This window comes from Urocitellus parryii, chromosome 9 (assembly GCF_045843805.1).
Source record: "Urocitellus parryii isolate mUroPar1 chromosome 9, mUroPar1.hap1, whole genome shotgun sequence".
Classification (NCBI taxonomy): Eukaryota; Metazoa; Chordata; class Mammalia; order Rodentia; family Sciuridae; genus Urocitellus; species Urocitellus parryii.
Genome location: NC_135539.1, coordinates 43,278,433 through 43,350,521, shown reverse-complemented (window position 1 = coordinate 43,350,521; position 72,089 = coordinate 43,278,433). Strand labels below are relative to the sequence as shown.

Below are 72,089 nucleotides of genomic sequence, written 5' to 3'. Positions count from 1 at the left end.
TGATAAATGTTGATGAATTAGTTTTAGATATACCTCGGTGTATTTCAAGGTAAATTAAAATAAGTACTAAGTAGCTACAAGTTTTGTATGGTGACAACCAAGAGCAGTGACAGGTTATTCTGCTGGTGCATCCTGAGAAAGTTTTGGCCAGGAAATGGCCTTTGGGATTTTTGTCACTGGTAATGGAGCATATGGAACATGCAGATGGGCTTTTATTTATGGGTGGCATTGAGTAATTATTTGGACCAAACCATGTTTTTTTGTGGGCCAGCCTCTCTCAGGTAGAGCTCTTTCCATTAAAAGTGATAGAATATAGATTTTAACCAACTTAAACAGTAAAGGGAAAGATTTTCTAAATGTGCAACGTGGAAACACAGGTTTCAGTAGCAGGCCCCGCTTGATTTAGGCTTTTGGATGCCACCAGGACACACTTTGCAGTTCTGGTTATTCTCAATACAGATTTCATTCTCATTCCAGTAGCCAGTACCCCTCTGGGGGGACAAGGTGTGGGCACTTCCAAAACTGCCTATTTCCAGTTCAAATATAGTGAAATGAAAGTCCAGCATGTCTCCATCTTTGCCTCCCCCACAGCAGTCCTGACATCCGATATAATCACCTGGCCTTAGTTCCATGACTCTGCCTAGAAGATTCCTATGGGTGGGGAGGTGCTGCTAGGGGCTTCACCCCAAAATGAGGCACCAGAAACTCCTGAACTGATAGTGGGAAGAGGTGGCACCTGGGTGAAAAGAGGAGCTGCCAGCAGAGACAGCCATCAGAGGATACTCCCAATTCTTATTATTTACTATGAGACACCAGCCACACTCTGGGGCCACAGCTGCACAGCTTCCAACCCTAACTCATCAGGTGCATGATGTTGTGCAAAGTGCATCATCTCTCTGTGCAACAGTTTCCTCATCAGCAGAAAAAAAAATAGTACATTCACATCATAGTGTTATAGAAAGACCTAATGAATTTTTACAAATCTTTTAGAATATTGTGCTGAAATTGCCTGGCATTGTTAATGGAGCTTTCATTATGAAATGACTTCTTTTCCCTGTGATTTTATGTTTATTCAGTTATTCTGGATATTTCCAGCCCCCACTTGGAAATAATAGCGGTGGGAAATCATCCATCTCTCAAGTATGTATCAGTATGATTAAAACCCATGTCATGCTAGGGCTGGGACTGTAGCCTTTGTTGCTCCCTGCCATAAACATCATCATGCATGGTGAGGTCCTTGTAATATTCAGCTCAAGGTATGCCATGGAAAACCTAGCCACTCTGCATTTGGTGGCATTATTTAAAACCAGGAGGAAACCTTAGCACTCGGGCCATTTGCAGAGAGACTTTGCAAACTAATTTAAAAGGTTGGAACATTCTGTCAAATACAGTCTGAACCAGTACCCATTCCCATGAGGAAACTGCCCAAGTTGGCTGGCCAGAGTGTTGATATGACCTTCTTTTTTTTGGCCCCTTCTTAGGGTGTGAATGAGCATGGAGAGGGAGTGACGAGGGGGAGACAGAGGGAGGGAGGAGGAGGAAGAGGATGGGAGAGAAAGAGAGATTCAAAGAGAGATTGAAGAGAGAGAGAGAGAGAGAGAGAGAGAGAGAGAGAGAGAGAGAGATATTGAGATTTATAAAGCCTTAGGTAATAAAAATTGAAAAAATGTGATGTCAGTAGTTAAAAATAACTTGGAATATTGTTTCCCCATTATTTCTGCAATAACCAATTTGAGGGCTTTATATTGTTGTTGTTGTTGGTGGTGGTGATGGTGATGGTATGTGTCTTATTTCACCAACATCCCCTACTTGTAAAACAATTGGCTTGTGAGTCATGTTCTTCTATTACTTGTTCTAAAACCAGCCCAATCTCCTAAATATTGGAGTCTGCTGGAGCAGAGGTTCTCTAAGTGTGGTCCCAGTGCCAGCAGATTCAGACTCATAGAATGACTATGAATGCCCATTCACAGGACTTATCTGGAGTGGCAGTGGTCATCTGCCTGGCCTTTTCCATCATTAGCCTAGAAGGTAAGAGACATTCTGATTGACACTTTAAGAGTTTCTGGCATTTACCAGAATGGGAGGGGGCCTCCCAGGGAGGTGCTTGGAATCCTGTGATCGGAACAGTTCAGGTACAACCTGGTAGATTCTCGGGAACAGATTTCTTAAAAGTATCACCTGATGGCTGTATCCACACCACTCTATTTTATTTATTTATTAATTCTTTTTGGCAAAAATTTATATCAGAACACAGTTACCACTATGAATTTGTGGCAAGGTACTAGATCTGAACTCTAAATAGGTCATATTATCCATAGTATTTGTACCTGGTAATTTATATAACATCACCATTCAATATTTTTTTTGCTATTATGGAAATGTTATTTACCTTTCCTGTCTAATCTGTAGCTTCAAGCAAATGATATTTTGGCATACAGTTCCTACGACAAAATAACTGAGTTTGTTCCTTTGATGGATTACATGGCCATGGCCACAACGTTAAGTAGCATTATTCTAGAACACAAATTCATAAAATGGAAGCATTTCCTCTAAAAACTGGAAAAAGACAGAAATGCCCTCCCTTACCACTTCTATTTAATATAGTTCTTGAAATAGTAGCCTGAGCAATTAAACAGATGAAAGAAACTAAAGGAGTATCTATAGGTAAAGAAGAACTCATTAGCACTATTTGCTGACAATATAATTATATACCTAGAAGACCCACCACATTTCATCAGAAAACTTCTAGAACTAGTAAATCAATTCAGAAAAGTAACAGGCTACAAAATCAACACTCATAAATCAAAGGCATTTCTTTATATTAGTAACAAATCCACTGAAAGGAAAATGAGAAAAATTATCCCATTTAGAATAAAATACTTGGGAATCACATTAACAAAAGAGGTGATAGACCTCTACAATAAAAACTAAAGAATCTTAAAAAAAAACAATCAAAGAAAACATGGTAAGATGAAAAGATTTACTTTTTTTTGTATAGACAGAATTAATGTTATAAAATGCCCATACCACCAAAAGCATTATACAGATTTAATGCAATTTCAATCAAAATTCCAATGACGTTCCTCATAGAAATAGAAAAAGCAGTCGTAAAATTTATCTGGCAAAACAAGAGACACAGGATAGCTAAAGCAATCTTGAGCAAGAAGAGTGAAGCACACATCATGATACCAGACCTTAAACTATGCTACAGATCAATAATAACAAAAACAGTAAGTTGTTGGCACTGACATAGGCTTGTATAACAATGCTAGAGAACAGATAATACAGAGACTAACTCCCATAATTACAGTTATCTTATATTTGACATAGGCATCTATAATATACATTGGAGAAAAGATAGCCTCTTCAACAAGTGATGCTGGAAAAATTGGAAATTTATATGCAATAAAATGAAATCAAACCCCTATGTCTCATCATGCACAAAACTCAACTCAAATTGAATTGAGGACCTAAAAATTATACCAGAGATACTATTTCTCTTAGAAGAAAAAGTAGGCCTGAATCTCCATCATATCTATTTATTCCACCACTTTTTAAATAAGAATCCATAGCAAAATAATTAATATTAAGCATCAATTTATAGGATGAATACAAACTAAAACTGTTCTTAGCAAAAGAAATAATCAGTGAAGTGAATAGAGAGATTAGTAATTGGAAACACAACTTTACCACATGCAAATCAGATATAGAACTAATCTCTGGAATATATAAAGAACTCAAAAATCTTAAAACAAACAAATAACCAAGAAAAGAAATAACCCAATCAAAAAAATGACCAAGAAATTGAACAGATACTTCTCAGAAGATGAGAAGATGATATGCAATCTATAAACTCATGAAAAATTGTTCAACATTCCTAGCGTTTAGAGAAATGCTAATTAAAAGTATTCTGTGAATTCATCTTACTCCATTAATTTAAGAATGTAAACTACAAAAATTTTTGGTGAGCATGTGGGTAAAATGTACATACTCGTACAATGCTGGTGGGACTTCAAATTGGTGCAGCTACTCTGGAAAGTAGTATGGAGATTCTTTGGGAAACTTTGAATGAAACCACCATTTGACCCAGCTATCTCAATCCTTGTTCTGTACCTAAAGGACTTAATAACAGAATATTACATGGACACAGCCACATCAATGTTTACAGCAGCACAATTCACAATAGCTAAACTGTAGAGCCAACTTAGATTTCCTTCATTAGAGAAATGGATAAAGAAAATGTAGTATATATACACAATGGAATATTATTTAGCATTAGAAGAGAATAAAATTATGACAATTTCTGGTAAATTGATAGAGCTGAAGAATATAATGCTAAGTGAAATTTTCCAATCCACAAGAAACAAATGAGAAATTATTTTTCTGATTTAAGGATACTAATTCATAACATGATGTAGGAGGGGGCAGGATGAGAGGATTAATTAAACTCCAGATAAGGCAAAGGAGAAAAGGGAATGGAGGGGAAGGGAGGGGGCATATGAGTAAAAAAGGCAGTGGAATGTGATGGTTTTCATTACCCTAAGTACATGTATGAAGCCATAAAGGATAAGACTTTACTTTGTGTACAACCGGAGATATTAAAAAAAAAAATGTGCTCTATATGTGTAACATGGATTTTAAGGCATTCTGTTGTTATATATATATATAACAAATTAAATTTAAAAAAAGAAATACATACATACAAAAAAAATCAGTGATTTTTAGGTCATTAAGTGGTTTCCTAATTTAAGCAATCTCCAACATATTTTTCATAGATAAAGATTTTCTTATAAATTTAATAATTCATTTTAAAATAAATTAAAACATCACATTCAAAGGTAATAGTATTTGACAGAAGTAGACATTGGTGGTTGAGTTTTTTTTTTTTTTTTGCATTGATAGAATGACTTACTTTGAACATGCAAGTGTTGTTTAGTGAAAGCACTGAGCCTTTACAGGTACTGTCTTTCTGCTAAAATGTTACTGATAGTGAATGCAGGATGAGTAGACACTACTGTGTGGGAGAGTTTGCAGTGAACTGCTCTAGACAGATAGCACCCTTTCTATCCCAGGGCACTGTGTAATTCAAGAATGATGGGAGATTATAAAAAGGGAGGTGTGTGTAGGAAAAGAATGTGCACTGATATTCATAGTTCAACCGAGAGAATGTATAGTATAGGTTTGCAGATGGAGTCAAGAGAAGGCAATTTAGGAAAAGTACAGCTAAAGAGGTTGACAATTTTAGGTGACTTGGCTCCTATACAGAAAACCCTCCCATACATATAGGAACATAGGTCAATCCCTTCTGCCTAGGCTCTCTATATAAAGGTCTTATGTTTCCTGCTCTGAGAACTCTCACAAGTATATTTGCCTTGTGCTGTATATAATCTTTAGTTTCCCGTTTCCGCAAACTAACAAAACACGTATTTTCAGAGGGATACTGTGACAGTCTCTCAGGACCCACACATGCTGATTTCAATAAGCTGAAATCTACAACCAACCCTATCCACTATCTTATTTGCTATGCAGTCAACCTGAACCCAACCACCTGTAATTATCCCCTTCATTTTCTGCATCTTCTAAATTTTAGCAAAGTAGGTTATCAACTAAAATTTACCATGGCACCCAAGTATTTGATGGTTCTACCTACAGCACATCCCTGAAAACATGGAGTATGGAGACTCTTAACATTCTTTCCCCTGTCAGCTCTAAAGAGCATTATATTAGCTCTATACCCCCATCACATCCAAATAAAACCAAGGCCTACACAAATGATAGTTCCACAAACTTAACTCATGAAGGACACTAAATAGACTTTCTGTCAAAAATAATAAGAAAATGAATAAATAAATAAATAAATAAATAAGAGAAACCAGTATAATATGCTTCCACTTTATTGCTCACTACAATTACTGTCACAAGAAAACAGGTTTTTAAGTAGTGGTGAAGATGGTGTTCATAGTTCTGCATAGAGCTAAAATCCCTAGCTGAGATGCCCAGTGTGGCCATTGCTTTCTCATAAACACAAGGTTTAGAGTGTCCAATGTATTTAAACAGTGTTTTTCTCTTTTCTATTCAGTTCAATCTAGTGTGGCATGCTGGCAATGTGAGGAAATTAAAGGGTAGATCTTACATTTGTAATGTAATAGTTGTTCACTAATTGAAAGATTAATTAATTAATGGAAATGTTCTAATGTCTTCATTGAGGTTTACTGAAAATTATATGCACACTTTTGTTCTATGTAGAGGTATGTTTTGATATAAATATACCCCATGGGTCCATTTCTACATGCTCAGGAAACCAAGCTTCTTAGGATGTTATGTTAAGGGGAAAAAGTGTGAGGGTATGGGTGTAGTCTCTCTTAGCCCTTTTGGAGAAGAAGTCTAATTAATAGACAGGAGGTAGTTTAGGGAAGAATGCATAAAATCAAACACCTGTATGTATTTAGTAAATTAACGAAAGTAAAAATAGTAAAAGTTAGGAGGTTGAAAGTGAGACAGAGGAAGAAAAAATTAAAAGAATAGAAAAAAGGGAAAGAGAAAATAAGAAAAATCAGGGGTTTATGAAATTACCCTATATCATATTATTATGGTGATTAAGTTTTTAAAGTCCTATCTCAGGCAAAGTTCTTGGTTTCACGTATGTTTTTTGTTGTGAGGACCAGAGTGGAAAGGATAGAGGAGAATGGATGATAAGAGAAAAAAATATCTCCTAAAATTTTGTTTACTTTTCTTCCAGTAGGTGCTGTTGTCTATTCCAAGTTCGAGTCTCTGCCCTTTGGGTGGTGATGGTAAGGAGTGTGAGAGGGCTTGAGCTTCTGCCTGGAGCCTCCTTGCTCTTAGTCTCTGTGAGTTGGAAACCAGGTGCCTGTAAAGTTGCAGTTCTGCCTTGATAGCCTTGACCCCCAAAAGATTGTGAGAAAGGTTTTGAGTTATCACATCTGTGGGTGGGGAAGTTGGGAACCAGGTATGAGGTCAGCAGCAGAACTGCACTGGTAACCATGCACACCAAGATTCTGGCATGGGGAGTTTTGTGAGGTTGGGGGTGCTGGAATGACCTTGTGCTATGGAAAGAACTCAATCTGGTGACCTGCTTGGGAGTGGAGAATAATCTGGCAATCTAGAGTTGTGTAGTGTTGCTGATTCTATACTTCTGATCTACCACTTGTGGTTTGCTTGTCTGTTCAGATTTCGGGCTTTGCAGCTGGTGTCTGGAGTCTTACCAGCAAGCAAAGCCTCTGTGTTCTGTGTCGTGCTCACCACTCTGGTGGAATCTGCAAAAGCTTCACTATATGGTATCCTATCGCATGCTCTGAGATGTAGTTTTTCCATCATGGCAGGACCTGGTGGAGAGGCATTTTGACTGTTTTCTCAAGTTCATGCACAGAGCCCCCAGATGTGATATCTCCTCTACTCTGCCATCTTGGTTCTCTCCCTACAAATCTCATCTGTTTTTCTATTTCTAAGAGGAATGCCATAGGGATTTTGAGTGTAACTGCATCAAATCAGTTTAGTGCTTTTGATAGTATGGCCAATTTGATAAACTTAATTCTGCCTAACCAAGAGAAGGGAGATCTTTCTACCTTTTAAGGTCTTTGTTCATTACTATCACTAGGGTTTTGTAGTTTTCATTGTACAGATCTTTCACCTCTTTTTTTTAAGTTTATTTCCAAGTGTCATATTGATTCAAGTAAAAGAGAAGGTCTATCAAATTAGTCAGAAAGAGGAAAAGATTCAGGTAAAAGAGAAGGTCTTTCGAGCTAGTCAGACAGAGGAAGGAAGTTTAGAGCAGAAAAAGCCATCAGGGGAAAAGTTACAACAGGAGACTGCTACTAACACCTTTCTATCACCAGAGGGCATAAGTGTCCAACCAACAACGCCACCTCCATATTTTGGGAGGCCCCCAAACCCTGCAGTTGATAGTTGGGATCCTGTGACAGGATCTCAAATATTAACATGCCCTGTATTTGAGCAGGCAGGAGGGCAGCGAATTCACCATGCTTTAAATTTCAAAACAGTGAAGCAGCTAAAAGAGGCTGTAACAACCTATGGTCCTCAAGCACCCTTCACTGTAAGCTTGGTCGAATCCATTAACAACTTGAACATGACGCCAGCAGATTGGACTAATATGTGTAAAGCTGTGCTAAATGGAGGTCAATACCTGTTATGGAAGGTTGCCAATGAGGAATTTTGCAAGGAGATGGCTAGGTGAAATGCAGAAGCTGGTTATCCTCAGAGAAATCTAGATATGTTGTTAGGAAAGGAACCTTATAAGGATCAGCAGCAACAAATTGCATATGATCCTGGTGTATACGCACAAATTCCTTCAGATGCAGTTAAGGCATGGAAGACTTTACAAGGACATGGAAGTTTAAAAGGTCAATTATCTAAGGTAATACAAGGAGCTAATGAACCTTATGCTGAATTTGTAGATAGGCTTATTCAAACAGCTACCAGAGTTTTGGGGAATACAGAACAAGCAATGCCATTACTAAAACAACTGGCTTATGAGCAAGCGAATCGTTGGTGCAGAGAAACCATTAGACCATGGAAGCATGAAGATTTAAACACATATATTAAATTATGTAGAGACATTAATGAACAAGATTAAGTCATGGCGGCTGCAGTAAAACAGGCTTTAGAACAAGGGCAAGAACATGCTACAATTGTGAACAAACAGGACATTTTAAAAGGAATTGCCCCATAGGAGGAGGGTTTAACAAAACTAGGTATCAAAGGAGTAGAATACCTGGAATTTGCCCATGATGCCATAGAGGGAGACATTGGGCTAATTAATGCTGTTCTCAAACCACCATAGAGGGTACTCCATTATCATAAAATGAACAAGGACCAGATGTTTATCCATGATATCATAGAGAAAGGCATCGGGCTCCATTGCCAAAAAATGGACAGGGGGGTCCAATGCTCGGGGGCCCGAAACCACAAATATACGGAGCACTGGAGGAACCTAGCAACCCCATCAGGGTAGTTCCCAGGACACATTGTCCATTATCTCCCTCAGCAGACAAACCAGAGGGAGTGCAGGGTTGGACATCTGCGCCTCTGCCAGAGCAGTACTAACTCCAGAGATGGAAGTTCAAATCATTCCCACAGGGGTAAAAGGACCTCTTCCCAAAGGAACAGTAGGCTTATTATTGGGACGCAGCTCTTCTACTCTAAAAGGACTTATGATAATTCCTGGGATAATTGATCCCGATTATGAAGGTGAAATAAAAATTATAGCCAGTTCTCCAAAGGGTATATCAGTAGTTTCACCAGGAGATAGAATAGCACAGTTACTAATAATACCCAGCCTACATGATAAATTTTCCAGTCGTACTGTAGAAAGAGGTTCCAAGGGGTTAGGCTCCACAGATGTAGATTGGGCTATGCTTTCTTTAAATTTAGATTCTCACCCCATGCTAAAACTAAATATTCAAGGACATGAATTTAATGGGCTACTGGATACAGGTGCAGACATTAACATCATCTCTCGTCAAGAATGGCCAAAACAGAGCAATTAGACAGACGAAAGAAATTAAAGGCATAAAAATAGAAAAAGAAGAACTTAAATTATCACTATTTGCAGATGACATGATTCTATACCTAGAAGACACAAAAGGTCTACAAAGAAACTATTAGAGCTAATAAATGAATTCAGCAAAGTGGCAGGATATAAAATCAACATGCATAAATCAAAGGCATTCCTGTATATCAGTGACAAATCCTCTGAAATAGAAATGAGGACAACCACTCCATTCACAATATCCTCAACAAAAATAAAATACTTGGGAATCAACCTAACAAAAGTGGTGAAAGACTTATACAATGAAAACTAAAGAACCCTAAAGAGAGAAGTAGAAGAAGATCTTAGAAGAGGGAAAAATATACCCTGTTCATGGATAGGCAGAACTAACATCATCAAAATGGCGATATTACCAAAACTCCTCTATAGGTTTAATGCAATGCCAATCAAAATCCCAACCACATTTCTTGTAGAAATAGATAAAGCAATCATGAAATTCATATGGAAAAATAAAAGACCCAGAATAGCAAAAGCAATTCTAAGCAGGAAGCGTGAATCAGGCGGTATAGCGATACCAGATTTCAAACTATACTACAGAGCAATAGTAACAAAGACAGCATGGTACTGGTACCAAAACAGGCGGGTGGACCAATGGTACAGAATAGAGGACACAGAGACTAATCCACAAAGCTACAACTATCTTATATTTGATAAAGGAGCTAAAAGCATGCAATGGAGGAAGGATAGCATCTTCAACAAATGGTGCTGGGAAAACTGGAAATCCATTTGCAAAAAAATGAATCTGAATCCCCTCCTCTCGCCATGCACAAAAGTTAACTCAAAGTGGATCAAGGAGCTAGATATCAAATCAGAGACTCTGCATCTGATAGAAGAAACAGTTGGCTCCGATCTACATATTGTGGGGTCGGGCTCCAAATTCCTTAATAGGACACCCATAGCACAAGAGTTAATAACAAGAATCAACAAATGGGACTTTCTTAAACTGAAAAGTTTTTTCTCAGCAAGAGAAACAATAAGAGAGGTAAATAGGAAGCCTACATCATGGGAACAAATTTTTACTCCTCACACTTCAGATAGAGCCCTAATATCCAGAGTATACAAAGAACTCAAAAAGCTATACACCAAAAAAACAAATAACCCAATCAACAAATGGGACAAGGACATGAGCAAACACTTCACAGAGGAGGACATACAATCAATCAACAAATACATGAAAAAATGCTCACCATCTCTAGCAGTCAGGGAAATGCAAATCAAAACCACCCTAAGATACCATCTCACTCCAGTAAGATTGGCAGCCATTATGAAGTCAAACAACAACAAGTGCTGGCGAGGATGTGGGGAAAAGGGTACTCTTGTACATTGCTGGTGGGACTGCAAACTAGTGCGGCCAATTTGGAAAGCAGTATGGAGATTCCTGGGAAAGCTGGGAATGGAACCACCATTTGACCCAGCTATTGCCCTTCTCGGACTATTCCCTGAAGACCTTAAAAGAGCTTACTACAGGGATACTGCCACATCGATGTTCATAGCGGCACAATTCATGATTACTAGACTGTGGAACCAACCCAGATGCCCTTCAATAGATGAATGGATAAAAAAAAATGTGGCATTTATACACAATGGAATATTACACAGCACTAAAAAATGACAAAATCATGGATTTTGCAGGGAAATGGATGGCACTAGAGCAGATTATGCTTAGTGAAGCCAGCCAATCCCTAAAAAACAAATACCAAATGTCTTCTTTGATATAATGAGAGCAACTAAGAATAGAGCAGGGAGGAAGAGCAGGAAGAAAAGATCAACATTAAACAGATACACTAGGTGGGAGGGAAAGGGAGAGAAAAGGGAAATTGCATGGTACAAAACCACACATAAGAGGTTGCGGGGGAACGGGTAAATAAACAAGGAGAGAAATGAAATACAGTAGATGGGGTAGAGAGAGAAGATGGGAGGGGAGGGGAGGGGGGATAGTAGAGGATAGGAAAGGTAGCAGAATACAACAGTTACTAATAGGGCATTATGTAAAAATGTGGATGTGTAACCAATGTGATTCTGCAATCTGTATTTGGGGTAAAAATGGGAGTTCATAACCAACTTGAATCTAGTGTATGAAACATGATATGTCAAGAGCTTTGTAATGTTTTGAACAACCAATAAAAAAAAGAAAGAAAAAGAAAAAAATTCTAACTACTGAATTTCTTCAATTTAAAAATCTTTAATTTAGAAGTTACACAATTCTAAATGTCACAGTTAGTGAACAGCGAGTTGCTTAAATACTATAGTAAATTGCATTCTACATAACAATTGAATGTTCATATATTTTGTCTAATCATTTAGCATTCATGGAATAAAAAACAATTATCTGGCCCATAAAATTAAAAACATAATTGTTACTAATTATATGATCATGTAGGCTAAAGAATTCTTTTAACATATATATTCAATATATTTTGAAATATGTATTTGCCATAATTTTGAAAAGCTACTTACAAAGCTACATTTTAAAAATGAAGACTCATCTTTTTAAATTTATTACATGTGGAGCTATTTTTTCCAAGATAGAAAAAAGACCATAAAACAACAAACAAAAGTGTCTTATTACAGAATCCTAACATTAATATTGACAACTATTATGCTTGCATTTATAAACCTGCACTTAAATCTTTGGAAGAACCAAAGTGCCTTCCTGCTTGTTCTAAAATGAAGCCAAGCTGATCCCCCATTGGGTTATCTGTTCCTCTCCTTGGAGTTTTTTTTCTCCAGATAGCCACAGTTTGCTCTTTCAATTCCTTCAAGTCTAATATCAGTTATCACCTTCTCAATAAGTCTTACCCTAACCATCCTATTTATAATCTCAACCTGCTCTTTTCCTCTACCCTGTCCTGCCTCTCATCTCCTGGTCATCCTTATGCTGCTTTATTTTGACAGCACTTGTAATCTCTTAATCCACAACATAACTTCCTCTTATTATGCTTTATTTACTATTTTTTTTCACTACTGGAATGTAGGCACCATGAATGGTGGAACTTTTGTCCAGTTTGTTCACTAAGATATCAAAGACTTTAAAACTATGCCTAACACAAAATACATGTTCCAAGAAAATGTTGGATAGTGAATAGATCAATAGAAAAAAGTAAATATGGAAATTTCAAATAGTTCCAACAATAAATTATATAAAATATTTAAGAAAGAAATAATATAATCTTTTTTCCTACATTTTAAAACTTTGCTTCCAGCCTTAATTTTCACAACATAGTTACAACACATTTATAGACATTCCAACACATATATACAGCCTTCCTTAAAAATGTTACCTCCTAGACAGCTGTCAATCAAATTAAATGTCATGGGTTAATGAGCTTTTATTTTGATGGAAATATATTTTCCCCAAACCATCATTATTCAGACTTTAGTTCTTAAATGCAAAGAAAAGTAAATGCAATACTGTATTTTTAAAGAGAACATAATGTTTCCAAATGAGTGATATCCAATACTATTATTTAAAATCTGATTAAAAGACATCCAAACATCTAAACATATTTCTAAAACTATATCAAGGAAATATCAGGACAAAAAGCATTTAGTAAATACCTAGATTTTTGAGTCAAAAGAGTAATTTTATATTTTACTTTTTAAATTGATAATAATGGACACAGCAATTTATTAAATCTCACATTTATATAGTACCATTGTGTAACTGTCCGCTACCTGCAGGCCATTTTTTCTCCCAACAGGCCAAATTTGAAAATGACCCACTATCTGTGGCAGCTCAAAGTTCAGGCCACTTTTGGTATGCTGCTTTATTAAATGACATTTTACTTTGACTATTATTAATGCAAAAGCATCTATATTTTGGCACACTGATTTGAAGAAAATAAATTCTCACCTACTTAAGGAAAATGTCTTTAAAAAAGTATAAATAATAAGGAAACATATTCCATTAACCCCCAAAATACACAGAAACAATATCACCTATCTGGAATTGTGTAGGCAACATTTATAACTTTTTATAACGTTTATAAAAAATAGGAATAGTATGTGGTTTCTACATTCTTTTTGAGATTTGTTTTAAACCAGTATAACCATTCCATTTTCTGGGTTTTTTTTTTTTGCATTTATACATCCTGTTTAATCATTATGTTTAAAATGTTTCCAGTATATCAATAAACTTTTCTACATAAAAAACATAGTAAGAAACATAATACTGCTATGATTTTTTAACTTTAAATGTTCACAATCTTTATTTATTTATTTATTTATTTTGCTGAGGATCCAACCCCCTGCCTCATACATTCTAGGCAGTAACTCTACCACTGAGTCACAACCCCCAGCCTCATAATATGATTTTTATGATTAAGATTTTAAAGAATTACTATTTTTTAAAAGTACTATCAGGAGCAACAAATTTCAATAGAAAATGCAAAGAAAGAGCAACACACAATGTGAAGACTAACTCAAGAATACATTAATGAATTCTTTTATCAATTGATTGCTATCTCCTTTAGATGTTGTGATTTACCTTTTTCTTATGGGGTAGAATGATAAATAAATAAATAAATAGATAGATAAATAAATAAATAAATAAAGTAACATAATTAAGTGCCACCATTAAGGGAGTTCTGACTAATGCAGGTACAACATACAAACTTTAGAAATAAAAGAATCAGTGGGAATGGTTGTGCACGCCTGCAATCCTAGCAGCTTCAGAGGCTGAGGAAAGAGGATTGCAAGTTCAAAGCCAGCCTCAGTAACTCTGTGAAGTCCTAAAAATCTTAGCCCTCTGCAACTTAGTGAGACCCTGTCTCAAAATAAAAAAAAAAAAATTTAAAAAGGGCTGTTGGGGCTGAAGTTGTGGGTGAGTGGGACAGTGCTTGCCTAGCATGTGTGAGGTGCTGGGTTCGATCCTCAGCATCTTATAAAAAAGTAAATTAAAAAAAGGTATTATATACAACTAAAAAATAAATATTAAAAAAAAAGGACTGGGGATGTGGTACAGAGGATAATAGCTCCTGGACTCAATCTTTGGTACCTAAATAAATAAGTAAGTAAGTAAAAGAATCACATTACTACTCATGATCCAGAGAGTGGTCAATAAATTTCAAATCAATTTGCTCTAATTCTGCTCACTAAACTTTTCAACATTGCTAAATCATAACGCTGAGATCTGTACAAAGTGGAATTATCTTATGAAAATTGCTCCAAAAACTGTTTACCTTTTTCTAAGTTCTATTCCATTATTAGAATTGACAAAATTAATTAATTTTAATTTTATCCTCCCTGAGTTTTCTTACCTAAAGGGTAAATTACCTGAACTAAGATAATCCCTAAAAGTTTCTAGTTTTATGGTTTTAGATAATGGTGAAGATACCAATAAGAATCAGATAAAACAAATAAAAGCACTCTGTAAAAGCATGACATATACCTATTTAGAATAGTAATATTCTAAAGGAAATCCTATTTTGTACTACTGATAAAGATAAATTAATTCCATATCTAATATTGAAAAATATCAGTGCCAGTGGATTAAATGTGTGGGGAACAAACAGAGTTCATGAAAATTATTTTTAAGTAACACTGTGTAATTAATCAAATGAATATTGGAATGATCATTTATGGTTTGGGGTTCAATAAAAATAATTTCTGGATTCTAAAGAGTACAACAGATTAATGCTAGTTTGTTATACAAGCCTAGAACTAAATGTAAGTATTTTTCATACTTCTTAACAACAATAATAATATAAAGTTGTTACCAAACAAGCTCTACTCCTAATTATAGCAATATTATTTTTAAGAAACTAAATATTATCTAGAATTATTTGAGTTTATAAACCTCTTATAAAGTCCCAAGCAGGTCAATAAGAGGTAAAAGAGGTTGATCCTTCAAAAGAAAATTGTATATAACTTTAAAAGAAGCAGTTTTAGCCAGGTGCAATGGCAAGCATCTATAATCCCAGTAGGTGGTGGGTCCTGAGGCTGAGACAGGAGGATCAGGAGTTCAAAGCTACTCTCTCAGCAATAGAGACTCACTAAGCATTTCAGTGAGACCCTGTCTCTAAATAAAACACAAAATACAGCTGGGGATATGGCTCAGTGGTTGAGTGCCCCTGAGTTCAACCCCCAACACCCCCAAAGAAGGAATTTTAATCTGAAAATGTCATTAAATGTTATCAATAGGGATAAAGTTGTATTTTAACCTTGTGAAGTTTTCTCCTTTGATCCTTTATAATAAGTTTTCTCCTTTTGATCCTTTATCAGTTGGATTCTCTATTTCAGAGCAGGGGTAAAATCCAGGAAATGGTGTGAGAGTATTAATCTTTGGCCTAAAAGATCCAGAGAATGCACTCATCAAGCTACTCATACTTCCTAGGGAAGAAATGACTTGTGGAGGAAGGGCTTGGGTCACTCAGAAGATCTGACACCATATTGAGAGCTTCATTTAGCACTGAAAGATCAACTCCATTTCCACCTCTGGAATTCTGGTAATGAGGTTTACACCACTGCTTCAAGTCTCAATCCCAAAGAATCATCTGTTCACTGGAATTACAAGGCAACGAAGGGTCTCCTGAACATTTTGCCACTGCCATAGAGACCCTCTGTCATTTCTCCTAGGGATGCACAGCTGGACCTCCTCTGGGATCTGATAACAGGCACTTTTTCTTTCAAGGTACTGGACAACCAGGGTTGATGAGAGGCTTCCCTGAGGTGAAAGAAGTGATCCCAACTCAGGGCCAACAGGATTTCAACACCCTGACCACGCAGGAGAGCAGTGGCCTATGGGCAGCGCCCCTAGGCTGGCGAAGGAGACCCACCAGACCAAGCTGGCGACTAGCAGCACCAGGATGCTATGCCCAAGCTGCACTGGGTGCACGAACTTCAGCAGCCCCAAGAAGCTCAGCACCAACAACCACCTGCCAGCTGCCGCCACTGCCTGGGGGCGTGGGCGGGGGCACAGCCCTGTCCCCCCAGGCCAAGATCACCACTGCCACACCAAGAAGTCCTCCAGGTAGCAGCAGGCAGGCAGCACCAGTTGCCACCAGGAGCTGCCTCTCTAGCCAGGGCCAGCCCTGCTAGGTCCATGTCAGGAAGCAGGTGAGGAAGAAGATCTTCAAATGCACTTTCCCAAAGATGACCAAGAAAATCTTCCAGAAAGAAGAATTTCATCTATTCATTTTACAGTCGTCTGGTCCCCGCGAAGTGATGGATCAGGACCAGACTCTGCGCTGGATCACCAGGACTTCACAACAAACCCAGTTCTCCTTAAATAACGAAAGATTCAAGTTCATGCAGCCTGCTAGATTTCCCGAGGTGAAATCCAATCTACACTTTTAACCCTTTTGCAGTCTGAGCACACTGGCCATGCTCACCGCACCACTGCTGCTCTTGACAGCTGCTTTATGCCTGGGTTTGGGGATTTGTTTTCTGTTTTGCAGTTGTTGTTGCTGCTATTATTAGGGGTTTGGGGGTGCACGAAGGTTCAGAGTGATTTGGATTGGGGTGGTGATTGATGGTGAAATGCTTTTTTAAAAAGGCCGGGAAGAGGGCACAGGAGGGCGGGCGGCAAGGAAAGAGAATGTGTTCACACGCTGGGAAAGTTCAAGGTTACAGCCCCCAGAACACTTCCGAAGGATTGAGGAGTGGTGATCCTAGGATGAACCTTGCAGGGAGCTGACCTTGCGTGAGCCAGGGGGATAGTGATGGAGTTCTGGGGGGTGGGGGGGGCGTGACGTGTGATCCAGGCTACAGCCGCTGCCATCGCTGCCCGCGCTGGCCCCACAGTGCCCACCTGCCCATCCTGCCACAAGTCTGACCCGGCCAAGCTAAGAGGCGGCGGTGGCTGCTGCAGCTATTACCACTGCTGCTGCTGCTGCTGCTGCTGCTGCTGCTGCTATCTCCATCGTCCACAGCCCAGCGGTATCAAAAGGATCTCCAGAAAAAAAAAAAAAAAGGGTAAATCTTGCTCTCCTGCTTGGCTCTAAACTCCTCTCTTTTCTGCTCTGGGCTCTCCCCCCCCCCCTCCCTCTCTTGCTTCTGCTGTTGCAAAACTTAGAAGTTGAAAACTTCCACCCTCTGGGCCCGCTAGAGCTAAAGACATAATCTCAATGCACTTTTTTGGAATATGAGTAATAAAATACCCAAACTGAATTTTTCATTGGGTTTGACAGCAAACTGAGCTGGGAGAAAAATAAGGATAGTTGATATTATATTGTTAGAAGCAAAAAAAAAAAAAAAAACAGGAACGAAAAAAACTGAACAGAGAGCATAAAGGACTTATGAAACACCATCAAGCAGGTCACTAGATGCATTATAAAAATTCAAGAAGAAGGAGGGATAGAGAAAGGAAGAAATATTGTCTAAAACCTTAACAAATTTAAGAAAAGGCATGGCCCTGTAAATCCAAGGGCTCAGTAAAGTGCGTGTTAAACCCAAAGAAACTCATATACCAAGATACATTATTATCAAAGCTTCAAAAGACAAAGAGGGAATCCAAAGTAGCAAGAGAAAAACAATTCATTACATACAAAGGACTCCTAATAATTTTATCAGTAGATTTCCCCAATAATAAGAAAAAATCTTGCAAGACAGAGACATTGGGATAATGTATTTGATGTACCAGAAGAAAAACTGTTAACTGAGAATTCTGTACCTTGCAAAATTGTCTTTCAAAAATTAGGAAGAAATTAAAACATTGTCAGATATACAAAAATGTGGGAAGTTCATTACCATTTTATCTTTCCTATAAGAAATTATAAAGGAAGCCTGTTAGGTAGAAATATAAAAAGGTGCTAGGCAGTAACTTGAAATAAAAATGCAAAGTTGTCCAGTAAAAGTAATAATTATATGGACAAATATATAAATCAGCCTTTTTTGTTATTTTAGTTTGTAACTCCACTTTTTAAAATCTTTGAAACAGAAAATGCATACATATACTTATAAATCTATGTTAATAACTACACATTATATAAAGATATAATTTGTGATACCCATAACTTAAAGTTTAGGAATAAAGCTAGAAAATGGAAGTGTTATGTGTAATTAAGTTAGTACCAATTTAAAATAATTTTCTGAAACTTTAGGATGCTATATTTAATCTCCATGATAACAGCAAAGAAAATATCTATTAAAAAATACACACGCACACACATGGAGAATGAAACCCAAACATGTCACTGCAAAAACACTAAACATAAAACATGATGGAACTGGAAGAAACTAGTGATAAAAAGCTATAACCGATACGGAAAACATTTTTAAAGGCAATAGTAAGTCCTTCTCTATCAATATTTTAGTTGTAAATGTATTAAATTCTCCAAATAAAGACAGAGATTGGCAGAATGAGGAGAAAACTTGATCCAACTATATGCTATCTACAAGAGACATATTTTAGATTTAAGGGCAAGAATAAGTTGAAAGATAAAGGATACAAAAAGATATTCCATACAAATAGCAACAAAAATGGAGTAGGGGTAGCTATACTAATATCAGACAAAATAGACCATAATCTAAAAACTATTAGTAAGATATAAAGGACATCATATCATGATTAAGTTGTGAATTTTCCAAAAGATATGACAATTATAAACATATATGCATCAAACATTAGTGCTCCAATATATATGAACATTAACTAAAGTAAAAGGAGAAAATGACTGTTGTGCAGTAACACCCAAACAAACAAACAGAATATATATTTTTCTCAATTGCATAAGGAACATTCTTTAGGACAAACCATATGTGAGGCTGCAAAACAGTCCCTGAAACTTTTTTTTAAAAAGACTGAAAATATGGATAGTATCTTTTCTGATCAAAATGGAATGCAACTAGGAGTTGACATTAGAAATACTGGCAATCAGGACTGGGGATGTGGCTCAAGAGGTAGTGCGCTCACCTGGCATGTGCGGGGCACTGGATTCGATCCTCAGCATCACATAAAAATAAAATAAAGATGTTGTGTCCACCAAAAAAAATTAAAAATTCTCTCTCTCTCTCTCTCTCTCTCTCTCTCTCTCTCTCTCAAAAAAAAAAAAAAAAAAAAAGAAGAAATACTGGAAATCTACAAACATGTAAGAATTAAATAGTATATGATAAAACAACCAATAAGTCATGGACAAAAAAATTAGAAAAATGTATTGGGACAATGAAAATACAACATAGAAAAACTTACAGGATGAGGCAAAAACAGTTTTGAGAGAAACTTGTAGCTATCAACAGTAAATTTTTAAAAGGAGGGAAAATAGCAAATCTGTAACATAGCTTTACAACTAAAGGAATTGTAAGAAGAGAAACATAAACCTAAAGGCAGCAAAAGGAAAAAAATAAAGATGAAAGTGGAAATAAATAAAATATAGAAAAAAAAGAAAGAGAAATCAATAATCAAGAGTCAACTCTTGAAAAAGATAAATTAAAAAAATATTAACAAATTTTAGGTAAATTTACTGAGAGAAATATAGAAGACATAAATAACTAAATCTGTAAATAAAGAGAAGAAATTATTACTGATTTTAGAGAAATAAGAAGGATCACAAGAGAGTATTATAAACAATCATACACCAAAAATTGGATAAACTAGATAATATGGACAAATACATAGAAATGTAAAAACTAACAAGACTGAAACAGGAAGAATCAGAAAGATCATAGTAAAACTAAAACAGTAAGGACATGAATCAGTAACTGAAATTCTCTCAACAACAACAACAAAAACCTTCTGGACTAGATCACTTTACTGGTGAATTACTACCAAGTATTTAAAGAATTAACACCAATCCTTCACAAATACTCTCAAAAATTTTAACAAGAAGGAACATTTACTAAATCATTGGTGAAGCCTGCATTACCATTAGCATAACACCAAAGCCAAACACACACACAAAAAGAAGAAGGAGGAGGAGGAGGAGGAGGAGGAAAAGGAAGAAAATGGCAAACCAATATCCCAATGGACACTGTTGCAAAAATCCTCAATGAAAGAGTAGTATCCTGATTTTTTAATTATTAAAATTACCATATGCCATAGGTGATATGCTTCTGATATACGAGGATAGTTCAACATATGAAAATCAACCAATGAAAAACATCATATTAACAGAATAAAGAAAAAATGAACACATGGTCATTTAAATTGATGCAATGGTATTTGACTCAGCCATAAAGAATTAAATTGAATCATTTGCTGGTAAATGGATGGCACAGAGAACATTATGCTAAATGAAATAAGCCAGACTCAGAAAGCCAAGGGTCAAAGGTATTTTATCCTATATGTAGAAGCTAAAGAGATATAAGGAACTAAAAAGGGGGGGAGGAGATCTCATGAAAATAAAAGAGAGAACACTAGAATGAAGGTTGGGAATCTAGGGGGAGGAAGGAAGGATGGGAAAGGGGAGGAAGTATAGAATAAAATTGATCAAACTATGCTATAGGCATGTGTGAATATTTAAAAATAAACTCCATTTTGTATGTCTATACTTCAACAATTTAAAAACAATAAATTAATGGAAGAAATATCAATAGAATAGAGGAAGGGGTTGGTGGACGGAAGAGGGAAAGGAAAGGGAAATGCTAGGAATTGAAAGGGAGTAAATTATATTGTATATATGTATGGATGTGTCAAAATGAACCCACTATTACATACAACTAATATATTAAAAATTGATACAGAAAAAGCATTTGAAAAAGTCTAATGCTGTCTCAAAAAAAAAAAAACCCACTCTATAGACTACACACAGATGAAAGTTACCTCAACATAATAAAGGCATATGTGAAAAGCCCATAGCTTTCATCAAACTGGGTGGAAATACTGAAAACTTCTCCCCTAATAGGAGGAGGATTACAAGGATGCCCACTTTCACTTCTACTTAACATATTATCATACATAAAATATTACTGTAATATTGCATATTACAGCAATCAGGCAAAATAAATAAAAGAAAGAAGAAAGAAAGAAAGAAAGAAAGAAAGAAAGAAAGAAAGAAAGAAAGAAAGAAAGAAGGAAGGAAGGAAGGAAGGAAGGAAGGAAGGAAGGAAGGAAGGAAGGAAAGAAAGAAAGAAAGAAAGAAAGAAAGAAAGAAAGAAAGAAAGAAAGAAAGAAAGAAAGAAAGAAAGGAAGGGCTGGAAAGAAATAAAATTACCACTGTTTATGTATAACTTTTTTATATGTAGAAAACCCTAAAGCACACACCACGCGCGCATGCATGTATGAGCTATTCCATCCCCAGCTACAAAATGTGTGTGTGTGTGTGGGGGGGGGGGCTGTGGATGTCAGAATGAATTGAGCAAAGTTTCAGGAAATAAAACCAGCAAGCAAAAATCACTTACATTGGTTCCCTGCCGGGCCTCCGCCTCTTTCTTGGCCTCCACCTCCCTCTGCTGGGCGATTGTCGCAACTGCCCCTCCCTGGCCTTGTGAGCGGTCGCTGAGGCGCTGTGGCCACCGCCCAAACTGGTTGCGCAGAAGGCTGGATACCAAAGAAATAAACCAGAATGAGTTATGCAGAAAAGCCTAATGAAATCAGGAAAGATGAGTGGATGGAAACACTCAGCAACTGACACGCCCAGTGGAAAGACGTGAATAGCCTAATCATTAACTATTTGGTCACAGAAGGCTTTAAGGAAGCAACAGAGAACTGTCCCATGGAATCTGGAATTGAACCCAGCATGGATCTGGATACTTTTGATGAGAGAAGCAAGATTCAGGAGATGATTCTGAAGGCTTAGATTTTGGAGGCCACCGCATTGATTAACAGTCCCTGTCCGGAGCTCTTGGACACAAACCGGTACCTTTACTTTCATCTGCAGCAACAGCACTACTTAATTTAGCTGATCCACCAGCGACAGATCTTGGTGGCGCTAGAGGAGGAGAGCAGGGCTAAGAGAGCAGAGTGCCTCAAAGAGATGGAGCGCACGCTGGCCCTGCTGGCCCTCTATAGCCCTGAGGAGTCATGCTTCAGAGACCTCCTTCACAGGATGCAAAAGCAAAAGGTTTGGAGTGAGGTTAACCAAGCTGTTCTACATTATGAAAATCGTGAGTCAACACCCAAGATGACAAAATTACAGAAACTTGCTATATTAGTCTCAGAACGTGCTGGAGCAGAAGAAAGTAAAATATCCCAAAATGACAGACTTTAGCAAAGGTGTGATCCAGGAGCCCAAGGAGAGCCTTGCAAGCCAACTCCACACTGTCCCGCACACAGGACTCACCTTCCTTCCGCAGGAACCAAAGATTTTCACTGCAGCAGGAACATTTTCCCCTCTTAAAGATTTGTTTTTGTTTTTGTTTTTTTTTTTTTTTTTGACTCAGCATCTTTCTTAAAAGGAAAATGGCCCTTTTAAATTCTGGAAGCCCCACAGTGAAGGGCACCTTCTAGGAAAGCTGTCAGGCTGTGCACTTGGTGTGTCCTGAGAAATTCCACACCTTGGGTCACATTCCAGGAGCTCCTGTGTCTGGCTGACATAGGGGCTGGGTTCCTAGGGCTGCTGTTATAACCAGGCCTCTCTTGAGGGACAAGAAGAGCACCCATCACTCTTAGTTTCTGCTGGCTTGTAGGCAGACAATTCCTTTGTTAATTTTCCTAAGTCTTGACAGGCTTTCATCTTCCAGTTTTTTCTCACACCATGCTTTTCATTTGTTTTTGTTTTTGTCTTCTCTAGGAAAAACTATATATAAATTTATTTTTTTTTATTGGTTGTTCAAAACCTTACACGGCTCTTGACATATCATATTCCAGACATTAGTTTCAAGTGAGTTATGAACTCCCATTTTTACCCCAAATACAGATTGCAGAATCACATCAGTTACACATTCACCTTTTTACATAATGCCCTATTAGTAACTGTTGTATTCTGTTACCTTTCCTATCCTCTACTATCCCCCCTCCCCTCCCTCCCATCTTCTCTCTCTATCCCATCTACTGTAATTCATTTCTCTCCTTGTTTTTTCTTCCAATTCCCCTCACAACCTCTTTTATGTAGTTTTTTTTTTTTTTAACAATGAGGGTCTCTTTCCATTTCCATGCAATTCCCCTTTTCTCTCTCTTTCCCTCACATCTCGTGTCTCTGTTTAATATCAATCTTTTCTTTCTGCTCTTTCTCCCTGCTCTATTCTTAGTTGCTCTCATTATATCAAAGAAGACATTTGGTATTTGTTTTTTAGGGATTGGCTGGCTTCACTAAGCATAATCTGCTCTAGTGCCATCCATTTCCCTGCAAATTCCATGAATTTGTCATTTTTTTTAGAGCTGCGTAATATTCCATGGTGTATAACTGCCACATTTTTTTAATCCATTCATCCATTGAAGGGCATCTGGGTTGGTTCCACAGTCTAGCTATTGTGAATTGTGCTGCTATGAACATCGATGTGGCAGTATCCCTGTAGTACGCTCTCTTAAGGTCTTCAGGGAATAGACCAAGAAGGGCAATAACTGGGTCAAATGGTGGTTCCATTCCCAGCTTTCCCAGGAATCTCCATACTGCTTTCCAAATTGGCTGAACCAATTTGCAGTCCCACCAGCAATGTACAAGAGTACCCTTTTCCCCACATCCTCTCCAGCACTTGTTATTGTTTGACTTCCTGATGGCTGCCAATCTTACTGGAGTGAGATGGTATCTTAGGGTAGTTTTGATTTGCATTTCTCTGACTGCTAGAGATGGTGAGCATTTTTTCATGTATTTGTTGATTGATTGTATGTCCTCCTCTGAGAAGTGTCTGTTAAGGTCCTTGGCCCATTTGTTGATTGGGGTATTTTTTGTCTTATTGTCTAATTTTTTGAGTTCTTTGTATACTCTGGATATTAGGGCTCTATCTGAAGTGTGAGGAGTAAAAATTTGTTCCCATGATGTAGGCTCCCGATTTACTTCTCTTATTGTTTCTCTTGCTGTGAAAAAACTTTTTAGTTTAAGTAAGTCCCATTTGTTGATTCTTGCTGTTAACTCTTGTGCTATAGGCGTCCTGTTAAGGAATTTGGAGCCTGATTCCACAATATGTAGATCGTAGCCAACTTTTTCTTCTATCATAAGCAGAGTCTCTGATTTGATATCTAGGTCCTTGATCCATTTTGAGCTCACTTTTGTGCATGGTGAGAAGAGGGGATTCAGTTTCATTTTGTTGCATATGGATTTCCAGTTTTCCCAACACCATTTGTTGAAGATGCTATCCTTCCTCCATTGCATGCTTTTAGCCCCTTTATCAAATATAAGATAGTTGTAACTTTGTGGATTAGTCTCTGTATCCTCTATTCTGTACCATTGGTCCACCCGCCTGTTTTGGTACCAGTACCATGCTGTTTTTGCTACTATTGCTCTGTAGTATAGTTTGAAATCTGGTATTGCTATACCACCTGATTCACACTTCCTGCTCAGAATTGCTTTTGCTATTCTGGGTCTTTTATTTTTCCATATGAATTTCATGATTGCTTTATCTATTTCTACAAGCAATGCCATTGGGATTTTGATTGGCATTGCATTAAACCTATAGAGGACTTTTGGTAATATTGCCATTTTGATGATGTTAGTTCTGCCTATCCATGAACAGGGTATATCTTTAAATCTTCTAAGATCTTCTTCTACTTCTCTTTTTAGGGTTCTTTAGTTTTCATTGTATAAATCTTTCACCTGTTTTGTTAGGTTGATTCCCAAGTATTTTATTTTTTTTTTTTGAGGATATTGTGAATGGAGTGTTTTTCCTCACTTCCGTTTCAGAAGTTTTGTCACTGATATACAGAAATGCCTTTGATTTGTGCGTGTTGATTTTATAACCTGCCACTTTGCCGAATTCATTTATTAGTTCTAGTAGTTTTTTTGTAGACCCTTTTGGGTCTTCTATGTATAGAATCATGTCATCTGCAAATAGTGATAATTTAAGTTCATCTTTTCCAATTTTTATGCCTTTAATTTCTTTCGTTTGTCTAATTGCTCTGGCCAGTGTTTCGAGAACTATATTGAATAGAAGTGGTGATAAAGGGCATCCCTGTCTTGTTCCAGATTTTAGAGGGAATGCCTCCAATTTTTCTCCGTTCAGAATGATGTTAGCCTGGGGCTTAGCGTAGATAGCTTTCACAATATCAAGGTAAGTTCCTGTTATCCCTAGTTTTTCTAATGTTTTGAACATAAAGGGATGCTGCACTTTGTCAAATGCTTTTTCTGCGTCTATCGAGATGATCATATGGTTCTTTTCTTTAAGTCTATTGATATGGTGAATAACATTTATTGATTTCCGTATATTGAACCATCCCTGCATCCCAGGGATGAATCCTACTTGATCATAGTGCACAATTTTTTTGATGTGTCTTTGTATCCGATTCGCCAGAATTTTATTGAGGATTTTTGCATCTAGGTTCATCAGAGATATTGGTCTGTAGTTTTCTTTCTTTGAAGTGTCTTTGTCTGGTTTCGGAATCAATGTGATGTTGGCCTCATAGAATTAATTTGGAAGAACTTCCTCTTTTTCTATTTCCTGAAATAACTTGAAAAGTATTGGTATTAATTCTTCTTTAAAGGTTTTGTAAAACTCCGCTGTATACCCATCCGGTCCTGGGCTTTTCTTGGTTGGTAGTCTTTTGATTACTTCTTCAATTTCATCCATTGATATTGGTCTGTTCAAATCATGTGTGTCCTCCTGACTCAGTCTGGGCAAGTCATATGTCTTAAGAAATTTATCGATGTCTTCACTATCTTCTATTTTATTTGAATATAGGTTTTCAAAATAATTTCTAATTATCTTCTGTATTTCTGTGGCGTCTGTTGTGATATTGCCTTTTTCATCCCTTGTGTTAGTAATTTGAGTTCTCTCTCTTCTTCTCTTCGTTAGCATGGCTAAGGGTCTGTCAATCTTGTTTATTTTTTCAAAGAACCAACTTTTAGTTTTGTTATTTTTTTCAATAGTTTCTTTTGTTTCAATTTCATTGATTTCCGCTCTGATTTTAATTATTTCTTGCTTTCTGCTGCATTTACTATTGTTTTGCTCTTCCTTTTCTAGGGCTTTGAGATGAAGTGTGAGCTCATTTATTTGTTGGTTTTTCCTTTTTTTGAGGAATGTCCTCCAGGCGATGAATTTCCCTCTTAAAACTGCTTTCATTGTGTCCCATAGATTCCGATATGTTGTGTCTGGATTTTCATTTATCTCTAAGAATTTTTTTATTTCCTCCTTTATGTCTTCTGTAACCCCTTGATCATTCAGTAACATATTGTTCATTTTCCATGTGATATTGGATTTTCCCTTCCTTCTTTTATCATTAATTTCCAGTTTCAATCCATTATGATCAGATAAAATGCATGGTATAATCTCCACCCCTTTATATTTATTGAGGGTTGCCCTATGGCATAATATATGGCCTATTTTTGAGAAGGATCCATGTGCTGCTGAGAAAAAAGTATATCCATTTGATGATGGTTGGTATATTCTATATATGTCAGTTAAGTCTAGGTTATTGATTGTGGTATTGAGTTCTATAGTTTCTTTATTCAACTTTTGCTTGGAGGTTCTGTCCAATGGTGAGAGAGGTGTGTTGAAGTCACCCATAATTATTGTGTTGTGATCTATTTGATTCTTGAACTTGAGGAGAATTTGTTTTATGTATTTCGCAGCACCGTTATTTGGTGCATAAATATTGATAATTGTTATATCTTGTTGTTTAATGGTTCCTTTTAACAGTATATAATGTCCTTCCTTATCCCTTTGGATTAACTTAGTCTTGAAGTCAATTTTATTCGATATGAGGATGGCCACACCTGCTTGCTTGCGCGGACCGTGTGCGTGGTATATTTATTCCCAACCTTTCACCTTCAGCCTGTGTATGTCTTTTCCAGTCAGGTGTGTCTCCTGGAGGCAGCATATTGTTGGATTTGTTTTTTAAATCCATGTTACCAGCCTATGTCGCTTTATTGGAGTGTTTAAACCATTAATGTTTAGAGTTTCTATTGATATATGGTTTGTACTTCCAGCCATGTTTGATTCTTTATCTCTTTATTTTTTTTTAATATTTCGTTTGTTTCTCCATGATTACCTTTCCCCGCTCTGTCTGTCTTTACTGAGGTACTTCCCACTGTTGGCTTTGGTTATTGTTTTCCATTTCTTCCTCGTGAAGTGTTTTGCTCAAGATGCTTTGCAACGCTGGTTTTCTGGCTGCAAATTCTTTTAGTTTTTGTTTATCGTGAAAGATTTTTATTTCGTTGTTGTATCTGAAGCTTAATTTTGCTGGGTACAGAATTCTTGGTTGGCATCCGTTGTCTTTCAGTGTTTGAAATACGTTGTTCCAGGATCTTCTCGCTTTCAGCGTCTGAGTTGAAAAGTCCGTTGTTAACCTTATTGGTTTACCCCTGAATGTAATCTTTGTCTTTTCTCTTGCAGCTTTTAATATTTTCTCTTTGTTCTGTATATTGGATATCTTCATAACAATGTGTCTTGGCGTTGGTCTACTGTGATTTTGTATGCTCGGTGTCCTGTATGCATCTACAATTTGTATATCTGTTTCCTTTTTTATTTCTGGAAAGTTTTCTGCAATTATTTCATCCAGTAGATTACTCATTCCCCTGGTTTGAATCTCTATCCCTTCCTCTATCCCAATGACTCTTAAATTTGGTTTTTTTATATTATCACATATCTCTTGTAGGTTTCTCTCGTGATTTTTAACCAGCCTATCTGAGTTGGCTAGACTCTTTTCCAGATGATATATTTTGTCTTCGTTATCTGACGTTCTGGCTTCTACTTGCTCCACTCTATTAATGATACTCTCATTTGAGTTTTTAATTTGGTTTATAATTTCCCTCATTTCTAAGATCATTGTTTGATTCTTTTTTATAGTCTCTATCTCCTGATAAAGATGCTTAACTTCTTCTTTTATCTGTTTATGTAATTCCTTCTCAATGTGTTCTTTCGCTGCTTGAATTTGCTTTCTCGTATCCTCTTTAAGGTTCCATTCCATCTGTCTCAGGTGATCCATGAGTTCTTTATATGACCATTTTTCTGGTGACTCTATATCCTCCTGAATATTTAGGCTGCCCTGCATTGTTTGCACTCCTTTTCTTCCTTGCTTTTTCATGCTGTTCATATTGTTCCTTGTTCTGTTTGACTGCTGAGTTACTGTTTACTCCTATAAATTTATTTGATGCTTGTGAGGAAAGGTATTAGAAGGGATGGGAAGAAGTCACTAAAGAGAATGAGAGTAAGCAGGTAGAATTCAAGGAAGGGGGAATAAGAAAATTGAAAAGAAATGTAAAGGCAGGAGAAAAGAAGGAAAGAACAAAATAGAAAATTTAAAAGAATTTAAAAAAATAATAATAGTAGAAATAAAAAATGAAATTAAAAAAATAGAATAAAATAAAATAAGATGGATTAAAAAACATTTAAAAGGACAGCGAAAAAAAAAATTGTAAATGTAGTCCTAGAGTTCGATTAACTGCTCTTCCATTAGATGGAGCTATGCCTACCGGGCCAAGTCTCTCCTCTCAGTAGGCGGGAGTCAATCACTGTGCAGCAGTTCTTCCTCCCGGACTGGGCGAGTCTCCACTCCTGCTGTGGGCGGGGCCTTTCCCAGAGCTGGTCAGGGGTCGTTTGCAGCACTGGGCTGGCAGGTGGGGGGTGGTCGTCTGTAGCTCCAAACCACCAGAGGAGGTTCACAGAGTCGGGCCGGCCGGTGTCGAGCAGGCAGCGCCCGCTCCCCCACTCACTGCAAGGTTGCAGGCAGCGGCTGTTTGGCGCCAGCCGGCATCAGTTCACAAAGCCGCGGCGGGCGTGGGCCCTGGCAGGCACCGCCCGTTCCTAAGTTTGCTGTAGCGTGTGGGCGGCGGCAGTTCACAGAGCCGGGTGGCGGGGGCCCAGGCGGTCAATGTCTGCTCCTACGTTCGCTGTGACGTGTGGACTGCAACCACTTGGCAGCGGCCGGTGGTGGATCACGGAGCCTGGCCGGTGTGGGCCCAGGCAGGCCGCGCCCCCTCCTAAACTTGGTGCACCCTGTGGGCCGCTCATCTGGCAGCGGCCAGCAGCGGTTCACAGAGCCAGGCTGGTGTGGGCCCAGGCAGGCCCGCCCGCTCCTAAGATTGCTGCTACGTGTGAGCAGCGGCTGGCTGCGGTTCACAGAACCAGGCAGCGGGGGCCCAGGCGGTCAATGTCTGCTCCTACGTTCGCTGCAACTTGTGGGCTGTAGCCACCCGGCAGCGGCCGGTGGTGGATCACGGAGCCGGGCCTGTGTGGGCCCAGGCAGGCCCGCCCGCTCCTAAGATTGCTGCTACGTGTGAGCAGCGGCTGGCTGCGGTTCACAGAACCGGGCGGCGGGGGCCCAGGTGGTCAATGTCTGCTCCTACGTTCGCTGCAGCCACCCGGCAGCGGCCGGTGGTGGATCACGGAGCCTGGCCAGTGTGGGCCCAGGCAGGCCACGCCCGCTCCTAAGCTCGGTGCACCGTGTGGGCCGCTCGTCTGGCAGCGGCCAGCAGTGGTTCACAGAGCCAGGCCGGTGTGGGTCCAGGCAGGCCCGCCCGCTCCTTAGATTGCTGCTACGTGTGAGTAGTGGCTGGCTGCGGTTCACAGAACCGGGCGGCGGGGGCCCAGGTGGTCAATGTCTGCTCCTACGTTCGCTGCAGCCACCCGGCAGCGGCCGGTGGTGGATCACGGAGCCGGGCCGGTGTGGGCCCAGGCAGGCCACGCCCGGTCCTAAGATTGCTGCTACGAGTGAGCAGCAGCCATTTGGCGGCTGCTGGAGGGGCTGTGCCCCTGCTCTGCGTTGCCGAGATTCAGTAGTCTGTGACAAGCAGACACCTCCAATTAAACTTACTAGTTCCCTGTAGGTCTCCTTTCAGTGGAATTTTGCTTGAAGTTTCTCAGCCTGACGCCTGTGGGTGTATTAATGAGTCTCTCTGATCCCCTTACCACGGACGCATTGAATGTGCTGCCTCTTCGCCGGCGGCCATGTTCTTCCCCCCCTATATATAAATTTATAAATCCTAAAAAAATCAGTTGCCTTTCATACACTAACAATGAGCAATCTAAAAAGAAACAAGAAATTAAGAAAACAATTCTATTTACAGTAACAACAAAGAGAATAAAATACTTGGGTATAAACTAAATTGAGGATGTGAGAGACTTATACATTAAAAACTGTAAAAGATTATTTATTGAATTTAAAGAACACACAAATAAATGGAAAAACATCCCATGTTCATAAATTGAAGGATTTAATACTGGTAAGATTTCAATATTGCCAAATGTGATCTACAAATTCAATGCAATTGCTATCAAAACCTCAAGATTTTTTATTAGTTAGTTATAGTTATACATAATATTGGGATTCATATTGTTATAATCATATGAGACTGGAATATAATTTGCTGCAATTCCATCTCCCATACTTCCCCTTGCCCTCCCCTCCTACCATTCCCATTCATTAACTTTTACTGGCCTTTAATTTATTTAAAATTCTTTTTAAATTAATGGTTTATAGATTACACATAAGGGTGAAATTCACTGTGGTGTATTCACATATGCACATAGCATAGTTTGGTCAACTCCATTCCACCATTCCTCCCTTTTCCCATCCCTCATCCCTCCACTCCAGTGACTTTCTGTACTCCCTCCCTGCACTCCACTGATCTTTTTCTATTTTCATGGGATTCCCCTTCCCTCTTTTTTTCCTTATTTTGGTCTAGCTTCTGCATATGAGAGAAAATATTTAACCCTTGATTTACTGAGTTGGAATTATTTTGTCTAGTACTATGCTTTTAAGTTCCATCCATTTACCAGCAAATGCCATAATTTCTTTCTTCTTAATGGCTGAGTAAAACTCCATTGTGTATATGCTACATTTTCTGTATCCATTGCTTTGTCAATGGGCACCTGGGCTGTTTCCATAACTTGGCTATTATGAGTTGTATTGCTGTAATTGTGGCTGTATCAATATAGTATGCTGATTTTATTTCTTATCATAAATACTCAGGAGTGGGATAGCTGTGTTACATGTGGAAAATGGTATGGTAGTTCCTTAAACAATTGAGCAGAACTATCTATCATATGACCGGGCAATTCTGATTCTCCAAAATACCTCTAAAAATTAAAAAAAAAAAAAACCATGAACTCAAACAGACACTTGTACCTCCATGTTTACAGCAGTGAAATGACATATGTGTCCATTGATGGATAAAGACATAAACAAAATGTGTTATATCTGAATAGTGAAATATTCTTCAACCTTAAAAAGGAAAGAAATTTCAATGCATACTACAACATGGATGAGTCTATGAAAAATGCTAAGTGAAATAATCCAGTAACAAAAAAGAAATGAGATGTCTATAATAGTCAAATGCAAAGGTAGAAAGTAGAACTGTAGGAGGAAGGGAAATGGGATTATTGTTGTTTGGGCTCAATGAACTTAATTATCAGTGAACTTCACACAAAAATGGTTAGAAGGATATGTTTTATTCAGTATTTATTTTACCAAGACAAAAAAATTACCCAGAATACAATATAAGGGGACAAGGCAATAGAAAATATAAAAGCCAAGTTAAAAGATATGGAGAGAATTAAATGACTAGCTTGCTCACAGACTGATTCATGATTATTTGTGACCTGAATCTTTGAGGCTGACATCTCGAAACTATATTCTCCATACTCGTTGCCCTACTGGCTTCAGAAACTAGAGGATAGGAGAAAGGGAGATACCAGGATGTTTCTCCTCTCTCTTCTCTGAGTTTTGTGGTAGTGTCTGCATCAATGACTTTGTTTCCTCTATCATACCTCTTCTTATAGGACAGAAGCATAGTGTTTTTAGATACCCTCCACTTCAAAGTTCTGGTCAGGCTACTTTCTTGTTTCTCTGTAGGCCTAGGAAAGCCAAAAGTTTTTTGCTATTTCTAAATTTTAACTTGTCTCATTATCTCCTATTTGGCTTTTAGATTCACCAAAATATTTGTAACTAGTTCCCTGTATTGAATTCCTTTTGTCAAATTGCCTGGCAACTCTCTTTTCCTGACTGTGTAAGTCAAGCACATATCTCATCTAAGTTTGAGAGGAGAGAGACTATAGAATGGAAAAAAAGCCATCAATGATGGCTGAGTTTTTCCAAATAAGTTCGAGGTGTAAACACTCAAATTTAGGAAGTTCAAATATTATTATTAAAACGAAATCTCTGGGGTGGGAGGGGGCAGTAAAACATCAGAATGAAACATGATGAGGAGGAGCTCTTAACACCAACTCACCAATGCGGGTGGGGGGGGGGACAGAAATAGTAACCATATGTGATTTATGAGAAATACACATATAAACCTACAGAGAAATACTGGAAATAAAATAAGAGGATAGGAGAAAGGGAGATACAAGGATGGATGTTAATATATTAGTAGTTACCATAGAAATACTAATGAAAGAGAGTGGTGTGTCTAGATTAATATTGGACAAGATATGTTTTAAGAAAAATATTTATTAGCAGTAAAAAGGGTCACTATATGCAATGAAGACAAATCCACCAAAAAATGTAAAAGTCCAAAACTGTTGCAAAATATATAAAATATGTAAAATTTAAAATGAAAGAAAAGGTAAAGTGGAGAAATTCAGTTTTATTGGAAATGTTTAGAGTACTTCCTCAGTGGTGTCATTTGGGTGGTGGCATGGATACTGCAGACCAAATTTGTTATGATAATCAGGAGCAGAAAGTAGGAAGAAAGATTTGAAAAACTTGCAGTTTGGCCAGAAAATTGGGAGAAAAACTGGGACTAAGAAAGTGTGGTTGTTAAAGGGAATATGGTTGTTAAACAGAATACACACTAGAAAAATGCTAATTACTTCACCCAGAAACAACTGGAAAGATGGCTTGAGGGCATCTCATGCTTAAGGGGTAAAAGTAAAAATTTCTTTGAGAAGACACAATGGGGGAACCTGGAGTACACAGGGGGGACCTAGGAAGTTGTTATGCCTTGCTCAGCCACACATGCACTCAAAGACTGTTGCAGCCATGGTCCCAGGAGGCTTCACTACTGCTCAAGATGGTGGTAGACCTTGGTGTCAATCATATGGCCCTGGCTCTGCAGAAATGTAGGATGCTGAAGTTAGGAGGTCATGGAGGCTTTCAGTGAGTTTCAAAGGAAGACATTAGAGGCCAGGCAAAGTACAGCAAAGACAGAGTCTTTATGGGTCACCACTGCAAGGGCAATGTGTGAAGATGTGAGAAGGACAACAAAGCTGCAGTAGAGACTCCCAAGATTAAGATATGCCAGTAACATGGAACATCTGCCTAGGAAACCTGAGAAAATCCAGCAGACACAAGCCAAGTGAGAGGCTATGTAGGCTGCAACCAGCAAAGCCATAGGGGCCGAGCTATGCAAGCCATTTGGAGAGAACATTGTGGTGTAATGTGCTCCAGATGCTGGATTTGGAGCTACAGGACTTGAACTAGCAATCCTCCTGTCTCAGCAGATTATCATTCCAGAGAAATTTTCTCCATCTTTAAAAAGAAGCATTATAGAAAATTTAAAAATTGAAAAAAAACGTTTAAATTATTAGATCAATAATTTAAGTGTTAGTATAAAAGTAGGAGTAAATGTTATAGCTGTAAAATGGAATAATAAATCATGACCAAGCAAATATTTAGAGTTGATATAAGTATCCCCTAAGTTTTTTGATGAAGTGTTTTGTAAATTGTAATATAGGATTATTTTCCTCCACATTTTAAAGAATGAAATTTGGCTTATAGTTTGGACCACATAATTAACTGTTCAATTTAGTAAGGGATATTTCCAGAGTTAAAAAAAAATACAAATGCAGATATCTGAAGGAACAAGGGAGGTGAAACACATGAGTGAAACAGGTCGTGATGAAATAATTCAGAGAGTGGAAGCCTTGTGGCAAAGTGGAGGGAGTATGCCTCATGAAAAGTGGGAAACCCATCCTAGGTTTTTCAAGAAAAGCTTGGACTCTAGGAATTTATGCAAATTTCACTGATTTGAAAATGTTGATAAGTAAACTGATTCTCATGTAAACATGTTTTAAGTTCAAATTCAGCTTTTAAAGTAACCTATGATTTTTACATGAGGCTTTCTATTCTTATCAATGTCCGAAAAAACAAACATCTATGTTTGATTATCCTCAGATATAGGAACAATGGATAGAGACAATGGCCAGCATTGTTCTGTTGGCTTACTGTATGTACTCCAGGTACCCAGTGTGCTTATAGTCCTGTATTCATTATGCCAGTTGATACTGATAAGAAAATTTTAAGGAAAGTTATTATTGTAACCCATAATTTCAGAAAGAAGACAGAGTGTTGAAAAGTACTTAAGGTCCTAATACTCTAAATGAGTCAAGACACAAACCAGGTCAAAGTCCAGAGTAAATATTAGGTGTTTAGTAATAGATGATTGCAGTTTAGTTTAAAAGAGCAATTCTTCCCATTCTGAGGTTCCTGATTCCCTATCTGTCCCCAAATTGATAAATAGTCTTATGTGACTTAGTTTAAAAGCCTAATAGAAAACTATTTCCTATTATTTGGGAAAAGAGAGTTTGCTAGAATCATCTTTCAAATTATCAAATCATATAAACTAATTAAGGGGTCATTGTAAGAAGAAAAGTTAGAAAATACAATGCAAATTATTTTTTAATATTTATTTTTAGTTATAGTTCGACATAATATCTTTATTTTATTTATTTATTTTTATGTGGCACTGAGGATCCTACCCAGAGCCTCACATGTGCTAGGTAAGCATTCAACCACTGAGTAACAACACCAGCTCCAATGCAGAAATTATTAAAGTGACAAATATTTTACATCAAACCTTTATATGTTACACAAAGTACTACATATCCTAAAGTATATCTAAGCTTTAAAATATTTGTTTGACAAAACTATTAGTAAAAATTTATGGACCGTCAAATATTTTAGATTTAATAGATAAAAGATATTTTTCAAAGAATGTTAGCACCAAAATATTATGCTGAAAAGAGTTGAAAAAGGAAGTGCATGATGATGCTATTACATTGTGCGATGTGACCAAAATCTCTTCCAATAGATAAGTGTACTAAGGTCATATTAAAGATCATCAAATTGAATCTTTTACATTGCATTTTTGTCCTCAAGAATAATAATAAAAAGGGAACAAGAAAGATGAGAGTAATTTTTCACAAGCTAGACATCACATCAATATATTCATAAAGTATATACATTGAAAGCTTATACATTACTAAATCTTCTCATTTTAAAAAATTATCTTTAATAATGTATTAAAAATCAATACAGCATGAACAACATACACCTGCATTCATCTATCAAAACTCAGCACTTAGGCTCTGCCAAATCCATTTTCAGAAAATGCGTCAACTTTATCAACCCACCTTTATCAAAGCTTTAAAATATAATGTTCAGATACCAAAACACAGAATACATGTCTAAGGCTGCAGCTGGAGTCCTGGGCCTGTAACACATAACAGCCACACACATACACACACACACACACACAAAGCCATTATAAGGATCTGAATTTAAACACTTTACGCAAGAACAGCAAGACTGTAACTCATTCTTCAGGTTTAGCACTTTTACACAAAGGAACACAAAGCTCCTAATTCCCCTAAAATAACTTTAAAGCTACTGGACTAATATGAGTTACAAAAATTCTTGAGAGTTTGGACTCCTGGACAATCAGTTAATTCACCAAACTACAAAAACCACAGGAAAAACCCATGAAAATACTTTGGATTTTCACACACACACACACATGCCCTTTTTTAAAGTTAGTGTCATTAAAACAGCTATGTCAAGGTTTACATGCCTGTTTCCACCCAAAAAATAACAACTGCTTTTAAAAATTCTCAAAGGGGGATTTTAGCAAGGTGCGAATACAAAGCCCTGGAGCAGAGAATAGGGCAACTGGTGAGCAAGCTGAGATGGACTCCATTTCAGGCAAGATTTCTCTGTTTTTTGTTTGTTTGTTTGTTTTGTTTTGTTTTTAATAAGGATCGCACTTCTCTGCTTTCTCTATTTTTAAAAAGAAAATTCCTTTATAGATGCTTTGGTGAGACAGGGACCTCAGCTCCAAGAGAAATCACCCTTCAATACAATTTGGGGACTCCGGATGAGCTGTAGGCGGCTGCGCATGCCACAGGTCCTCACCAACCAGACCAGGCCAGGGGCGCATTAGCTCTCCAGTTCACCCCTCCAGCCCCACTCAATTGCTCCCTCTTATTCTCTCCTTAAAGTCAGCTCTCATAGCCCTCTGTATCCCCAAAGGTTCTTGGCATCTATGTGGCGGCTAGGCGGCCTCCAGCTCTCTGAGCCCAGGTATCTGCCACAAGCCCTCAGCGCCTGGGGTTCAGCACCACTTCCCTGCCACCGCCCCCCGCGGGTCGCAGGCGCTGCCCCAACCCTTACCTGGGCACGAAGCTGGGCACTCCTTAGTCCCTATTGTTCGCTGGTGGCAGGCGCTCCTTGGAGGCAGGCGGCTGGGTGGCCCAAAGCATGGTTGCCTTGGTAGAAATGGGACCTGGCCGCCTCCTGGGGGCTGGGCGGAGGTGGATGGGACGAGTGGATAGGACTCACCTACGTGAAAGGCGCCTGGTAGGTCCCTGGACCACCGCCTTATCCCGTGTGAGTTCTGTTCTTCCTCCTGCAGCCCTCGCCACCGCCCCTGGTTAACAACCACTTCCGGTGGCTACTCGCAGGACCCTGGGCTGGACAAAAAGGGGCTTTGAGGCCCCTCTGACTTGGTGTTGGAAGCAAGGGAGCCGGCGTCAACCCTGGAGCACCCTGGTTTGCAGGATCGCCCATAGGCAAGTGCCTCAAGGGAAGTCTCTTCCTGCTCTGAATGGTGTCCAAACCACAAGGAACTTCCCCCAAATACGTGAGTGCTGGAACCACGAGGATGCAATCTTCTGGCAGTCAAGCTCTGAGCCTGGTAAAGAACCTTGGTTTCATTTCTGAGAGAGCAAGTGGCAAATAAGATCGCCCCAGGCATCAGTTCACTTTGACAGCCTGCTAAGGAAGCTAGGGCCTGTTAATCACCAACCCACTCTGGCCTTCTGAAGTCCAGTGGGCTGGACAAACTGGGATACCTGGTGGGAGGGGGGTGCAGGGATGAGGTACAAGCTGGGCAGATTCCATGAAAAGCATTAAGGAACATTTTGGGTTATGCCTTTTTCCCTTCACAAGGCAAAGATAACAATCTAAATGTTCTTTGATTCTGTTAATAATCTAAATGGGTCTGTGGATTATATCAAAGGAGAATTATAAATGAGAGCAAAAGAGATCATCTAGTTGGAGTCTGCATCTGTCTTAAATGGGGTGGGGGGAATATATATAATTTCTTAGTGTTTATATAATTTATCAATATATAACTTCTATATATAAATTTTATATACATATAAAATTTCTCAATAATCCTGCATTTTCTTATTTTTCTCACATTTCTGCTACATTTTTCATTTTTAAAATCATTCCTGGCTATTTCATATTCTTACAGTTGAGAACAGGATTATTTTTTTTCTATTGTATTTTGAGTATTGTTTGCCTATATTAAAATTGCTACTTTACTGTATGTGCATGTGCATATGGATGTGAGTGTATGATATAAATGGAATTATTTGCCAGGATATCAAAAAGGCCTTTGGCATCACAACCTTTCTTGTAAAATAACTTAAAATTTAGTCCCCTGAAAAGTGGATCTTTATTACAGAGTATATTGAATCAATGGCCTTATGTATACACAGCTTCAAAATTGCAAGTTTTTTTTAAAGATCACAAAAAATATAGTTTTAAACTTTTCTGACTGTTTAGGATGTATCAAAGAAAAAATAAGAATTAACAAGAAAACAGCCATACACACAGTAGTGACCATACACACAATAAAGCAGCAGTTTTAACATAGGCAAACAATATTCAAAATACAATTAGAAAAAATGATTCAATTCACAATGAAATAACCAAGAAAGATAAAAAATGAAAAATCTACGAGAAACATAGGGAAAAAATAAGAACAATGCAAGACTGTTGAGAAATTTTGTATAAGATTTTACTAATTGCAAAGATTTAAGCTACCTAAATGAGAACACAAGATTTTTCATGTGAAAACTTCAAGTGCATTACCCTATTTTATATGCATACTATTCCTCTCTAATGAAAAATATCTATAATTCAGATATCTTAATAAAGAAACTGAAGCAAAATAAAATGACTTCTCAAAAGTCACAATCTTTGTAATGTCTTTAAGATCATAAACCCCAATAAAGCTCTGTAAATGCTCAGATTACAGTTTGATCCTCATTGAAGTATCATAATGAAATTCTGCTGCTTCAAATGATCTAGATACCATTTATTAGTTTCCCAAGCATAGGAAGAATAGGAAGAATAGGTTCTTCTGCTGGAAGAACCTTCTTGGGACCTTTCTCTCCCTTCTCCTTGCATATTGAATACACATCTCTTCTCTACTTAACCAAACTGTTATAATCTCTGTTGTGATACCCTTGTTTGTTTCTTTCCTAGGGAAAGCATTTGCTAGAATGAGGATGGTTAAACATATTAGTCACTTTTAATGGAATCCCATCTCTCCATTTCTTATTCATTATGTAATAAATATTTACAGAGTATTTTAGTGTTCCCTGCATTGAATTTTACAACCATTCCCTGCATTGAATTTGAGGTCCATCATTGCCATATATAGCTATAAAATGCAGATTTGCCTTCTTGATATGAGCTGGTGAAGTGGCACCCCCTTTCTCCACAGAAAAGCCCTCTTCACCATGGCTGATTTTAGGACTGTCAGCAAAAGAGTCTCTGTGAAAGAGTCCAATGTAGATAAACTTCCTATTTTCATGTCACCCTGTTTTACTTGGCCACTGGCTGGGAAGATACCAGCACTCCAGGTGCTGGACACCCCCTTACTAGTTTTTTGCAAACATATCCAGTATAGTACTTTGTAGAAATGTGCAAACAAAGCCTCTGGCCTTGAGCTAAGCTTTTCAGAGATGTCTACATTTTAAGATAATTTACAAATGGGCTCCATGGTAACAGCTGGCAGGAGGAGGAAAGAAAGGGGAGAAGAAGCTCTCCCCTTCTCAGGTGTTATCCTTGAAGAGTTAACTTGCCCAAAATAGTGAAAGAAAAAAAGCTGCTTTTAGGTGAACTTTTGCAAACTGTGAACTTCTGAACCCCTCCCCTTACATGCTTGGTATAAAATTCTGAAACTCTCTGAACTTGGACTTCAGGGGGATTAATTGATTACAGCAGAAGCTGTGCCCTCTGAACCTGGCTGCAGCCAAATAAAACTGTTTTCTGCTATGTTTGGTGCCTTGTCTCGTTTGTCCCTATTACACTGATACTCCAGAGTGAAAATTATCAATATAAATGATACTCAAATAGTTGGGACCAACCATTAATTCTTTGTAAATCATCTAACTTACTGTCTGGAATCTTAACTCCTTAGAACAGGTGGCCCACATGTTTTCTTGATCATCTTTTTGGGCAATTTGATTTGTTGTTTTCTTATTGTCAGTTTTCCAGTCCTACGACGCTGTAAACATTTACATTATGGTTCAAGTACACCAAAATTAATTTTTAATTATACTTATTGAGACAGAAGAAGTCCAAGAGCTGACTTACACAGTTATTTGTAAAATAATCTATATTTTAAACCTCATTGGAGTTGTCCACTTGATGTTTCTCTATGAATTTCGAACTTCTGTTGTCTTTTGCCTTTATATTGTGTAGGAAAGAGGAGCTGTCTAAATTTGCTCTGTGGTTTTGTAAACACTTTCTGCAAAGTGTATATAAACAGTGTCATATAGCACTTGAAATAGAAGCTTTTGTGGGCTTCCTGTTCTTTGTGTTTAAGGAAGTAATAGAGTGAGTAGAAAGGAAAAATATGTCTCATTTGTTGCATGATGATTGTTATCAACTACTTATTTCTTAACTGGATCTAAAATTCATTTAACATCAGATACTTTCACTAAATCTCATAATTGGTAAAATGCAGTTCAAATAATCACTATCAGGATAAGAATGTTTAGTTTGGAATCTTTTTTGAAGTAAAACTATAACACAAAGTTTCATTTTAACTGCTATATTTTCTAAGAAATTTATTTGAGCCAATCAATAATGATAAGTTTTAAATATACATGATTTAGGAACGGAGAGAAGGGATGAGAATTGAAAACATGCAGTAGTTTGCAAAGCCTCTTTAGAAAGTAGAGGAAGGGATTTAACACCTTTCGTTCAAAATATTTACAGCTAACATGACTCTTTTAAAATTTGAAATGTGTTGTGAGGTTTTCTTACTCTCATTTGTTTTAAAGCCTTCCCTGTATTGTATCACAGCTACATTTATATTTGTACATTTTTCTTAGTGGGACACATTGGATTGAAAAATGAAAGGTGTGATAGGACCAAAGGGTATTTAAACATCATTGACTCCAACTCAATGTTCCTTGGAGTAGGACATCTGGAGTTAATTCACTTGCCTGGGGCAATATAACAGGTCTGTAGCAGCCAGGGATAGAACACTGTCTGTCTTTCTTTGTGTGCATGTTCTTGCCAGGATATTCTACTCACTGCATGTTTGATTTTAGGGTAAGTTTTAGGCTGCTGGGAACTCAGTTAGGAAGTTACACATGGCACTTTACAGATGGATACAAATTGTTCTAGTCTTTCTTTTTAAGCTTATATCCATGGACCCCCAACTCAGTTTCCTTAGAAAACATGGTCCAGACTGTTAAGTATCCTTATGCTGGTGGTATGGAAAGTGATTGGTAAAATATCAGTATGTAGATAATTAATTAATAAAATAACTCATTTTTTATTTCATATGGATCAGGAGCTCATGTGTGCCAGGAGTTGTTGTAAGTGTAGTGGACAACAACAACCCAAGAAATAGCCCCAAATCCCTGTCATTATGGAGACAGGGTTCTAGTTGTAAAGATGATGTTAAGGTCTATAGGAATAGAAAAGAAGTAGATGAGATTACTACATTCAAGTGCTTAATATCTGTCAAATTCAACAGCACAAGAGAAAAATGTAATAGCTGCTGCTATTGTGACTTATAGATAACTGTTTTTAAAAAACAGTTTCTTATTTTTTTTCTTCTGACAATACAGTGAATAATTCCTGGTGGAACCAGAGCTCAAATGCAGTTGATTGGATTCTAAGTTCTTTAATCTTTTAGGAAAAGCATTTGTTGTTATTGTTTTTTTAAATAAATGACAGCAGAATGCATTAAAATTCTTATAACAAATATACAACACAATTTTTCACATCTCTGGTTGTATATAAAGTATGTTGACACCAATTCATGTCTTCATACATATACTTTGGATAATGATGTCTATTGATACAATTTCAAGACCCAGCTTCTCCTCTGAATTTAACATTCACTGGCTTGAACATAACACACCGATCTAGTTTCTTTATCTATAAAACAAGAACAGTAAGCCTAGCTCTAACTTGTTTTGTTTTGCAGGAGATTTTTGAAAATTCAATAAAATGGCTTTTATGAAACTAGTTTCTAAACCACTATATAAATGTAAATATTATTATACACCATAATTTTCTTGTTTTTTGTCCAGGGAAAACTGAACATTTTTTTCTGAAACATGAAATAAAATAAAAACTTAAAGAATCTCCCCCCCCCGCCCCACTACCACCATTTTTTATAGTCTGTAAGTTGGAAATAGTTTTAGTTTTGTCAGTAACTAATCTAATCTTATATGGACTATTCTTTGTATATCTAAGAATACATGTAAACCACAGTTAAGAAAATATTCTTCTACATTCTAAAGTTTTTATGATTTTATAATTAACATTTAATATTGTTTATTATGTATGACTTGGGGAGGGGGACTAGTTTCATTTTTTCAATTTTCGTGTTGCCCAGGTCAACTTTTGTAAATAGTCCATTCTTTTCTCATAGGTATAAAATGTCATAAATAAAGTTTGTAAATGTATAAGTTTGTTTCTGGGATTGCTATTGTGTTCCATTAGTTTATTCTTTGTCTACTTGGGTATAAATCCTGGCTGCCCTCTTTATCATTTGTCTGGCCATGGCTACTCAGCCTCAGTCATTGCTTAATAATGGTGCTCACTGGGGCTGGGGATGTGGCTTAAGCGGTAGCGCGCTCACCTGGCATGTGTGTGGCCTGGGTTTGATCCTCAGCACCACATACAAACAAAGATGTTATGTCCACCGAAAACTAAAAAATAAATATTAAAAATTCTCTCTCTCTCTCTTCTAAAAAAATAATAATGGTGCTCACTTCACCATGCAGCTGTTTCTGAGCTATTATCCCTCATTGCTGACCTTAAAGTTTTAGGTCTTTCTTATTTTCTAAGTAATTCCCATGCCTCTCTTGAGTTCACAGTGCTGCCTCTCTTGACCCTGGTGCATGGAAGAATTCTAAGCAATTGTCAAGTAGTCCTTGTTTTTCCTAGAAACCATGTATCCAGGACAGAAGGGTACAAGTCTGAGTTCTCAAAACTATATGGGATTTCTGTTATACATGGTTGGCTGACAAGTTTCTTCATTTTCTCTATAAGAAAGAGCACTGAACACTTTACCTAATGCCTTAGTTGAGGAAATATCACCGTGTAAAAAAAATAGAAAAGTATGTCATTTTTAAATATAATTACCAGTATATTATTATACTATAAAATTAATAACACATGTTCAGAGACCTTTAAAATTTTAAAACTATCATTCTACTACATCAGTCTACATTTACATAATAATAGCCAAAGTGATTAATTTTCCATCTACTCTCAAGAAATAGGAGTTTTTATATGTCTCACTTTTGCTATTTATTAAGAACCAAGTTTTCAAGATATTTTATAAGAACCCACCCCACATATTAGCTTACCAAATAGTAACTTGAATTCTTAAATGAGAGGTACATTGTTAACTATCAGCAAAAATCTTTTCATCTAAAAATACAAATCCTCATTAATTATTGTCTAAATTTTTATTGATATATATAGTTTAAAATTAGGTTATGCTTATAGTGTACTTAGATTTTCTTTCAGGTGGAAAGTGTAACAATTTGACCTACAATAATTGCTGAGAATTTCTTATCATTTAAGTCTTACTAAGAGTCTTTATCAGATGACATACACATGGTAGAGCACTAATCTCCAAGATACACGAAGAACTCAAAAAACTTAACACCAAAAAGCCACAAACAACCCAATCAATAAATGGGCTAAGAAGCTGAACAGACAATTCTCAGAAGAAGATATACATTAAATCAGCAAATATAGAAAAAACATTCAACATCTCTAGTAATTAGAAAAATGTAAATCAAAACTAAGCTAAGATTTATTCTCATGCCAGTCAGAATGGCAGTACCAAGAATACAGGCAACAATAAATATTGATGAGGATGTGGGTGAAAAGGCACACTCATACATTGCTTGTTAGACTGCAAATTGGTACAAACAATCTGGAAAGCAATATTGGAGATTGCTTAGAAAACTTGGGATGGAACCACAATTTGACCCAGCTCTCCCACTTCTTGGTCTATACCCAAAGGACTTAAAATCAGCATACTATAGTAATGCAGCCACATCAGTGTTCATAGTAGCTCAATTCACAGTAACTAAACTGTGAAAACAACCTAGATTCCCTTCAATATATGAATGGATAAAGAAACTGTGGTATATACTCACTGTGGAATATTAGTCAGCATTAAAAGAGAATAAAATTGGGGCATTTGCAGGTAAATGGATGGAGTTGGAGAATATCATGCTAAGTAAAATAAGCCAATCCCAGAAAACCAAATGCAAATGTTCTCCCTGGTAAGTGAATGCTGATACATAATGGGAAGGAGGAGGCATGGAAAAAATGGAGGAACTTTGGGCAAAGGGGAAGGAGGGTAGGGACGGTGCATGGGGGCATGAAAGATGGTGGAGTGAGATGGACATCATTACCCTAGGTACATGTATGACTACACATATGGTGTGATGCTACATCATGTGCAACCATAGAAATGTAAAGTTGTGCTGCATTTGTGTACAATGATTCAAAGGCATTCTGCTGTCATATATACCTAATTATAATAAATTAATTAATTTTAAAAAGATTACCCCCCAAAAAAAGAGTCTTCATTGTAACAGCCACCAGTTCTGAGTTGTATTGCATGCTGTCACTTGCCTTGCAGAAACAGGATATGGAGCAGCAGCTGCAGACCAGGGAGCTGCAGTACCTACAGCAGATAAACCACATCATGTGTTGTAGCTTCAGGAAGGAAGAGTGCATAGACACTGGCACCCTGTCTTTTTTTTTTTTTTTTTTGCATGAAATCACGCTACAGCCTGAGAGATGAATTCCTCTGCTGACAACCAAATGTGTATTCTGGAATGGTGTTTTAGAGGAGTTGCTATGATTTATCAAGGGATCCACAAATGCTAAAGAACTATATTCCAAGGGACTAAACATCTGGGACACAAATGCATCTCAAGCCTTTTGGGATAGCCTGGGATTCTCCACCAGAAAGGAAGGGACCTAGGCCCAGTTTATGGCTTCCAGTAGAGACATTTTTGGTCACAACACAAAGATATGGTTTCAAATTATTCTGATCAAGGAGTAGACTGCAAAAAGTGATTGGCACCATCAAAACCAATCCTGAGGCCAGAAGAATTATCATGTGTGTTTGGAAACCAAAAGATTTTCCTCTGATGGTGCTACCTCCATGCCATGCTCTCTGCCAGTTCTACAAGGTGAATGGGAGCTGTCCTGCTGGCTGTACCATAGATCAGGAGTCATAGGCTTGGGCATGCCTTTCAGCATTGAGAGCTATGCCCTGCTTACTTTACATGGTGCACACATCAGGGACCTGCAGCCAGTGGATTTTATGCATTCTTTGAGAGATGCACATATTTAACTGAATCGCTTTGAGCCACTGAAAATTCAGCTTCTATGAGAACCAAGAGCTTTCCCAAAGGTCAAAATCCTTCCAAAGTTTGAGAAACTTGACAACTTCAAAGTTAAAAACTTTCAGATTGAAGGGTAAAATCCTCATCTAACTATTAAAATGGAGATGGTTGTTTAGAGTGCTTTTAAAGGAGTTTGAAAGATCTTGTCACTGTAGGGGTTGGGCCTGATGCCCAGGTGAAAGATTTTTTTCTAAAGAAAAAGGAACTAGGTCAAAAATCTGTCTCTGATTTACCAATTATTCTTCATTATCTTTTAAGTATGTTATCATTGGCAGACATAATTGCTATTGTTTTAGTAATCATGTTTTGTTAACTGAGGGAGCATGAAAATCCTGAGAGAAGAAAGTGGAAATTTATATACTTTTAGCAAAAATATATAGTATTTCAGTCTGTTGGCTTCATGAAAACTGGTGAGTTTCATTAGTTGTATAAGCTATTCCCTTCAATTTTAATGTAACCCATCCATCATAATATATGAGCTTATGAATGCGTACTTGTTTTATATGTTGCTTTAATAAAGAACTGTCTGCAAAAATAGACTTACTAAATTGTGCATAATAAAAATATGCCCTATAGAAAAAAAAAAGTAGAATGAATCAGAAAAAAACTTTCCTGTTTTCATATATGAGTACACCACCAGGGTAATTCCACATCATGTTCAACCCCAAGAATGGGATCCTAACTAGATCCCATTACCTTATAATCCATGTATGTATAATACATCAAAATACATTCACTGTTCCATATATCTAAAAAGAACAAATAAAAAATCAATTAAAAAAGAACTATTGCCCCCCCCCAAAATTATATGCCCTGAGAAGGAGATATGTCCATGCCTTTTTCAAATTGTTAATTAAAAACTCTTCTGTTTTTCCCCAAAGACTTTGCAATCTTATTATTCTCGGGTATTATACATTTTAATTTATGCCTTCCTATAGAGAGTTCTGTAATATTATTGATGTAACTGATCTCAAGTTGATTTTACAAAGCAGACCCTTTCTTTGCCAATTGTAACTTTAAAATATTTTTTAATGCCTAAAACTTGGAAGATTATTTCTTTTCGTGGATCTCAAATATTTACAAAGTACCCATTTACCCTTTGCACAGTCTTAACCATGATCAGAAGAAATCAACCAAGAACAATAGTTTTTTTCTCAGTAGCATGTTTGAATCCTTATGATAATGATGTTGTTGGCAGGCCATAATAATAATTTAAGTGTACATACTCATGAGCATATGTGTAGTCAGGTTCAGACCTTAAGTTGTCTCTGATTTTGAGAGCAGTGGTTCTGGTATCAGTTCTGTTTTTACCTTTGCTGTGCTGTTTGAGTCTGCCTGATACACATGCCTCCAGTTTCCAGAGGCCTTTTACCCCTCCTTCTCTGGCCAGAGACTTAGTTTTTCTCTTCCTTTCTCTGGGTTTTAAATATCACAGTTGCTGCCACAGCAAGTCTGTTCCACAATGGGGGTTGGCCTAAGGCAGTGCTGGGAGAAAGAAGAGGAAAGGAGAAAAAACGAAAAAATGACTCAAGGATTTCTTACATTCCTACTGGCATGCAGAGGTCCCTCTACCAGACCTGTAGCAAGGGGTTTCTCCTTGAGTTTGTATGGCCTGTTTCTGAATTTTGATGCCATCTCAGATCAAAGCTGGAATATAAAGGATAGGAAAATAAAGAAGAAGAAAACCCCTTTACAAATCATTACTCAAGCTTTACTTTTAGTTCCCCAATAATTTCTTCCACTCCATCTTGGCTGACATCCAAAGTTCAGGATCTTGAAGAACACAACCGAAGGCTGAACAAAGGATGAAGTTTTAACCAAGGCTCAGCTGTGCACTCCCCAGCCCAGGTGCTCTGATGATGATGCTTCTACAATGCTAATTACATTAAAATTAGAAAAAAAATATTAAAAGGAAGTAAGAAGTTACTGGAGGCAGAACTCTGTAAAATCTGCTCAATTTCATCTTATAGGAAAATCTGAGGAGGAATTGGAGACTGATTTGTGATATCTGTGAAGTTTGAGGGCATGGGAGTAAGAATTTGAGGGAATTTCTGTGAACTACTATTGTGTTGCCTCTTTTGCTGGCCTTTGAATTGAGTCAGAGTAGGTGTTCAATCAGGTTCGTATATATATATATCCATTCCTTGTTTACTTGACAGCATTGCTGCTTGAAGGAATGCTGAATGGGAACCTTGGAAATCCTTCTTGTACTGCCCTGGGTGAGTTTGTGTTGGATACCAGCCCCAGGCAATCTGCTACTTCAATCAGCTTTCTGTCCCCAATGCTGAGCCATCTATAGATAGGATTGGAGTTAGGACTTGGTAGCAATTATACTCTAAGGCTGGTTGTCTATAAAATAAGTTATTCTTACAGTTTTATTTTTATATTTCAAAATGAAGTCTCAATCACCGTTTTATCAACTAACAGCTTTAGCTAATAGTAAATATGATATGAAAAGTTTTGCTGTATATGTGTAACAAGAATTGTAATGCATTCCACCATACTTTATTTTCATTTTTTTTGTGAGTGTGTGTGGTGCTGGGGATTGAACCCAGGGCCTTGTGCATGCAAGGCAAGCACTCTACCAACTGAGCTATATCCCCAGCCCTCGCCGTCCTTTATTTTTTAAAAAAATCAATAAAATTAATTCTAATTTTTGATTAAAAAATGATGTCAAATCATATTATCATTTGAAAAATTTGGGTCTAGTGAAAAATAACTTCAATGTTACTATAGGTGATAATTGGAAGAGGGAAGGGTGAGATCTTATAACATCTGGGGTGAATATATAATTACTTCTGTATTTCAAAAGTATTTATCTGACTTCAGTGTTCAAGCCATGTGGAATAGCCAATGAGAAACTCAGAAGATGATCCAGAGTCAGTTTCAGCAATTGTGGTAAAAAGATTGAGTAAAGTCAGTTAGTTAGAATAGGGAGAACACATGGGTTCCAGAATGATTAAAAGCCTAAAAAATCAAAAGAATCAGACAACTAAATATTTACAGGATGAATGCAGATAGTAGTCTTGATTATATTATTTTGATATTCAATGATTAACTTAGTTATCATTTTTTAAACACCCTCCTAATTAACACTGCAATACACAAGATACCACCATGTTAACACCTGCATAAATAACTTCTCCCCATCTTAACCAGAATGATTGTCCTTCCATCTTATCTGATCTAAAGTTTTGTAGATACTACAAGTATCCCTTCCCCACCCCTCCCTTCTTTCTTTTTGTACTGCAAATTGAACCCAGGGATGTACTTGTGAGCTATATCATCAGTCCTTTTAATTTTATTTTTAAACAGGTTTTGTTAAGGTGCCCAGGCAGGCCTAAAATTTGTTATCCTCCTACCTTACCCTACTAAAGTCCTAGATTTTAGCCATGTACCACATGCTCAGCTCCTTGTCCCTTTCTTTTTCTTGCTATGAAGTACAGTAGCACTTACTGGAATCTCTGCCCTCAAAAGTCGAGAATTTTACCTTTTCAATGGCACAACAGTCACTTTGGCTGACACCATTGTTGATTCTTTCCCAGAGGATGGTGATAATTTCCCCATGAGACTCTGTTTTCTATCTCTAGTTTCTTGTGTTTATGTTTATTACAGTCAGAATAAACATCATTCAAATCTTCTATGGCTTCCTACCACACCCCACAGAATCATTCAAAGAGCCATTTTTTGACTCCTTTGTCCCAATGTACCTCTCTCCCCCTGTCTCACTATTTTCTCCTTATTCTCCCCTAGCTCTGGTGACCTGCTTATTGTTCCTCCAGCATGACAAGAGCCTTATAACTTTCCAACCTTTAGTTGGGTATTTCCTTTACCAGATACAGTTTACCCCTAAATATTCACACAGTCCTTACCCTTACTATCTTTCAAACTTTATTTTAAGGTCACCTTTTATGCTAGGATGTCCTTTATTATCAAAATGAGATGTTTCACTTCTTCATCACTTCCTCCCCTCAATTAGCATTTTGCTTTTATTTCTCATAATATCATATCTGCACACTTCAGTTTATTTGATTATTTTTTCTAAAAACTAGAGTCATTAAAAACTTTTATCTGTGTTGTTCACTGATGTATTCCCAGAATGTAGAAGATAATCTGAAACACAAGAGAATATCAATTAATATTTGTTCAGTAAACAAATGAGGAGGAAAATATGGATACCCAAGCAATTGGATGCAAAACATGTACAAGAACATTGAATAGAGAAGAAAAATAATTTAAACAACAATTTTATTTAAATTGTCTTAAAAGGGATCAATTTACTTCCAACAATTCCCTACTTTATGGAAGGAAAGCTAAGGCACAGTTTTTATAACATTTTTGTTAAACAGAGGGCCTTTATAGAAAGAAAAAATATAGTTATAATTACAATAATGTAGTTGTATATTATTATCTCTTGTATATTATTATCTCTTCCTTCAAGAAAAAATGTACTGTTATGTTATTATAAAAGGATCCCCACTCATTGTGTTTTGATCTTCTAATAAATCTGTGGTCATAGTCAACTTAAAAATCTTTCTCTCTCTCTCTCTGTCTCTCTCTCTGTCTCTCTCTCTGTCTCTCTCTCTCTCTCTCTCTCTCTCTCTCTCTCTATATATATATATATATATATATATATATATATATATATATATATATCTCAACCCTCTCAAGCATGTGTGGGTAAGAAATGTGATAAATGCAGAATGACAAACTTGTTAATAAGAAAAGACATCTAGTAATTTCTTAATCATAATTTTAAAAGACAATCATGTATACACATTTTGCATTACAGACAGTTGTAGCAGAAGAATACAATTTTCAAACCAATTCATGAGACACAGTGACATTTTACTACTTGGAGGTAGCAAGGCCCAGGGAACTACTTTCCAGAGCATAACTAGGGGAGATAATTTATTGCTATGACCAAGACTGGAACAACATAAAGTGAAATACATACAAGACAGAAAATTTGAACATGTAGCAGAGTTGTGAAAGAAATTATGACATTTATGTCACAATAAAAAAAAACAGCTTAAAAAAAATTACAATGGAAAATGTGACAGTGCAAAGTGGGCAGCATCATTAAAGGAAGGAGTAGGGCTTTCCTGCACTTAAGAGAGATCAGGTATTTCTAGCCTCCAGACAAGGTACTTCTTTAGGGAACTCTAAATCTTATGTGTTTTACAAGCCCCCCTTTTAAAAATATTCTTCAGTTTTAAACCATTTATTTATTTATTCATTTATTTAGTTTTATGGGGTGCTGAGGCTTGAATCCAGTACCTTACATGTTCTAGGAGCATGCTCTATAGCTGAGCCACAACTCCAGACCTGCAGGCCTCCTTTTCTCTGGAAGTACAGAGAAAAGGAAATTTTTGCTTGGTCTTTCATCATCAGAATACTAAAACAATATATAACTCCACCTTTTTTTCTAACAAAACGTCCAGGCATGCTATATATTTTCTTATGTGAGAATAGAAATAATTATAGGAGGATCTTACTTCCACTAAAATGAGATTCTGCATAGTCAATACTTACTAAGTTTTTAAAGGAAATTGTTACTTATCAAACTTAGCTATGATGTAGTTATGTGAAATGAAGAGCACTGAAAAATTGATATTTTCATAGTCTATAATTTTATCTCATGTACCATCAATAAAGGAATAATTTTAAGGTTAGTGATCATTAAAGGTCCTTTGGTGTATATGTTATTTGTCACATTTTATTGAGATTTTAGACATGTATAATAAGCCAGTATATCTTTGGGGTTTAAAAATATGTACTATCTTTTTCAAGACAAAAGGTCAAATTTTAGTGCAATTTGAGTAAACTCATGTGCAACACGCTTGACAATATGATATGCAATATTCATGATATTCTGTGAATTACTTTCTCTTTTATTTGCCTCTATACAAGAAATTTTTTTAAAATTGAAAATAATACATAGAGAATATTTTCATCTTATTGATAAAAGCAAGTGTTTAATCCAGCAGTCAAAAGAGTTCAAATGCACAGATAAAAGATAAAATTGTAGATTATTAAAGGGAAGTCTGGGCTATGTATTCATAGCAATTAGATATGAAAAGGATGTGTAATATCAATATATCAAACATTAGGAATGCCTAAAAATTACAAGATACAATGTTTTATCTGCTTATTTACATTCTCAATAGATGTTATTCACAGCTAGAAATAAGTCATATTAAATATATATTAAGACAGAAAAATAGTGGTAAATATTTTCTTTTTAAGTATTTTTTTAGTTGTAAATAGACACAATACCTTTATTTTATTTATTTATTTTTATGTGGTGCTGAGGATCAAACCCAGTGCCTCACATGTGCAAGGCAAGCACTTTACCACTGAGCCACAACCCCAGTCCTGTGGTGGATATTTTCAAATAAATTTCTGATGCTCTAAGATGGAATGATGTAGAGCCAGGAAATAAGGGTTATAATTTTATATGTAAAATCTCAAATTTTAATATATAACACCATACAAGTCCATGTGCATGATTTTAAAGCATTTGTTATATAGCTGGTGAAGTTCAACAACTCTTCTGACATAGCCTCCTGACATAACTACACACCCAGAAATAAAGATTGTGAAGATTGCCTCCAAAGAAAAGTTGAAATCTGATGTAAAATTTTTGTCTGGATAAGGAATTTTCAAAGGGATACACAAGTATAATGAAGGAATCCCCTTGTTGACTGATTTCACTCTAACACCAACTCCTTTTCTGTGAATGTCTAGAGCATTCAGGTCCCTGGGTAAGGGTCTCGAAATAACCAGGACACAGGGGATGCAGAGCCAAGGCAGCAATTGCAACTGCATGCTGAGGTTTATTTGCAAGTTCCTTTTATATTCTTCTTCTAACAAAGCAAGCAATTTTTCAGTAACACTTCACCCACATTGCCCAAATATCATGCCTCAGTGGGTACACAGAGCTAAATTCAAATTGTTCCTGTTCTTTTTGATAAGTACCCTCCCAAAGTTCTTTGTAGACATTATCTAATCCCCGGAGAATGTATTTGCTTCTTTAGAATGTACTGTTCCCAGGTCCAGTATGCAGGAAGCTTCTTCCTCTTGGCCAAACCATGCAGAACTTGTGACTTGCGATAAGTGGAAGAGAACTTTTCCTCCTCCTAGCTGTGGTTTGCCTCAGCTGACCTAAATCACAGCCACAGCTCTTGCAAAAAGTCAGGCCTGAGGGAGCTAAACTCTGCACACTCAAACCCCAACACTTTTCTAGAAAACAAATTTGTGGAGTAGAGGCAGAACGGGAAGGTTGAGTAGCACTCCCCTTAACTGTATGTCTTACAGAAACATCAATTTAAATAGAATTCCATTTTCCAAAATACCTTCATTGTGGCTAAGAAAAGCAGATGAGAGCCATAGAACCTGGTTGTAGTGCAATAATAAGGTAAAATTCTTGAAGAGGATAGGACTTTACCTCATAAACAAAAGCTGTTGGAATTCATCCCAACCTATCTGACATAAAAGAAATACTGAAGAAGTCCTAAACCAGAAATCAATAAATGCTAGTAAATAATATAAAAACAATTGAAAGCATAATACTCACAGGGAAAAATAAGTGCAAAGTGGAATTTAGAATATTGAATAAAGTAATGATATTGTAACGGTGGTACATAAATTACTTATGCTTTTAGAATTAATATTAAAATATGAGATCAAAGGGGCTAAGAAAACAGAAATGACAGTCATTTCAAGGATAGAATTAGACATTTGTCTCATACCATATATAAAAAATCTCAAAATAGATTAAAGACTGAAAACTATGAAATGATTAGATAAGGGGAATGCTGTAGGACATTGTTCTGGACAATAACTCATTGGAGATAATCTCAAATGTACATGTAAAAAAAATAAAAATAGGGAAATGGTATTAAATAGCATACTAGAATCTTCCACAAAGCAAAAGAAACAATTCATAGATGGAATCACCTACATATAGAGTGGGAGAAAATGCTTGAAAAGTATACCAATGATAAGGAATTTATATTGAAAACACATGAGGAACACAAATAACTCAGCAAAAGGAAAAAAAGAGTGAAAAATAGTTATCTGAAATGTCATCTCAAAATATAAATGTTCAGCATGTTTATAAATATATCAAATTAGTCATCAGGATTATAAAAATTGACACCACAATACCTTGTTACCCCAGTAAATATGGCTATAAGTAAGAAGAAAAACTTAATTAATGTTGACAAGGATTTAGAGAATCCCTTTTCACTCTAATGAAGGCAATGTGTGTCAGTATGGGAATTTAAAAAATAGTTTAAAAAGTATAAAGAGTCCTCAGATTTTTAAAAATCAACTGCATTTTGATCCATCAGTCCTACTTCTGGGTTCATATATTTAAAATGAATGAAATCAATATGCCTAAGAGACTCTGACACACCCATGTTTGTTGCAGCCTTATTCACATTAGTCAAGATGTAGAATCACCTTTCCTGTCCATCAGTGAATGAATCTCTAGTGAAAATGTGATGTACAAGAGAATAGCGTTAAGCTATAAAACTAACAAACCTGTCAGTTGCAGCAGCATGAATGAATCAGGGAGACATCATGTTCAATAAAATATGTAAGATACAGAAGGTCAATTTTGTGCCATTTCATTCAGGTACCAAATCTAAAAAGTGGGTATCATAGATATAGACAGTAAATGGTAATTAACAGGGGTTAGGATGTTTTGGGGTGAAAGCTGGAGATATTTTTCTCCTAGATTACAAAATTTCATTTAAATAAGAGGTATGAATTCAAGAGTTCTATTGTACCACAGGGTGTCTTCAATTAATGTATTTTGTTCTTGAAAAGTGTTAATATATTTATCATCTTCTCACTATAATACTGTGCAAGGTAATGCACATCTTGATAACCTAGATTTCGTATTCATATATATATTCACAAGATATTGTTTATAGCAAGTACAGTTTTATCAGTCAATGTAAAAATATAAAATATTTAAAAAACAGAAAAATGAAAAGATACACTTTTTTAAAATTTGAAGCATTCATTTAAAAAATGCTTCTTATTTCTGATACATTCAAGTCAGAACCTGACTTCTTATTTGGGGATATACAACAAAAACATAAATATTGATGATTATCAACAAATGAATTTTCTGCTGTGCTTCTTTTATTTATTCCAGATAAGTCAAAATTCAACAGATTTTTATTTGCAGCCATACTGTCACTAGCAAATTATAGAAATGAATAAAATTGAGTTTTCCAATGTAATATATCATTTTCTGTTCTTCAAGTTTGACAAAATCATTATCTGCAATGTTATTTCATAAAAGTAATTATTGTTCTTACAATATCATCCCCAATCCATGAATACATACAAAATAAAACATGGGATAACTATATTGTACAGGCTTTAATATCATGGGTACCCCCTGTGCATCAATGAGTTGACACTGCTGTATTTCCTGATTCCCCAGGCTTATTCACAAGCCTGTATTTAAGAACTGATATGAATGCTCAGTGGGCCCTTTGTAGACAGACATTTCAGACTGTGAGAAGAGTAAGATATAAGGAGATAGCTTAGAATTTAGGGGGGAAAAAAAGAGGATGTATAGTTACTGAAATGAAGTTGCTCACCGAAGTCATTCACACTATGATTTATCTTTAAGGTCCTCTGATTTTGTAAAAATTTTCACTTCTTAACCTAAAGAGGGTAAGTAAATAGGAAGGGAACTTAAACTAAATCAAAGCCTCAAAGTTAATCTAAATCTTTTCATTTTGCATAAGTAAAAAAGTAGTTTCTTACTGATTTCCACCAAACATATGTTACTTCACACTGAGGTTTGATCCCAACATTCAATTTAAAATCATAACTCCCTCCACATTATGTTACTTTTACCATGAATATTTATTTTCTGACATTTATCTCCTTCTAACATATTATGCTAATTCCTTACATTTAGGTGTGTATGTTAGCATTGTTCTTGCTTATTTTCTGTCCTCCTCTACTAGAATGTGAACTCCATGAGAAGAGAGATATAGTCTACAGTGTTCATTGATGTGTACAGTTATTGCACCTATACCCAGCACCTCGCACCTACCCAGGAACTGTTTGCTGAGTGAATTCATGAAGACAATTAAATGATTCATGAACACAATTACAATGAATTTCTAGAAAATATTTTATTTTCAATATTGATAACATGAACAACAGATTAAAGTGTTGTTATAAAGATAAATCCTTCATATATTTTTCTGACCTCTTCTTAGAACTGTGAGGATAATTTATATACCTCATTCTTTTTGAAAGATACCTTCTTAAGAAACCTGAAGAAATGAAAGCATAGACACTGAGAGATAAGATTTGTGTATTTTTAGTACATCTCATTATTGCTTTATAACTTTTTTTAATATTGTAAACTATGTAAGAACTATATTGATTCTATAATATCAGTATATAGTAGCCCAAAATAATTTTTTGTTCAGCTCATATGTGAAAATACAATTTTCTGAAGTGGAAGACAAGGTTTAATCAGACTGAGATAGAAGTATTACAATTTAAAGGCCAGCCAGAGCAACTTAGCAAGACCCTGTCTGAAAACAAAAAGAATTGAGATGTAACTTTGTGGCAAAATGTTCTGGGTTCAATTCCCTGTACCAGAAACAAACAGCAAAGGGACATGCTATCTGTACTTGATCATGTCTTTATAGTTAATATTACAAATTCTTCATTCAATTTCTTATTAAATAATCGCTCAAATTATTGATGGTAACAAGTCAAAGAAAAGGCTTTAGTAGGAAATTGAGGGACTATCTCCAAAATTATGTTGTGCTAGTATAACATAGATAACTTAATTTGTATGCCAAACTCAGAAACAACAACAACAAAAAAAAATTGCTAAAATAATTAATTAATAAAAAGCAACTCAGAAAACAGAAGCCATTTTAAGTTGAAAATAACTGTAAGCAGAATTACCCTAACATTCAATATGGACTATGACTATAATTTTTAAGACATCAAAATATTAAACTCTTATTATCCACATATTTTTGTATGGTTTAATGGGCCATAAGTAAACTATATTTATAAATATAAATATATTGAGAATACTATAAATATGTTGAGAATTCCTATTGTAGATAGGAATGTGGTTTAATTTGAAAATATTTTTGCATTTGTTCTCCTCAAAAGAAATAACTGGCTAATTTACAGTTACATTGGGAAAGATATGGAAAAAAAACCTTAATTATTACATGTTGCTTATTGTAATAATCTAAATTTTCTACTTTAATTTTAGTATATAGGTTTGTTTTTTTGAAATTTATATTCTCCACACATTTTCAAATTACACTATAATGCATTATTTCATATTATTTCCAAGTTTATCAAAGTAAACAAAATGAGAAAAATATTAAATGCAACTTAGAGCTTATAACCAGTAAATAATACTAGAATAAATATACTAAAAGGACTACAGCAAGCAGTAGTACAAATATTGTTCAAAAAAATTTTAATTGTAAACAACACAAGGAAAAGAAATTAGTAATTGCATTCATGCCATATGCCCATCATGCATATTTGACAATCTAATAAATGCAGGAAATATATATATATATATATATATATATATATATATATATATATATTTCCCCAAAGTTAAATTAGCACATTAACATTAACATCAAGGAATGTAATTAAGTTAAACATGAATTATAAACAGTCACATCAAATTTCAATTTACTTATTAGGTCAGAAGACAAGATTCCCATTTGAGAATGATAACTCATCACATTCACTTTTCTTGAAGCCAAACCAAACATACATGTGATATAACATGGCACAACTCCAACATAAAGTGGGAGTGAACTTAATGGAAGCAAAATTTTAGTAGTAAACTTAATAATAGGAATACCTAAACAAGCATAGTATTTATACAATGCCTTGCTATCTGAACTAACTGCTCAGCTATAAAAAAATAAAATCAATATATTTTCTATTACTTTTTGCTGCAGTTTTCTTAAATGGAAGACTTTAGTCATTAATTCATTTTCCTTCAACTCCCTTAATAGATGACATCAAACTAAAAATGAATGAAAGTTATAAATTGAAAGAAATTCCATTGCTTTCCACTTGGATTGGGTGGATGGATACACCATTGACAAGGTTCAAAGAAGAGAAACCAAGAGTTGGGGAAAGAATGGTGTTTTTTTTTCTTTTCTCCTGTGGTGCTGGGATAGAACCCAGGAGCTCCCAAGGCATCTTAGATGCTAGAAAAGTGCTCTACCATTGTGATACACCCCAGTCCCCTGGTAAGATCCTTTGTAAGCATGTTGAGTTAAAATTATTTGTGGCACAGTCAACAGATAAATGGCTTCTGTGAGAACATAAAGACCTGAGTACATCAGACAAAAGTTCTCTTTTTTTTCTCTCAAACTGTATATTGAATGTTGTAAATCTTCATGATTTGACAAAATATTCCACTGAAACTGGATATTCCTTTGTACAATACATGCTCCACATGGGATTCAAGTTGAACTCTACTAGGATTTATATGGCAATGAAAAAGGGATAGAAAAGGAGTTTAGAGTGCCATCAAAAGAGGGGTTACAATAGGAGACAAAGGACATTATGCTGAAAATGGTACTCAAGTGTTGAGAGCCACAGCTGAAGGGGCCCCAGCAAACTTTCAGACTGCCAGCTGATGATTGGCTCACAGCAGCCCTAGCAACATCTAGCTGATTGGCTCCTCTGTGGTGATGCTTATTGGGCAGTTTCCCTGCCCTTTCAGACCACGGAGCTGCTCATTGGGGGACTATTTTGGCTCTGCCTACACAACCCAACCAATCGGCCTCAAGAGCAGGAGGATGGTGGGAGGTGGAGAGGCTTGTGGAGGAGAGAGGCTTGTGGGAAGCCAGTGGTGCAACTGGGCTCTGAGGGGTTTTCCTGAGGAGCTGTTTTGTTTGGCATGTGTGGTTCTAAAAATAAAGTTCATTTCTTTTGACAAGTGGCTCCTGAATTGTGCCCAGCCAGACTGCGGCATTTGGTGGCTCGCATGGGGAGCGACTGAGGGTAAGTGATAAGGTGAACTGCTCGCCCCTGAGGGCAGGACAAGAGGATGGGTAGCCATTTTAAGATTCCTCTTTTGTTTTGCTTCACTTTTGTTTTAAGTTGCCTGTCCCTGGAGATGAGTGAGACGGAAGAAAAAACACTCACATATGAGGAAAAACCATTTGCCTCTGAGGAACAGATAGGGAGAAAGGCTATAATGATTTTTTGTTGTTCCATTTTTATTTCATTCTAACTTGGTTTTGTTTAGTGTTATCTTGTTGGGTTGTATTATAGTAGAAATATGGGGTCAGAAATTAGTAAAAAACAAACTGAAAGAGTGTTAAGTAAATTTTTAGAGGAAGGAGGCATCCCAGTAAAATCAAGAGCAGTCAGTGCATACGTTGATACAATACAAAAATGTAGCCCATGGCTTTTTAAGGAGGAGTTGTTAAATATATCACAATGGAACCATCATGGTGAAGATTTAAAAAGAATAGGAAAGAAAAGCCCAGGGACTCTGCCAGTTAGCACTTTGCCATTGTGGACGTTCGTATCTTGTTGCTTAGTCCAAAGCCTTCAGTTCAGACAATGGTAGAGGAAGGAGAAGACATATTGATTCAAGTAAAAGAGAAGGTCTCCAGAACTAGTCAGACAGAGGAAGAAAGTTTAGAGCAAAAAAAAGCCATCAGGAGAAAAGTTACAACAGGATACTTCTACTAACACCTTTTTATCACTAGAGGGTGTAAGGGTCCAACCAACAGTGCCACCTCTACAGGAGACTGCTACTAACACCTTTTTATCACTAGAGGGTGTAAGGGTCCAACCAACAGTGCCACCTCTACAGGAGACTGCTACTAACACCTTTCTATCACTAGAGGATGTAAATGTCCAACTAACAGGCCACCTCCATATGCTGGGAGGCCCCCAACCCCCGCAGCTGATAGTTGGGATCCTGAGACAGGATCTCAAGTATTAACATGCCCTGTATTTGAGGTAGGAGAGCAGCAAATTCACCATGCTTTAAATTTCAAAACAGTGAAGCAGCTAAAAGAGGCTGTAACAACCTATGGTCCTCAAGCACCCTTCACTGTAAGCTTGGTCGAATCCATTAACAACTTGAACACGACACCAGCAGATTGGGCTAATATGTGTAAAGCTGTGCTAAATGGAGGTCAACACCTGTTATGGAAGGTTGCCAATGAGGAATTTTGCAAGGAGATGGCTAGGCGAAATGCAGTAGCTGGTTATCCTCAGAGAAATCTAGATATGTTGTTAGGAAAGGGACCTTATGAGGATGAGCAGCAACAAATTGCATATGATCCTGGCGTATATGCACAAATTGCTGTAGAGGCGGTTAGGGCATGGAAGACTTTACAAGTTCATGGAGGTTTACAAGGTCAATTATCTAAGATAATACAAGGAGCTAATGAATCTTATGCTGAATTTGTAGATAGGCTTATTCAAACAGCTACCAGAGTTTTGGTGAATACAGAACAAGCAATGCTATTAATAAAACAACTGGCTTATGACCAAGCGAATCGTTGGTGCAGAGAAACCATTAGACCATGGAAGCATGAAGATTTAAACACATATATTAAATTATGTAGAGACATTAATGAACAAGAGCAAGTCATGGCAGCTGCAGTGAAACAGGCTTTAGATGCCAGAGACATTAATGAACAAGGGCAAATTGTGGCAGCTGCAGTAAAACAGGCTTTAGATGCCAGGCCAAGAACATGCTACAATTGTCAACAAACAGGACATTTTAAAAGGAATTGCCCCATAGGAGGAGGGTTTAACAAAACTAGGTATCAAAGGAATAGAATACCGGATATTTGCCCACGATGCTGTAGAGGGAGACATTGGGCTAATGAATGCCATTGTCAAACCACCATAGAGGGTACTCCATTATCAAAAAACGAAAAAGGACCAGGTGTTTATCCACGATATTGTGGAGAAAGGCATCGGGCTCCGTTGCCAAAAAATGGATAGGGGGGCCCAATGCTCAGGGGCCCAAAACTACAAATATACGGAGAACAGGAGGAACCCAGAAACCCCATCAGGGTAGTGCCCAGGACACATTGTTCATCAGATCCCTCATCAGAAAAACCAGAGGGAGTGCAGGGTTGGACATCTACGCCTCCGCCAGAGCAGTACTAACTCCAGAGATGGGAGTTCAAATCATTCCCACAGGGGTAAAGGGACCTTTTCCCAAAGGAACAGTAGGCTTATTATTGGGACGCAGCTCTTCTACTCTAAAAGGACTTATGATAATTCCTGGGATAATTGATCCCAATTATGAAGGTGAAATAAAAATTATAGCCAGTTCTCCAAAGGGTATATCAGTAGTTTCACCAGGAGATAGAATAGCACAGTTACTAATAATACCCAACCTACATGATAAATTTTCCAGTCGTACTGTAGAAAGAGGTTCCAGAAGATTAGGCTCCACAGGTGTAGATTGGGCTATGCTTTCTTTAAATTTAGATTCTCACCCCATGCTAAAACTAAATATTCAAGGACATGAATTTAATGGGCTACTGGATACAGGCGCAGACCTTAGCATCATCTCTCATCAAGAATGGCCAAAACATTGGCCATTACAACAAGCCACTCAAACGCTTCGAGGCCTAGGAGTGGCGACTAATCCCCATAGAAGTGCAATGGTATTTAGATTGGAAGGATCCTGAAGGATGTGAGGGAACTATACAGCCATATGTATTGGATCATCTTCCCGTAAATTTATGGGGATGAGATGTCCTTGATCAATTAGGTTTGACGTTAATAAATAACATCAACCAAAATGCACCCATTATTATGACTAGACAAAGTTTTAGGAAAGGAAAAAGATTAGAAAAACAAGAACAAGGTATAGCAGCACCAATACAAATAGATCAAGGAACAGGCAGACATGGGTTGGATTTTCAGAAAGGGCCACTGAGACAATAAAAATTACTTGGAAATCTGAAAGACCAGTATGGGTTCCTCAGTGGCCCCAGACTAAAGAAAAGATACAAGCAGCCCATTATCTGGTCAAACAACAATTAGTAGAAGGACATTTACAACCTTCTGTATCTCTCCATAATACTCCCATTTTTGTCATCAAAAAGAAATCTGGTAAATGGAGATTATTGCAAGATTTAAGAGCCATTAATAATGAGATGGTTATTATGGGACCTGCTCAATCGGGGATTCCTCAATTGTCTGCTTTGCCAAAAACTTGGTATGTTTTAGTTATAGATATTAAAGTTTTTTTTTTTTCAATTCCAATTCATCCTGAGTATAGTCCACGTTTTGCATTTACTATCCCTGCACTGAATCATGAAGGTCCTGATCAGAGATATGAATGGAAAGTACTCCCTCAAGGTATGGCTAACAGCCCAACTATGTGTCAAATTTATGTTAACAAATTAATCCAGCCACTTAGAAATCAAAATCCTGAACTACAAATATTTCACTATATGAATGATGTACTATTAGCACACAAAGATAAAAACACATTGCTAGAATGTTATGCCACACTTACAAACTTATTAAAAACTTATAATTTATGGGGCTGGAGATGTGGCTCAGCGGTAGCGCGCTCGCCTGGCATGCGTGCGTCCCGGGTTCGATCCTCAGCACCACATACCAACAAAGATGTTGTGTCCGCCGAGAACTAAAAAATAAATATTAAAAATTCTCTCTCTCTCTCTCTCTCCTCTCTCACTCTCTCTTTAAAAAAAAACTTATAATTTAGAGATAGCAATAGATAAAGTACAATTAAATTTTCCAATTAATTATTTAGGAGTTCTATTATCCTCAATCATGGTCCGTCAACCAAAAATTCAAATACGAGTAGATCAACTCAAATCACTTAACAAATTTCAAAAGTTATTAAGAGACATAAATAGGATAAGGCCTTATTAGGCATACCAACAGGAGAGTTGGGACCTTTATTTGATATCCTAAAATGTCCATCAGATCCAAATTCACCCCGCATGTTAATGCCTGAAGCAAGAAAGGCATTAAAAATCATTGAAACATATATGGAAAATATGCATTTGGATAGAATTGATATAAGTTTGCCTTTATTATTTATTGTACTACCAACAAAAAATATTCCTACAGGAGTATTTTGGCAAGAAGGTCCATTATTATGGATACATTTATCTTATTCTCCTAACACTATTCTTACTAGGTATCCTGAGGCTGTAGGACAATTAGTACTCAAAGGAAATAAAAGCAGCAAAGGGAGTGTTTGCAATTTCTCCCCCCAAAAATTATTACACCATATACTATGAATCAAATTGATGAATTAGCTAATGAGTTAAATACTTGGGCAATAATCATGTGCAAATCTGATGTTTCATTTGATAACCACTTACCATCTAATCCTTTATTGTCTTTTTGGTCATTGCAATCTGTTATTTTTCCAAAAATGACAAGAAAAACACCTATCATGAATGCTCCAAATATATTCACTGATGGGTCAAATAATGGTACAGCAGCAATAGTTACACCTGATCAAAGTTTTACATTTTTAGTACCCAAACAATCAGCTCAAAAGGTAGAGCTTAATGCAGTATTACAAGCTTTTGTGATGTTTAAAGATTCTGTATTTAATTTATTTTCTGTTAGTCAGTATGCAGTTAATGCTATAGTATCCCTTGAAGATGCTGGTAGGATTTCCCCTTCCTCTACTGTTTTCTCTTTGCTTTTCACTATACAAAGTCTAATCTGGGACAGAAAAGATCCATTCTTTATAGGACATATCAGGGCACATACAGGATTGCCTGGAGCCCTTAGTTTGGGCAATGATTTAGCAGATAAAACTACAAATGACATACATATTTTTTCTATGCTAGAAGAAGCTACAAATTTTCATAAATCCTTCCATGTCAATGCAAATACTTTAAAAAAGTGTTTTAAAATAACTAAGGAACAAGCTAGACAAATAATAAAACAATGTCAAAATTGTGTGACCTTTTTACCACAAGTTAATCTTGGAGTCAATCCTAGAGGACTGATACCTAACCATATTTGGCAGATGGATGTCACACACTTGCCAGAATTTGGAAAATTAAAATATTTGCATGTTACAGTTGATATTTCTTCCAGATTTTTGATGGGTTCCCTTCATGCTGGAGAAAAAACTAGAGATATTATAGCTCATTGCTTAAAAAATTTTGCCACTGTGGGCGTTCCAAAACAGTTAAAAACAGATAATGGTCCTGGCTATACTTCTACCTCTTTTAAACAATTTTGCTCAACTTTTGGCATTATGCATATATCAGGAATCCCATACAATCCGCAGGGACAAGGCATAGTCGAAAGAGCTCATCAAACTATTAAAATGTACTTATTAAAGCAAAAAGAAGGAATTGGGAAGGGGTATATATTCCCCAAAGATAAACTTAAAATAAGCCTTTTTGCTCTAAACTTTTAAAATTTGGATTCATCAGGGCTTAGTGCTGCAGAAAGGCATATGTGTCTGAAAAATGTACATAAGCCCAAGGTACTTTAGAAGGATATTCTAACAGGACAATGGAAAGGTCCTGACCCAGTAATTGTCTGGAGTCGGGGTCTGTTTGTGTGTTTCCACAGGGAGAACAGCAGCCGATGTGGATTCCAGAAAGATTAACTAAAGCGATTTCTACAGACCAAAATGAAGATGATTTGGCTCAAATCCATAACAACTAATATCCAAAACTCCAGTTTGGCTATCCTTATATCTGGCTGAACCATGATGCTTTTTTTCAATATCTATTTTATTATTGCCCTTTGCCATATCATAAAGTTCTATTTTTTTTTTTGAGCTCATACAGACCTAGGTTAATGTTTTGCTGATCAGTTCTATTTTTTTTTTTTGACTATAGAGTTTTTAAACATTGCAATGGAGATTTCACCTGTAAAAAGTTATAAGGCCTTTACTATTATGTTATGTGTTTTATGTATTATATTATGTGTGCACACTTGTGTTTTCTGTTATATGTTTGAATGTACGTATGTCCAAATATCATATATGATGAGCGCTCATGAAAAAATGGATCCAAATTTTTTTTTTATTCACGTGATTTAAATGGTTTAATTTAAATTGGGAAACAGCTGTTGAGGATTGTTTTAATATATGAACAAAAAAGGAGGTTAACAGATCTGTTTGTTTACTTTCACCTTTCCTTTTCATTATATTTAATAATTGTCTTCAAGATAATGCAAATTGTTCAGAAAATTGTTTTCTTTTTTGCCTTCTGGAATGTTACATAATTTTTTCTTTAGCCATTATTGCCAGAATTCCTATCTTCATCCCAGTGCTGGTGAAGACAACGTAAATTGTTAAGAAAATTGTTTTCTTTTAGTGCCTTCTGGAATGTTACATAATTTTTTCTTTAGCCATTATTGCCAGAATTCCTATCTTCATCTCAGTGCTGGTGAAGACAAAGATAAAACCAATCTACAGCTTCTGCAATAGCCATCACTGAACTGCTTGAAGAACTTGCCTGGACTATGTATCACTTGTATGCATTGTGAACTCACCTGTATGCATTGTGAACTATCTGTTGGTGCAGCAACTTGTGGTAATGTTGGGGTATTTTTGCTGATGATGTCATCGGTGGTACAATTTTCCCAAAAGGAGCCGACAATTGGCTGGGTGTATCTTCCTCCCTTCTGCTTGTCATGATCGTTCAGCTAAAATTTGGGGGCCAACAGAGGTGAGGCAAAGAATCTCACCCCCTGCTGGTACAAAGACCTCTCCACAGGTGTGGTTGTATACTGGACCGGTAGTCAGTGACAGGTAAGATCCAATTGCAATGGTACCAACCTAAGGCAGGAGGCTGACGCCTTGAGGTCAGCTCATCCAATAACGGGTAAGGACCATATGTACTATTGGACAACCTAAGGCAGGTACGGTACCTAAGCCACATGCTTGTTGTTTAAACAGAGAGGGGGAGATGCTGAGAGCCACAGCCAAAGGGGCCCCAGCAAACTTTCAGACTGCCAGCTGATGATTGGTTCACAGCGGCCCCAGCAACATCTAGCTGATTGGCTCCTCAGTGGTGATGCTCATTGGGCTGTTTCCCTGCCCTTTCAGACTACAGAGCTGCTCATTTGGGGACTATTTTGGCTCCACCACACAACCCAGCCAATTGGCCTCAAGAGCAGGAGGATGGTGGGAGTTGGAGAGGCTTGTGGAGGAGAGAGGCTTGTGGGATGCCGGTGGTGGCAGTTGGGCTCTGAGGGGTTTTCCTGAGGAGCTGTTTTGTTTGGCGTGTGTGGTTCTAAAAATAAAGTTTGTTTCTTTTGACAAGTGGCTCCTGAATTGTGTCCAGCCAGACTTCGGCATTCTAGGGAGGCTTTGCTTTTGTTCTGTGTTCCAGCTGCTTCTGCCTGTGCCATGCTCCATGTGTTCCCAACGCTGCCCTATGGTAGTAGCCTTTCTAACCTGTATTATCGTAGTTTCTGCTTATTTAAACATTTCAAATTGGTCTCAGCATGTTTTAGTCAGCTTTCTCACTGTTGTGACTAAGAAATCTGGCAAAAAAAAAAAATTTAGAGAAGGAAAAGTTTATTTTGGGCTAAGAGATCTCAGTTCATAGAAAACAAACTCCATTTTTTGGTGCCCAAGGTGAGGCAGAGCATAGTAGTGAAGAGCTTGATGAAGGACAGCAGCTCAGGACATGACAACAAGGAAGAAGAGAGAGCTCCCTGTATTATGAACAAAATATGTACCCTAAAGGCAATCCCCCAGTGATCTGTTTCCTCCTTCCATGCTATCTGTCTCTGGGTACCACCCAGTGAATACATTTAGGAGGATGAATGCATGATTAGGTCAAGACTTTCATAAACCAATCATTTCACCTCAAAAATTTCTTGTATTTTCTCACACATGAGCTTTTGGGAGACACTTGTTATCTACACCATAACATAGCACCATGGTGAAAAAAGTTTCAAATGCATTTGGATTATGTCTCTGTCTTACATAAAATCTGTCAAAAACAATGGAGGACACTTCCATTTGACATTTCCTGGGATCACTTCCTCTCCTCTGCTCTCATGTACCTGATTCTGAGCCTTCCCTGCAGAGTGTACAATAGCATCATGCTGCTGCTGCTTCTAATTCCTCTCATTTAGATGCCTGCTGAACTCTCACTGACTTAAAAAGTCTAAAATAAATATTTTCACTTCTTAGTTTCTGAAGCATTGTTAAGTATCTGTATTGTCTTATTCGTCACTCTGTGTAGACATCATCAGAAATGTGTTACAAACATTATTTCTATGTTAATAGCTAGATATTTTAAATAGTAATATTTAACCCATTGAACATCCTGTAGGGCACTATCTTTTCCATTTTGTAAATAAAAATATTAATATTCTAAAAATATTAAGTAGCCTTACAAAAATGATAAAACTATATTTGACAGAATGGAGGGCACAATATACATTTTCCTTGTTCTTGCTCTCCTAAAATTAAGAAGGAAAGCTCAGTTGAGCTAAGAGACCCTGTCTCTAAATAAAAAATACAAAATAGGACTGGGAATGTGGCTCAGTGGTGGAGTACCCCTGAGTTAAATCCACAGCACCCTAAATAAGTCAACATAAGATAAATAAAATGCTAGATGATATAAGACAGAGTTACTTAAAAGTGTACAAAACATCAGATACTTGTTTCTTGGTGTGTTTCCAATAAAATTTAACTGAAAAAAAGTACAATTTTAGGGAAAATAGCTCTGTTATTTTCTTTATTCATTTTAGCTTTCACAGAATTTTGCTTGAGCAGAAGGAAGGCAAAAGGAAGATCTATGATGTTGAAAAGGAAGATAAATTATCAACAAGCATATTTGTTTCTCAATGTCCTTGTGATTTAGTTATACAATTTATTATTTATTGCTGATATTTTAAGAAAACAACAAAATGGGTAATAATTATGCCTGAAAGAAAATCAATTTCATACATAAACAGCATTCTGAGTAATCAGAAGTGTTATAAGGATATCTGTTTTTTTTTTTTTTTTGAGGTGAAGGGGGGCAGATTATTATATTGGACCAGAATGGAGCTTTTCATTCACTAATGACTTATACACTATGCAGAAATGATTATTGCTAATATTTCAAACATGCACTGGTGCTGCCATTCAGGTTCAAAATTGGTTCATTGGCTGTAACAAACGTCTCTTGCTGAGGGCTGTTGATACTGGGGCACTACATATGGTGGAGGCAGGAAGTCAATGAGAACTCTTTACCTTCTGTTCAGTTTTGCTGTGATCTTACAATTGATATTTTAAAAAATGACAAAAACCAGGCAATCAATAAAGATTCCTAAATGTTCAGCAATAGGTAAATTGCTAATTTAATCACAGTGAAGTCAAGTGATGCACTGCACTTGGTGAAATCTTGAGCACAAATGTCCCTGACTGTCAACTCCAGGAACTGAGGTGTGGAAAAATAAATCAAATTGCAGATGGATGTAAACAGCATGATACTATTTATCTCATATTAAAATATTCAAAGGGGAAGGGATATAGAAAGGGCAGCAGAATAGAATAGACATTATGATTGCTGTATGTATATAGGTGACTGTATAACCAATGTGATTCTGAAATTTGTACAATCAGAAAAATGAGAAATTATACACCAATTGATTCAAATGTATGAATTTCCAAGATCATTTTAATTTAATGTGTAGCTAATAAAAAAACAAAGAAAAAATATTCAAAATAATTCTATGTAAGCCATTAGAATGTACATGTAGCAAAATTCTGAATAAGTTCCCACCAATGATAATACTACATATTCAGCATAATGGTTACTTCTCCTTCCAGAGACCAGGCAGAATGAAATCAGTTCTGCATAAGTAGTTGACTTCAATTCTGTATGCAATGATTTACTTTTTCACTGGGTTATGGTTGTTTTAGAATTTTTGTATGTTTCTAACTTATAAGGTACTTCATTAGAAAACAGCTGTGGAAAATGATGCTTGGTTGGCAGTCAGAATATTTAAAAAACAAAAATTAAAACTCAAGTAATTAATCTAGAAATATATGATTGCTATGAAACTTTGCCTCTTGTTGGATATACATTTTTAGGTTATTTCTTAAAAGCCTGTAGCAGAAAGTGCTTTACTGGAATTTCACCATAATTGAAGGTCTAGAATTGAGTTAAGATGGTTAATTCAGTGAACAATGAAAGGGAACTGTTGAGAACATGTGCACCTTGAAACTAATATCCTTCTGCAGTGCAGAATGTAGTTACTATTCTGACTGCCAGTAACTAAAGTTGGCCACCAGTTTTTTTAGTTAAAAGTCTCAGTTTGCATAATTTCTATGACCAAACTCAGGATTCAAGAGATCTAATTGTAAAAATCTCACAAAACTTGTTCCTTTCTATTCTCATACACCATTCAGAACATTTCTCACACCAGATGTGTGAGGCTTCTCCAACAACATGTGTTCTGGAATTTAAATCAGTTTTTACACTGTCTTCCTGGAGGTGGCCTCATACAACCCCTCACAGGTTAAGGGGTCTGTCCCATAAGATTGCCCCCAACTTCAAATGCTGTTGCAAATGGTAAGTTTTCACCTATATTTTTGATTGGTTATAGACTGAGGCTTCATATGTATTACATGTAGATTTAAAATATATATTTCATGTGTGTGTATGTATGCGTGTGTGTGTGTGTGTGTGTGTGTGTGTGTGTGTGTAGTATGTAATAACTTCTGATAAACAGTAATAAAACATTGCCACAAAATTCGGCATTAAGCTGGTGTTTAAAACAAATCCTTATATTCATCCATTAAATGAATATTCATTCAACTATTGAGTGTAGACTATGTGTTCAGCAGAGTTCAAAATTAGGGTTATGGAGCAGTGATGGATATAGACTTAACATCTCATGATTATTCCTTTTTTAGTAGATGGACAAAAAATCAATTTAGTTCACAATAAGTGGTCAGTGTAATGGAGAAAACTGAAACAAGCAAGGTCCTGGAATTGGCAAGGTAGCCCAGCTGAATGGTGTGGTGGAAGGACTCTCTGAATGCTGAATAGCCTGAACAAACTTTTCACAGCATGTTCAGAGAATAGACATTGTAGGGTCATAGAATGGAGAGTTGAGAGACTGGAAGATAAGATAGAATGAGGAACTGTTCTAAGGACGAGAATGGCCAGGATGGTTGTAGTCCAGTGGGTGAAAGGACAAGTGGTATGAGAACAGAGACAGGAGTTGCTCATTAAGGGATTTGATCCTGGAATAAGAGATCTAGTGCTTAAGGTCAATGAGTATTGTTTAGTGATTGCAAGCAAGAGCATCACCTGACCTGGTCTATGTTTCTAAATGATTTTCCTATTGTGGCAAGAGAGGGGACTGGAGAGACAGGAGATGGCAGAAATTCAAAGTAGGACTATGGTAGAGGCAATATAAGTAGTGGGATTGAGAGTTTTTGCGATTATATTTGAGAGGTGAGGGGAAAAGAAGAATTTGAAATTTTTTGTTGATGAAGAATCAAACCTTGTTGTTGAGATCATGAAAAATCAAACCTTATTGGGAAATGAGGAAAACAGGTGGAGCCAGTGTAGGGTATGAAAGACATACTAATATGGAGTGTTCTGTTATGAAGTGTTAGGTTTGTGACATCTAGGGGAAGGGTCAAGGAAACAGCTTGGTATTGCCAAGAATGCTAAGAAGAGACCTAGAGTAGTGACATACTTACTATAGGTCCTCAGGTTACATTGTGGTATCTACAATTTTAGGTGTTAGTGAGAGTCACTGGTGGAAATGTACACTTACAGAAGAGTAAAGGGCTCAACTCACATGCTGTGGAGGTGGATTGAGGAGAAAGACAGGGGAAATCTGATGCTTGTGTGCATTCATTCTTTTTTTTCTTTCTCTTTATTCCAATCTTTATGAGAATCCTTATTGTCAAAGGTGGAATAATGGACTATAATTTTTTTATTGGTTGTTCAAAACATTACAAAGCTCATGATATATCATCTTTCATACATTTGACTCAATTGGGTTATGAACTCCCATTTTTACCCCAAATACAAATTGCAGAATCACATCAGTTACACTCTCACATTTTTACATAATTGTATATTAGTGACTGTTGTATTCTGCTACCTTTCCTATCCCCTGCTATACCCCCTCCCCTCCCCTCCCATTTTCCCTCTCTACCTCATCTGCTGTTGTTCAATTCTCTCCCTTGTTCCCCCCCCCTCACATCCTCTTCTATGTAATTTTGTGTAACTTTGAGGGTCTCCTACCATTTCTATATGCTTTCCCTTCTCTCTCCCTTTCTCTCCCCCCACTCGTCTTTGTTTAATGTTAATCTTTTCCTCATGCTCTTTCTCCCTGTTCTGTTCTTAGTTGCTCTCTTTATATCAAAGAAGACATATGGCATTTGTTTTTTAAGGATTGGCTAGCTTCACTTAGCATAATCTGCTCTAATGCCATCCATTTCCCAGCAAATTCTATGACTTTGTCATCTTTTAGTGCTGCGTAATATTCCATTGTGTATAGATGCCACATTTGTTTTTTATCCATTCATGTACTGAAGGGCATCTAGGTTGGTTCCACAGTCTAGATATTTTGAATTGCCCTGCTATGATCATTGATGTGGCATTATCCCTATAGTATGCTCTTTTAAGATCCTCAGGGAATAGTCCGACAAGGGCGATAGCTTGGTCAAATGGTGGATCCATTCCCAGCTTTCCCAGGAATCTCTATACTGCTTTCCAAATTGGCCACACCAATTTGCAGTCCCACCAGCAGTGTACAAGTGTACCCTTTTCCCCATATCCTCGTCAACACTTATTGTTGTTTGACTTTATTAATTTTTTTTTTATTGGTCGTTCATAACATTACATAGTTCTTAATACATCATATTACACGGTTTGATTCAAGTGGGTTATGAACTCCCGCTTTTACCCCGTATACAGATTGCTGTATCACATCAGTTACCCTTCCATTGATTGACATATTGCCTTTCTAGTGTCTGATGTATTCTGCTGTCTGTCCTATTCTCTACTATCCCCCCTTCCCTCCCCTCCCCTCCCCTTTTCTCTCTCTACCCCTTCTATTGTAAATCATTTCTTCCATTTGTATTATCTTGTCTTACCCCTCCTTTCCTCTTATATGTCATTTTGTATAACGCTGAGGATCGCCTTCCATTTCCATGCAATTTCCCTTCTCACTCCCTTTCCCTCCCACCTCTCATCCCTGTTTAATGTAAATCTTCTTCTCAAGCTCTTCGTCCCTACCCTGTCCTTGTTTACTCCCCTTATATCAAAGGAGTCATTTGGTATTTGTTTTTTAAAGATTGACTACCTTCACTTAGCATAATCTGCTCTAATGCCATCCATTTCCCTCCAAATTCTATGATTTTGTCATTTTTTAATGCAGAGTAATACTCCATAGTGTATAAATGCCACGTTTTTTATCCATTCATCTATTGAAGGGCATCTAGGCTGGTTCCACAGTCTTGCTATCGTGAATTGAGCTGCTATGAACATCGATGTAGCAGTGTCCCTGTAGCATGCTCTTATTAGGGCTTTAGGGAATAGACCGAAGAGGGGAATAGTTGGGTCAAATGGTGGTTCCATTCCCAGCTTTCCGAGAAATCTCCATACTGCTTTCCAAATTGGCTGCACCAATTTGC

General features: G+C 36.9%; 2 pseudogenes; both read left to right on the top strand.

The window, feature by feature from the left end:
- The first annotated feature begins 22,026 nt into the window (after nt 1–22,026).
- On the top strand, nt 22,027–37,145 carry LOC144256979 (glucose-induced degradation protein 8 homolog pseudogene; annotated as a pseudogene).
- A 7,507-nt stretch (nt 37,146–44,652) lies between these two features.
- On the top strand, nt 44,653–45,534 carry LOC144256978 (thymidylate synthase pseudogene; annotated as a pseudogene).
- The last annotated feature ends 26,555 nt before the right edge of the window (nt 45,535–72,089 follow it).